This window comes from Microcaecilia unicolor, chromosome 9, assembly GCF_901765095.1.
Source record: "Microcaecilia unicolor chromosome 9, aMicUni1.1, whole genome shotgun sequence".
Taxonomy (NCBI): domain Eukaryota; kingdom Metazoa; phylum Chordata; class Amphibia; order Gymnophiona; family Siphonopidae; genus Microcaecilia; species Microcaecilia unicolor.
The window spans coordinates 167790774-167862862 of record NC_044039.1 but is presented as its reverse complement, the minus strand read 5'-3'; the positions used below and the strand labels follow the sequence as shown (position 1 = coordinate 167862862).

The following is a 72089-nucleotide window of genomic DNA, read 5'->3' as shown; positions in this document are numbered from 1 at the left end:
TCAATCATATCTCCCCTCATCTGTCTCTTTTTCAAGCTGAAGAGCCCTAACCTCTTTAGCCTTTCCTCATATGAAAGGAGTTCCAGCTCTTTCATCATTTTGGTCGCTCTTCTTTGAACCTTTTCTGATTCTGCTATATCTTTTTTGAGATGTGCATGCAAATCCAAATTGTTGCCAATTAACTCCACTTATTGATTGTTGATGCCTTGTTAATTAATTAATTTGCACGCTCAGCTGTCTTAAGCAACCAAATTTGGGTGACCTATATACAGAGTGAGGCAAAAAAAAAAAGTAATACCCTACAATTTTTTGCAGTATTTTCAGCAATTGCTATTAAACAACATTTAGGGCTCATTTTACAAAACCATGCTAAATATTCTAGCACGGCAAATGCGACAAAGCCCATTCAATTTCTATGAGCTTTGTCACATTTGTCAAGTGGGAATCTCTAGCACAGCTTTGTAAAAGGAGCCCTTAGAATCTCATTTTGAAAGCACATAGACTTACAAAGTTACATAGGTTACTATCAGGTTCATTTTCAAAATAGGACGCCCATCTTAAAACACAAATCGGAAGATGGGCGTCCTTCTCACAGGGTCGCCCAAATCACCATAATCGAAAGCCAATTTTGGGCGTCCCCAACTGCTTTCCATCACGGGGATGACCGAAGTTCATGGGGGCGTGTTGGAGGAGTAACGAAGGCGGGACTTTGACGTGCCTAACACATGGGCGTCCTTGACCCATAATGGAAAAAAAAAGGCGTCCCTGATGAGCACTTGGACGACTTTACCTGGTCCTGTTTTTCTTACGACCAAGGCACAAGAAGGTGCCCGAACTTACCAGATGACCACAGGAGGGATCCGGGGATGACCTCCCCTTACTCCCCCAGTAACCACCAACCCCCTCCCACCCTCAAAAAACATCTTTAAAAATATGTCGTGCCAGCCTCTATGCCAGCCTCAAATGTCATACTCAGGTCCATCGCAGCAGTATGCAGGTCCCTGGAGCAGTTTTAGTGGGTGCAGTGCACTTCAGGCAGGCGGACCCAGGCTCATCCCCCCCTACCTGTTACACTTGTGGTGGTAAATGTGAGTCATCCAGAACCCACCAGAAACCCACTGTACCCACATGTTGGTGCCCCCCTTCACCCCTTAGGGCTATGGTAGTGGTGTACAGTTGTGGGTAGTGGGTTTGGGGGGGAGTTGGGGGCTCAGTACACAAGGTAAGGGAGCTATGTACCTGGGAGCAATTTGTGAAGTCCACTGCAGTGCCCCCTAGGGTGCCCGGTTGGTGTCCTGGCATGTCAGGGGGACCAGTGCACTATGAATGCTGGCTCCTCCCATGACCAAAGGGCTTGGATTTGGTCGTTTCTGAGCTGGGCATCCTTGGTTTCCATTATCACCGAAAATCAGAAACGACCAAATCTAGGGACGACCATCTCTAAGGATGACCTAAATGTCAAGATTTGGGTGTCCCCGACCGTATTAGCAAAACGAAAGATGGACACCCATCTTGTTTCAATAATACGGGTTCCCCCCCCCCTTCGCCAAGACGTTTTGCGAGGACGTCTGCAGCAAAACCTGGGCATCCCTTTCGATTATACCCCTCTATGTAATGTTTTTAAGTCTATGTGTTTTGAAAATGAGCACCTTCGTTATCTTAAGCTATGTTGATGTTACTGACATTTTAGCATTACTATCTAATGATTTTTACGTGTTAAAAATGTTCGAGCTAAAACACAATAAAATAACGTCATTCAAATAATACCATTAACAATATTTCAGAATTTTGCGGTCACTGTGATTCCTCAAAGCGTCCACCCCCTAGCTTTAGCACAGACCTTCAGTTGCTTTGGGAAGTTCTTAACAGCCTTGTCAATCAGTCCCTTTAGCAGGCTATCCCAGATCATCTGCAGCGCTTCCTTGAGTTTGGTGATTGTTTGCAGCATAGTGTGGAGCTTGTGATAGGTCTCCAACATTGTTCTCCAGACAAGGTAATCCAAGGGGTTTAAGTCTGGTAAATTTGTGTATAAAAGTCTACGTCACTGTGGCATCATTAAGAGTGAGCTGGTACCCGTTTTATTTTTCTGAACAATGATAGTTTTACAGTGCAAACATTTTTGAACATGTGAAAATCACTGGGTGATGACACTAAAAAGTTTGTCATTTCACCATGTTTAAAGATAATCTCATGTCACTTAACTAATAAACGTAGATAATGACAAAAAAATGAAGCTGTAAAATTTAAAATTGAAATTCCAAGAAGTTGCTGAGAAAACAGCAAAAACTATAGGGGGTTACTTTTTTGTGCCTCACCCTATGGAATCCAAAGGATAGACACCTATGGGGCTCATTTTCAAAAGAGAAAAACATCTAAAAAGTGGCATAAAGCAGCATTTGGATATTTTGCTTGCCAGAATGTTCAAATTGTGTTTTTTGAAACCTATTTTGCAGATGCTTATCTATGCAGTTTGTCTTCAGTGTGTCCAAATTACAAGGGAGAGTATTCGGGGCATGTTGGGGGCGGGATTTCTAACACCTGGACGTTTTTCTGCCATAATGGAACAAAACAGACGTGCAGGACTAACACTAAGATGATTTGAGGTAGACCTGTTTTAATAATCATTAAGCCACAAAAAAGTGCCCTAAATGGGCTACTAGAGGAATAAAGGAATGACTCCCCCTTACACCCCAGTGGTCACTAACCCCCTCCCACCCCTAAAGATGTGAAAGAAACAGTACATACCATGCTCTATAACAGCCTCGGATGTTATAGCTAGTCCTATTGGAGCAGCAAGTAGGTTCATGGCGTAGCCTAGTGGTTGGTGCAGTGCACTTTAGTGAAGGGGACGCAGGCCCATATCCCACTGTAACTGTTACTCTTGTGGTGGAAAGAGCCCTCCAAAACCCACCAAAAACCTACTGTGCCCATATATAGGTGACACCTGCAGCCATAATGGCTATTGTAGTGATGTACAGTTGGGTATAGCAGGTTTTTGGTGGATTTTGGAGGGCTCACCAGACAATATAAGGGGGTAACAATGAGATGTGTACCTGGGACCTTTTATGTGACATCCACTGCAGTGCCCCCAAGGGTGCCCCACTGTTCTGCTGGGATATCTGTGTGACTGCTCTACTAAGAATGCTGTCTCTTCTTACATCCCAATGACTTGATTTTATGCATTTTTCACTTGGACTCTTTTTTTTTCCTAAAAATGGACTACAGCACAAAAACATCTAGCAAGTGGCCATTAAAAAAAATGATAGACCTTTTGCTGTTTAGAAAATTGCTATATTCTCCACTCACATTCTGGACTTTTTGAGCAAAACGTCCAAAGTCAGACTTACATGTCATATCGAAAATGCCCCTCCATATGTCTTAACACTAAAACAAATCCTACAGAAATAGCACCCAGAGTGAAGGTGCTGCCTTTACTGCTGCTCAGGAGCAAGTCTAAATGTTAATGTGCAAAGTATGTGCCGAAGGATGTATTTTATAGCATATGCATTTATATATATATTTTTTATTTATAACAACTTAATTTTACAAGCACTAAAATAACTTGCCAGAAAAACAGAGAAAATAACACACAAGAATTATTTCAATCAGGTAATTCTATACTCTTCCTTAGACCACAAAATAGGGAGAGTGAAACAAGACAAGGAGATCAATTAAACAACAGTAAACAAAGAAAATGTGGTATTAACCTGATTATCCACAGTTATTATTTATCTGAATCATTATTCCGCATTGATCGTCTGGTTGGCTTTTTCAAACTCAAAACGGTGTATAGTCAATTTATTTCGTTGGAAACATACTTATTGTCCAATATTAGTGGAAATAATACACCTGATTTCATTTTTTTCTCTTTTAAAACCAGAAATTATTTAACAATACAAACACTTGAGTCTCTAATCCAATTCCCACTGATTAAAGTAATCCCAGTTTCACAGGCTTCACTCCTTTTGAATTAATATACTAAGAGGAATCATTTCAGAGGAAAAAAGTCATACCCGGAACTCAGGGAAAACAGCAATCTCAATATTAATAATCTGTAATAATATTCATTTTGTTCAAATATTTCTGGTCTATTATCATTTTCAAAATCTTAACCATTTCCTACTCCTGTAGAACTTCATTTGCTGTATCAATTTTTCATTCTCAAAGGATTCGATTAGATTATCCATGTGGCTCGCTAATAAGATTATATCTGAAGCAAAATTATTTACTACCACCGTTAGGTCCTGGAGCGCCTTCCAGATGATATTCAATGTAACCTCCACGGAAGCCAAAAACTCCAAGCTGATAGCTCTTACGGGTTTAGGAGTGGCACCGCCGACATGGGTTCAGCTGTAAACGACTTCCGTTTCAGCATGGACTCCTAACTCACTCCTCCACTCCTTTGGACATGGTGGTTAAATGATTCGGGAGCGATGAAGTTGTTTCCAGGCCAAGAGCATCGATGCTCCTTCGCCAGCACTAATCAAAGGACTCACAAACCCAGTCATCTGTGGGCAGCTCGTCGCTCAGCGGTCCCACACTTGCTGCACAGGGGACAAAATGTTGGCCATCAGCAGCTGACCCCCATTGTCCCCTTCCTCTCAGTTAAGGTAACTGCAAATGCAGAGAGGAAATTTCAAGTAAACAAAGACAGAACTTCAGAGGACAGCTGGGCCTTTGAGCGTACGAGCTTCAGGTCACCATCTTTCCACTCTCCCTAGTTTGGGACGCTCTTTGTCTGGTTTCTCCTCAGAGGCCTGTCTGATATAGGTAACCCTTCAGCATAGCCCTCTGAGTCATTGAAACACAGAAGCCCCTCCACCACTACAAGGTGGTGTCCCTTCGGAGGGGATAGAATATGCATTTAAATTATGACTCAATCCATGCTTTGCCCAGCTTCCTCCCCTAAACATGCTGACTTTACAAGTACATGCCTACTCATCCCATGCATGTATTTTATAAGCGGCCTTTTGTGTGTGTAAATCAGCTTTTTATGAATGAAAAGGGTTCATAAAATCACATTCTTGAAGGTTTATGTTTTTTTTATTATTATAGCTACTTTTAACTTACCATTTTGCAAGAACTGCCTGACTTGTAGGGGGTTTCCTAAAGGGATTGAGAATTACAAAATCTAGGTACGATGGGAGTAAAATTCAGATATGATTAGCCTGTCTCGAAAAACAAACTGGAGCCAGCTGGTAGTCCTGGTTGCCTTGGGAAAGGCATTCCCTGTGGTTCTCTTTCCTTTCTGCAGGATACTGAGATGTGACAGGATTATTGGTTATTTTTTGAAGACCTTTTCAGCATTTTGCTTGGACTTCCTGTGGGTGTTAAATTCCCAGAGTGATATTTTGCAGAGTTTTTAAATGCATTGATTTCTTCTCCCCCCCCCCCCCCCCCCCCCGAGGTGTGGGTTACTGAATTGCTTTAGGGGGGAAAGGTGGGGGAGGAGCTAATTAAGCTTATTGGGATAAACACAAAGGAATCCTGTTTAGAAGGAATGGATCCAAAGAAGCTTAGCGGAGATTAGGTGGCAACACTGCTAATTGGGAAGCAAAGCCAATGCTGGGCAGACTTCTACGGTCTATGCCCTGATCATGGCTGGACAGATTCAGCTTTAGAAGTTGGAGAACAAGGCCAGTGCTGGCAGACTTCTACGCTCTGTGCCCTGGTCATGGCTGAATAGATTTGGATGGGTTGGAGTGGAGCTTTTAAGGGGATTTGATGGCAACTTCTGAAGTTTTAAAATAAGGACCGTGCTGCTCCTACGGTCTATGTCATGAAAATCGCAAGGACAAATTAAGATCAGGTATATACAGTGGTGTAGGAAGGGGGGGCGGTGGGGCGGTCCGCCCCGGGTGCACGCGCTGGGGGGGGGGGTGTCGGCTCGCTGGTTCCTTGCTCTTTCTGCCCCGGAACAGGTTACTTCCTGTTCCCGGGCAGAGAAAGCAGGGAAGCAGCAGAGCCGACGCAGCTCCCAGTGACGTGCACTGGGGGCGGATCGGCCCTCCCGCCTGCCCCCCGCTGAAAGGTAGGGTGCGTTTCGGGGGGGAGTGCTCTGGAAGGGGGGGCGGTGTACCCTGCACCCGGGGGGGGGGGGTGCGCAGCGGCGACCCGCCCCGGGTGTCAGGCATCCTCGCTACGGCACTGGGTATACATATGAAGTATCACATCATACCTTATATAATGAGTTTATCTTGTTGGGTGGACTGGATGAACTCTATAGGTCTTTATCTGTCGTCATCTACTATGTTATTATGCTATGCTATCAAATATCAATAGAATGTATCATGGAACTAAATCTTTAAAAATCTGTCATTATGAAGGTTTAAAGTAAATATTCTGGAACGCATTGCCACGTAACCTAAAAGCGACCTATGAATTGACCAACTTCCGCAAACAGCTGAAGACCCATCTCTTCGACAATATATACCACAAAGACCAAAACGTGAAATCCCCATACATATCTAGCAATGTTAAGAATGCCTTATATTATATCACTATCATGATTTCCATTACCATGCAATCCAAAATACTTCTGTAACACTAAATGTCAATTCTCCTCTCATTTCCACTATCTATGATATATTGTAAACCACATTGAGCCTGCAAAAATGCAAATGCAATAAATAATAAATAATTATCCACCACACTAAATGAAACAGTTCAGATAAATAAGTGATCATGAATGAGAATATCAGAAGAACAGTTCTCTTTGTAGAGATTTTTGACAATAACCCTGAGAGGACTCCTCTAACTTTCCTATACAAAGCTGTGTACAGCAATAGTTTGTCTCAAACTGAATTTTTGTGGCATACAACATATGCCCAGGTATAAACAGAGTGGCTAGAATACCACAAGCTTTATGCTTTTCTTAAGTGATAAATACTTCAGCTACTGCCATTACTTCCAAAAACGAAGCTTGTTCAGTCATTACTGGTGACTAGCACTGGAATACTTGACTACAGTGTTTATCCCCTAAGGAAAGCAAATATTTCAGTGCTAGTCACGAGTAATGGCTGAACGAGCTTCATTTTTAGAAATAATGGCATTCCTATGAGAGTAAGCACAAACCCTGCATATCCCTGATCTGCCCCAGTGAGACATTGCTTTAGATTGCTTGGAAAAGAGACGGCTGAGGGTGGATATGATAGAGGTCTACAAAATCCTGAGTGGTGTAGAATGGTTAAACATTAATCAATTTTTAACTCTTTCAAAAAGTACAAAGACTAGGGGACATTCAAGGAAGTTACATGGTTCTACTTTTAAAACAAACAGGAGGAAATATTTTTTCACTCAGTGAAGTTAACCTCTGGAACTCATTGCCAGGGGATATGGTATCTGCGGTTATGGTATCTGCGGTTAGTGTATCTGGGTTTAAAAAAGGTTTGGACAAGTTCATAGAGGAAAAGTCCATAGTCTGCTATTGAGATAGATATGGGGGAAGCCATTGCTTGCCCTGGGATTTGTAGCATGGAATGTTGCTACTATTTGGTTTTTTGTCAGGTACTTGTGACCTGGATTGGCCACTGTTGGAAACAGGATACTGGGCTAGATGGACCATTGGTCTGACCCAGCATGGCTATTCTTATATTCTTGTTAGGAAGCTGAGACCAGAAAGTCTAAACCAGAGCCGCATGAAAGGCATGAAATGTTATTTCCATTCCAGTACTGTAATTTGTTGTATGTTTTGCATCCTCCTCCACCTTTAGGAAAGGTGTTATTTCAAGAGTGCCATTTTAGAAAGGACATAACAAATTGGAATAAAGAAAGCCAGGTTGGACAGTGTCAAGTTCTGTTACAATTTTACAACAGAATCTACCAGCATACAGACTGTTGACAATTACACCCAGGAATGTCCGTTTCTGTGCCAGTTACGTGCAATGGGAACATCCATTTTATAACTATAAACATCTAAAATACTATCGGGGCCAACCTGACAACATAAATGTTTATGTACCGGCAACGTTCTGAAATGCCTACATACAAGTGTATGTGTAGGTAGATAAATATTTATGCCAGCAATTTGATACACATACATGTTTATTTTATCCAAGGCTGCCACAGATTCTGATATCTCTTGTTGGTTTCACATTTGGGGGTGGGGGGGAGCATCAACCACTGGGAGACTAAGGGGGTGACCTCCCTAACCTCTGTAGTGGAGCACTGCTCAATACAAGCGGTTTTATGAAACCCAGATGTCCTGGGTAGCATGTATAAATCCCAATGTGGATCTTATTCGACATACACATGCTTTCCCCTTCTGAAATGGGCAATACATATTTATTTTTCAGGCCTCTCCTTTCCCACTCAAAACACACCCAGACCAGGTCCCTTGCCATATGCACATTTTTGAGTTTTAGACATGTGTATCCCAGCTTTGTAAAACTGGAATTTAGATGTCTATCCACAATGCCAATTCATTCACATCTAAAATGCAAATAAGCACCCAAATCTAGGGGAAAAATACATACATAAATTATCATTTTAAACTCTTCAGTTTTAAAAATAAATATCATTGAACTGTTTAGTCATCCCATGTATTGGCTGGCTTAGAGTTTCTATGAGTCAGAAGGTATCAGAAAACGGATTTTGTCTAAAGTAATTAACAGAAAAAAGGGTGCAATTGTCCAGCTGAGACAGAAAGCATTTATCTTAACTTTTCTCCCTTAATGCTGAGCTTCTGAGTCATGGTTTCCCACAGGATAGTCTGCTGTCATATAAATTATCAGTATTTGAAGAAACACATTAGAAGCCACTATTGCAGTAAACTAGAGGGTTCTTTTCAATAACTTTGTTCTTATCCATGGCTCATAATGCCATGTTCATCACCAGGCTTGAGTCATTGACCCTCCTCCATTCCCTTTCCTCTCATCACCTGATGACAACATCATTCACAGTGGAATCTTTTTTTTTTTTTTTATGTAGCACTTGGCTGCGGCTTGTTAGGAGATTGAGTCAGATTTTTTTTTCATTTGCCAGATTAAATTGCACTTCAACTTATATAGTAACTAATTATCTAAAGGAAATATAAAAGTAACTATAAGATGCTAAGAAAAAAAGGAGTAGTGAGGTTTGTATTGTTGGGCTCTATTGATTGTACAAGTAATAATGGCCTCGGAAGTCTGGGGAACTGGATACTCTTTATGCGTTTTGTTCTTTGAGCTGGATTTATCAGTACCTTCTAACAGCAGAAACACCTTTTCCATGGTCCTCTGTTTTCAGCATAATGCAAAACTATTTGTCATTCTTCAGGTATTCTGGAGGAGGCTTATTAGAAAGAAAAATGCTTCATGATTCTATGATGCAATGAACTATTATATCTCATGGGGCGGTTGAACTGGGCCTAATAACTGCACTACAATTTATGGGGTTGGAGTTATACAAGTGCCTGGTGCTGCTGGCTAATGTATCTGCGATGTGACAGTTGAGTAAGCACCTTCCAAGACAACCTATGAAGTAACTTCAGCATGTGTATAATCTCCAGGGGTGGAGAAGGACATCAAAATGATATTACTGCATGGTGTTGACAGGAATCTTCTGATCTCTTCAGCCAAAATAGAGTCTTTAGTAGAAAGCTGATTGTTCATCAGATATGGAGTAGCCTGGATATTGTTTGTGCTTGGAATTATCTTAAATCTATGTAGGGGTTAATTATATTAACATTTTCATGGTCATTATTTTAGAAATATATCCACATATAAATAGCAGCATTTTCATTAAATATAGGTGTAAACACCTATTTCAGAAATCTGCTATTTACTTAAGGAGATCCACACCACACAGAGATTTCAAGGGGATGTGGTTTGGGCAGGGTTTGGATGTGGCTTAGGGGGGACTATAATCTACACATGTATTCCCCATTTTAAAAAGAGAATTCACGTGTATGGGGAAAAACGTCCATATTGGGGTTTCCAAACAAAGCAGAATAGACCAACAGATTGAAGAGAAAATCATTTATTATTCAAGGTCCCTGATGTGGCCACATTTTGCCTTCATAAAGACTGCATCAGGAGCAAGAATATTGGGGATTCAGAAAGTTATTTCCCCTAATAGTTAGCACTATAGGCAATGCCTATAGAAGTAACTTTGAAAATTGTTCTTATTTCTTATTTCACTCAGCTTCCCGGCACCATGACAACAGACAGTGTTTTCCCAGAGGACTCATGCTTTCAACTGACCCTATAAACCTTCAGTGTGTCGGTCTGCTCTGCTTTGCCTGTGGATTGAGTACATTCAGATCACTGCCTCTTTGTGATTCTACCACAGTGGGTTTTATACCAACTCAAAGATATGCAGGTTTTAAAACACAGTTTTAACTGAGGGATTGAGGGAATCAACCTCCATAATCTCACATTGATTATTTCTGCTTCCAACATGAGACCAAGTTAGAATTGTAGCTTCTCTACTTAATTGGCACACGTGTAGGTCTGTAAAATGGGGGAGCTGCACATGGAAGCTGCAAAATCACCACTTCCATGTGTAGGCATCAACACATCCACGTAGAAGCTGCCAGGTGTATGGCATTCATTTTTTTAACATGTATATTTGTGAAATGGCTGATTACACTTATGTCAGCAAATACACATGTGCTAGAACTGAGCATATGCCAACCTAGACATGTCCATTCCAATCTCTAACTTCTGTATAAAATGGAGCTCCACATGCCAATAATGTTTCCTCACAGCTCACAAGTCCTATATGTTCGCTTTACTAATTAAACATTGGATTTTGGCAAGAAAGTCATATATCAAGGACTGCAAACCAAGGGCCCTGTTTACTAAGCTGCATTATAGGCGCGTTAGCATTTTTAACGTGCAATAACCATAAACATGCGTTAACTGTGTACATGCCTACAATATCCCTATAGGTGCCTAATTTTAACGCACTAATTGGTGCGTTAAAAATGTTAACGCACCTTAGTAAACAGGACCCCAAAACTCCATTCACAATCAAGATACCTTATTCTATGTTTGTTTATTATATATGTGTTTATAGGTGCAAGTGCTGTCAACGATCACGTTCTCAATGTAGCACTCCCTATTGGTCCCTCATTTAACCTTTAATTTTTTATATCAAAAATTTGTTTGTATCAAAACTTCAAAAGCTCCATTCCTTTTCTAAGATAGGTGGCTAAGCAGCTTTTGAAATTTTGATACAAACAAATTTCTGGTATAAAAAATTAAAGATAAAATGAGGGACCAATGAGGAGTGCTACATTGAGAAGCTGATCGTTGATAGCACTTGCATTGTGATACCTGAGGATCCCCTTACTAAAAAAATGTTTTAGTGTGAATATACGTACACTTGCAAGCAAGATGGTATTTAAAAATTGATGTTTGCTGGGAGAATTGATTTTGTTATATATTAAATATCCCCGTATCTATACCTGGTCCTGTTTATTGGATTAATTGAGTGTGAGCATTTAAACCAGCCTTTGGCAGACGTAAATGATTGCGCACAAAGTTAGGCCTCAAATGCACACTAACCTAGTATTCTAAAAAGGTCATTCATCACAGAACGGTCTTTCAAGAATACTAGCTTAGCACAGATCATCAAGGTACCTAACTTTGAGTGACCAGTCCAGAACTCCCATAGTAGTGGGCAAGATGTGTCTGGTGGTCATTATTATATATTAGTATCTAAAATAAGGATTTTTTTTCACTTGATTATTTGTTGTCCTGATTGGTAATCCTTGCTGTCCCTGTAGAGTGTAATATATGTTTCTTGTGATATTCTAATCTACTCTTTTCCATTTTAATGGAGGAGTGTGGTAGCCATGTTAGTCCACTCTTAAGGTTATCAATAGAAATCAAACAAAATAAAACATGGAAAAGAAAATAAGATGATACCTTTTTTATTGGACATAATACATTTCTTGATTAGCTTTCGAAGGTTGCCCTTGACGAAGAAGGGCAACCTTCGAAAGCTAATCAAGAAATGTATTAAGTTATGTCCAATATAAAAGGTATCATCTTATTTTCTTTTCCATGTTTTATTTTGTTTGATTTCTATTGATAACCATTTTAATGGGAATGTTAATGAATAATCTTGAAAAAAAAAACCCTCAAGAGCTAAATAAAGATCAGAGCAGAAATGGTAGAACTTAGAAATAGTTTTCAATTGCTGTCTGGGTCAACTATAATCTCCATTTTGTGTATGATATTGCTGCAAGAGCTAAACACTGTGTTGTTACCCCGAGGCATGTGAACTGCAGTCAATCAACAACACATACTGTACTTCTGCATCTGAACTTCCCAAACAAAAACACCTCGTCTACCGTTAAAGTCTTATGGGCTCTTTTACTAAGCTGTGATAAAAGGGCCTTGCGCTAGCAGTGGCTGCCATTTTTTCCGCGCACTAGGGCCCCTTTTACCGCAGCAGGTAAAACGTTTGCACTTGCCACATGGCCATTTCAGGAGGGAGCACTTACCGCCACCAATTGAGGTGGTGGTAAGGGCTCCCGCACCAACCTGGCAGTAACCGGGCAGCGTGCGGTGCTGCCCAGTTACCACTGGGTAACCCCCTGCGGAAATATTTCCGGAAATGTCATGCGCTGGGGGTGTAACTACCGCCAGTGCCCGCGTTGGGCCAGCGATAGTTCCGGATTGCCACACGGTGGGCTTACTGCTGGCTTAGTAAGAGGGTCCCTTACTATTTGCTAAACTCTAATCTGAAAAGAAGCCTGGAGGGGAGGATAGTAATGTATGTAAAAAAATAAATGGATCTGGATTTCAGACTATCTCCCATAACAAAATAGCATTTTATGAATCCCAGATGTCCTGGATAGCAGGTATAAATCCCAATATTGATCTTATTGGACATAAACATGCTTTCTCATTCTGAAATGGGGAATACACATTTATTTTTTTAGTCCCACTCGAAACACATCCATACCATGCCCCTTGCCATATGCCTATTTTTTAGTTTTAGACTGTACATACTGGCTTTGTAAAATCAGGATTTATATGTCTATGTAAAATGCTGGTTTATGAACATCTAAAATGCAAATACCACCTCTAAAATAAGCACCAAAATCTATGCAAAAATATATAAATAAATGATCATTTGACATTTTTAAACTCTTTGGGGTAGATATTCAACCAGCAGGGCTCAGTGTTTTGCTGGCTGCCACTGGTGTTATCTCTGGAAATTCAATGCTGGGTCTTGTCCAGCCTCTGGCATAAGAACATAAGCATTGCCTTACTGGCAAAGACCGAAGGTCCATCAAGCCCAGTATCCTGTTTCCAACAGTGTCCAACCCATGTTACAAGTACCTGGCAATATCCCAGAACAGTATCATAGATTTTTTTTAAAATATCTTTATTGATTCACAGAGACAAATACTATATGATATATAAAGAACATATCAAGCCCTTCCAATACAACAGGTCACATCACATTTTACAACTGCATGCCAATGAAAGCTTTTGCCGCCATAACTTTTCTTCCCCCCCCCCCACCCCAAGAACCTCTAAATAAAACAAAACCCACCCCCAAAAAATAAAACAGAAAACACAACCCCCCCCCCCTTCCCCTTCTGTCCGCCCATCGTGTTGTCATCCACTTATGCTGTGGAGCCAACTTGTGGAAGCAAAGAGAGCACCCTACCCCATAAATCACGGTACTGGCACTGCCCCAAAGAATGTGAAAACTTGAGTGATGTGAGCACCCAATTAGCCATTTCCCTCATAGTTCCCTGCCAATGGGCTAGAGAAGGGGGAGAAGGATCCATCCAAGCCTTCAGGACACATTTCTTTACCAACAGAGTTGCCAACAGAATAAATTTGCATTGGGCATCCCCCAACCCCTGCTCCTGCAGTGAAGCTGCACACCCCATTAGCACAACTGAATAATGCCATTCTATTGTTGATTGCAAGACGTTTTCAATGGCCTCCAGCGCCCCTGTCCAAAGCGCTCGCAAAAACGGACACTCCATAAAAGAATGTAAAAAAGTACAAACACTGATCTTGCACTACAGTATCATAGATTTTATGCTGCTTATCTGAGAAATAAGCAGTGGATTTTCCCAAGTCCATTTCAATAATGGCTTATGATCTTCTCCTTTAGGAAATTATCCAAACCTTTTTTAAAGCCTACTAAGCTAATTGCTTTTACCACATTATCTGACAACGAATTCCAGAGTTTAATTACACGTTGTGTGAAGAAATATTTTCTCTGGTTTGTTTTAAATTTACTACATAGTAGCTTCATTGAATGCCCCCTAGTCCTAGTACTTTTGGAAAGAGTAAACAAGCGATTCACATCTACCCATCCCACTCCTCTCAGTATTTTATAGACCTCTATCATATCTCCTCTCAGCCATCTCTTCTCCAAGCTGAAGAGCCCTAGCTGCTTTAGCCTTTCCTCATAGGGAAGCCTCATCCCCTTTATCATTTTCATTGCCGTTCTCTGTACCTTTTCTAATTCTGCTATATCCTTTTTGAGATGCGATGACCAGAATTGCACAGTATTCGAGGTGCAGTCGCACCATGGAGCGATATAAAGGCATTATAATATTCTCATTGTTGTTTTCCATTCCTTTCCTAATAATTCCTAACATTCTATTTGCTTTCTTAGCCTCCTCTGCAAACTGAGAAGAGGGTATCATCAACGATTACTTTGAATTTCACAAGTGGCGAAAACATAGCTGGTCAAGGGTGGAGGTTATCAATATGGGCTACTGCTGTCAGGTTATTGTACCACAAGTTGGGCTATTTTAGCACAGGATCTCATTGCATAAAATGGAACCCTGTGTTGAAATGACTTGTGGTAAAATAACTTGACTTAACAGTAGCCTGCATTGATAACTTCCCTCCTAAGTGTGATATTCAGCACTTAAGCAGTATGGTGAACTGCATAAAGATAGGACTGTGTTTTATGTGGTCCTATTTATGCAGTTATCCTAGCCACTTAAGTGCTGAATATCAGCACGTAACTAGCTGAGTGCCAACCCTGCCCTGGAACACCCACCATCACCAAAATTTGTCCCTTCCTTTCTGAGCACGCTACCAAAGCCCTTATCCACACTCTTATCACCTCTCTCTTAGACTACTGTAACTTGATTCTCACAGGTCTCCCACTAAACCATCTCTCTCCCCTTCAATCTGTTCAAAATTCTGCTGCACGACTTATATTCCACCAGTGTCACTACGCACATATTAGCCCTTTCCTCAAGTCACTTTATTGGCTCCCTATCCATTTCCACATACAGTTCAAACTCCTCTTATTGACTTATAAGTGCCTTCACTCTGCAGCTCCTCAGTCCCTCTCCACTCTTATCTCTCCTTACACTCCTCCCCGGGAACTCCTCCACTGCCAACTTCAGGCTCCGTTCCTTTTATCTTGCTGCACCATACACCTGTAGTAGTCTTCCTGAGTCAATGCGTCAAGCACCATCTCTGACCATCTTCAAATCTAGGCTAAAAGCCCACTTTTTGAGGCTGCTTTTAACTACTAACTACTATTCAGTTGTTCAGTAACCATGTCTGTTTTAATCATTTCCACCATAAGTCGTTTCCTAATCCCATATTTGTTCCGTCTGTCTTAATTAGATTGTAAGCTCTGTTGAGTAGGGACGGTCTCATACATGTTCAGTGTACAGCGCTACATACGTCTAGTAGCACTATAGAAATGATAAGTAGTAGTAATAGTAATAGAATATCAGGGTTGCATGCCAAGCTTGAGCGCCAGGATTTACACCAAGTTTCAGCAGGCATAAGTCCTCATGCCCAAGTTGGATGCAGGAATCCACTCTAAGCACAATACTATAAAGGGTGCTCAACCTGGAGCACTATTTATGGAACAACACTTGGTATAGATTTTTCCTGGCGCCTACTTTTGAGCTCCATTTTCATCGGCACTGTCCGATTAAGTGCCACTGAATATACCCAGTCAGCTTTACTTCTGTTCTTCATGAGCAGTTCTTCCATGTATCTGCTTGTTTATCCCTGTTCCCTCCCCACATGCTACCTTTTGGTGTGCTTCAGAGGACTATTCTGGCACCCTTGCTCTTTAAGATCTTTCTCTCTCTGCTTTCTGGATTGGTACAGTGGATTCATCTATGTAGATGATGTTCTCTTGGTATTTCCTCTCTTGATCTCTTTTCCTTTCACCTTTGCCCTGTGAATACATGTTGCTTTACTTTACTTTACTTTACTTTACCTAGGATTTATATTGCGCTCACACCTACAAAGGTTCAAAGTGGTTTACAGTACAAGAGATCATTAACAACAATTGGGAACAGAATATTCACATTATACTTCGTTTCTAGGAAGAACTTAATTGTATCTAACACAACTAATTTCCTAATGAAGCATGATAAGAGTAGCAAAATACAGAAACAAAAAACTTATTCTGATAGTACATACTTCTTGAATAAAATAGTTTATATAGCTTCGCGGAACTGTACATAGCAAGTAATTCAAGTTACAGATGTTGGCAACGTATTCCAGATCTTGGCAGCTTGATATGAGAATAAGCTGGAAATGATTCTCTTTGAAATCCTTTGAAAAATAGAAAAGGTAGTTTGAAAAGTTTCTTCTGGGCTTACTTATCATCATCAATAAACTAACCCCTCCAAGACTTTGGCTGCATGGATTACTAGGAGGTCTTCCCACCAATCAGTCTCACCGCTTCTATCTGGTTCGCCAGTCATGTTAGCTGATTTATTCAAGCATCTGGGTCTTATCATTGATTCATTCTTGTCATTTGAGAGGCATGTGTCTACCACAGTGAGGCCTAATTTACTACTACTACTACTACTATTTAGCATTTCTATAGCGCTACAAGGCGTACGCAGCGCTGCATAAACATAGAAGACAGACAGTCCTTACTCAAAGAGCTTACAATCTAATAGACAAAAAAATAAAGTAAGCAAATCAAATCAATTAATGTGTACAGGAAGGAGGAGAGGAGGGTAGGTGGAGGCGAGTGGTTACAAGTGGTTACGAGTCAAAAGCAATGTTAAATGGGTTAACATCAGACTGAGTTTACAGTTGTCTGTAATCTCCCCCACAGAATTAGTTACAGTTTATAAAGCTTTAGAAAAGTGAGGAAAAATAGATATACTAAGACTTCAAATGCAGAATTTGGCTGCTTAATCAATTAGCATCCACTAGATGCAAATACAAAATAAAATGCCTACTGTGCCTGAATGTAACCTAACAAACAATCACTGAAAAGGGAAGGGGTATTGCATCAGATATGATCTTTAAGGAGATACCATGGTGTCCCAGCCCATCATTTTCTGGTTCATTCGAAGGCTACCTCACTGCTTGATTATTTCAACTCAGTCTACTGTGGGATGAGGGCTAATGATGATCTTAGATAACTTGAAACTATTCAGAATATGACAATTAAGATTTTGACCAGCTCACATAAGTATGAACATATTTATGTGAAAATCACTGGCTCCTTGTGCCCTTTTGGATTCATTGTAAGGTTCTCTTACTTCCTCACAGAGCTTTTTACACTGGAGTTCCTCTATATCTGTCTGTTACTCACTCCTTATTCCCCTCCTTGCCTTCTTTGCTCCCAGCATGGAACTTTTCTCTCCATTTCTCCAGTGGCTTGGACCTAGCTTGAGCCCACAAGGCAAGCTGCTTTCTTTTTCCTGGTTCTTTCTTTGTGGAATTCCTTTTTATTTCCCTCCATATGGAGACTTCAAAGCCCACTTCTTTGCCCTTATTTGGAAGGAGGACCCCTTGCGGTATTTTACCACATCTGGATAGGGAGGGAGCAGAGGGGGACCACTTCCAATCCCCATCACTTGTTGATCATGATCCCCTACTGGTAAACCCTGGGAGTAGATAGGGGTCCAGGGCTATTCAGGGGGAGGGTTCACAAATGCAGGGAAGGGCTTGTCATCCGAGCAGGTCTGTAGAGGGGATGGAGGGGGGTTGTGTTACAAGGTGGGGGATCAGATAGGGGAGGATGGGCCATGGAGGCCTGTTTAGCAGCTTGGATTTGATTTGAGAGAGGGAGACCCAATGCTGAAGGCAGTCTGTTCTGTTCAGTGCATGAGATGTGATTGGGGGGAGACTCTGTTGAGGGGGTGTGATCAGGAAGAAGATTTGATTGGGATGAAAACCATGTGGGGGGAGGGGGATGGGGAGAGCTGTAGGTAGGGTTGAATTGTCACTATGATGTTGTGAGAGGGAAGCTCTTACCACATCTTAGCACTTGCCCTACACTTATCCATGGAGCACAGGAGGTGTAATTCCTGAAGTTTATCTGTCAGGACATACAGGTGTACTTTCTATGTGGAATTGGGAATGCTGGTGTAGATTTCTGCTCCACTTTTGCCCTGATTACAACACGCCCACAACATACCCCTTCCCACATGCACATTGATATATACATATGTTAAAAACCTGTTTTCTAAAATTGTATGTGCTATATAAATGTGTAATTGCCAGTTTTCACACATGTATATTTCAACTAGGGCTTCTAATATCAGGGCATTGCATGCTATGTATGAATGCACACACTAATAATAATGTGCAGTATGGATAACAACAAAACAATTCCACTGTTTTTGTTCTATTTTGAAAACCATATAAATGACATAAAATACACTGACATTTCCTATGTATTTTCAAAAGACTGCACATCCCTAATATTCACTGGCATATTGGAAAGATGATGATGCTGGTTTAGAAATCTTTGCTAGGGTTACTGAATAAAAATGTCTAATTCTAGTCAGATCATGTTATCTGTTATGGAATATTTTTATTTCATCACACTAGTTGTTCTGTTTACAGTGGGGGAAATAAGTATTTGATCCCTTGCTGATTTTGTAAGTTTGCCCACTGACAAAGACATGAGCAGCCCATAATTGAAGGGTAGGTTATTGGTAACAGTGAGAGATAGCACATCACAAATTAAATCCGGAAAATCACATTGTGGAAAGTATATGAATTTATTTGCATTCTGCAGAGGGAAATAAGTATTTGATCCCCCACCAACCAGTAAGAGATCTGGCCCCTACAGACCAGGTAGATGCTCCAAATCAACTCGTTACCTGCATGACAGACAGCTGTCGGCAATGGTCACCTGTATGAAAGACACCTGTCCACAGACTCAGTGAATCAGTCAGACTCTAACCTCTACAAAATGGCCAAGAGCAAGGAGCTGTCTAAGGATGTCAGGGACAAGATCATACACCTGCACAAGGCTGGAATGGGCTACAAAACCATCAGTAAGACGCTGGGCGAGAAGGAGACAACTGTTGGTGCCATAGTAAGAAAATGGAAGAAGTACAAAATGACTGTCAATCGACAAAGATCTGGGGCTCCACGCAAAATCTCACCTCGTGGGGTATCCTTGATCATGAGGAAGGTTAGAAATCAGCCTACAACTACAAGGGGGGAACTTGTCAATGATCTCAAGGCAGCTGGGACCACTGTCACCACGAAAACCATTGGTAACACATTACGACATAACGGATTGCAATCCTGCAGTGCCCGCAAGGTCCCCCTGCTCCGGAAGGCACATGTGACGGCCCGTCTGAAGTTTGCCAGTGAACACCTGGATGATGCCGAGAGTGATTGGGAGAAGGTGCTGTGGTCAGATGAGACAAAATTGAGCTCTTTGGCATGAACTCAACTCGCCGTGTTTGGAGGAAGAGAAATGCTGCCTATGACCCAAAGAACACCGTCCCCACTGTCAAGCATGGAGGTGGAAATGTTATGTTTTGGGGGTGTTTCTCTGCTAAGGGCACAGGACTACTTCACCGCATCAATGGGAGAATGGATGGGGCCATGTACCGTACAATTCTGAGTGACAACCTCCTTCCCTCCGCCAGGGCCTTAAAAATGGGTCGTGGCTGGGTCTTCCAGCACGACAATGACCCAAAACATACAGCCAAGGCAACAAAGGAGTGGCTCAGGAAGAAGCACATTAGGGTCATGGAGTGGCCTAGCCAGTCACCAGACCTTAATCCCATTGAAAACTTATGGAGGGAGCTGAAGATGCGAGTTGCCAAGCGACAGCCCAGAACTCTTAATGATTTAGAGATGATCTGCAAAGAGGAGTGGACCAAAATTCCTCCTGACATGTGTGCAAACCTCATCATCAACTACAGAAGACGTCTGACCGCTGTGCTTGCCAACAAGGGTTTTGCCACCAAGTATTAGGTCTTGTTTGCCAGAGGGATTAAATACTTATTTCCCTCTGCAGAATGCAAATAAATTCATATACTTTCCACAATGTGATTTTCCGGATTTAATTTGTGATGTGCTATCTCTCACTGTTACCAATAACCTACCCTTCAATTATGGGCTGCTCATGTCTTTGTCAGTGGGCAAACTTACAAAATCAGCAAGGGATCAAATACTTATTTCCCCCACTGTATATGACTTTACTGCATAAATGGGGGGGGGGGGGGGGGGGTGGAACACAACATAGTTTTGTAGTACATTGATAAGAAGTTAGGGCAACACATTTCTAGGAGCCCAAAAATTCCAGCAGTGCATCTTGACATGTCAATGTTTTCAAATGAGCAATTTGCAATCCCAGTGGCAGCTAGTGTTTGAGTGAAGCAAAACAGATGACTGTAGGACCCTCAAAGCAGGATCTTTTATCTTTTCACCAAGTTCGCTCAGAGTTGTTCTATCTGTGAAATTTTGTCTAGTTTTATTTTATTTTGTTTTAAAGATTCTTTTTCTTAATATTTATGTTTATCACAGCTTGATGAATCACCTTTTTAACAAATACATAAAAGCAATGTACAAAAAAATTCTAAAATTTAAAATAAGAAAAGAGCACCAGTTAATAAAAGGAAAGAAACCATTCAAACTAGAAAAAAAATCAACCGATACTACTGCATGCTCGTCAGGCACGACTGCTCTGCACTACAGTGACACATTATAAATTAAATCTGGTGAAAAAAAAATAGGTTTTCAATGCCACCTTAACAGTTTTCAAAAGAGGCTCAGCTCTAAAATGCAGGAAACACCATTCCAAAGAAACAGGGCCATGAAGTAAAGTTCTTTTGCGTGGTACTTCATAATAGGCCCACGTAGGATTTGGCAAGACAAGCTGATGATCATTGAGGGAGCTCAAACCACAGGCTGGGGTATAAGAGATGGTCAAAGATGCCAAATAATCAGGAAGATCTGTATGTACTGCTTTATAGGCCAAAGTAAGGATTTAGAATTAGATCCTCAAGTGTACAGGAAGCCAGTGCAACCTCAGTAAGTGTGGGGTGACATGATCTGAGCGCCTTGCATGGCACAGCAGACGAGCTGCTGTGTTTTAAAGGGTCTACAATTGTTTTATTGATGAATTTGGAAGGTTAGCATATACCATGTTGCAATAATCAAGCTGGGAACAAAAGCATAGAACAAATCCCCGGATTCTGTATAGTGCGACTTGAGTTGCGCGTGCAAATCCAGTCATATTCTGAATTTGCGTGTGCAACTTAATTAACTTAACAAGCCAATCAGCACTGATAATTGAACTTAATAAGCAATTATTGACACTAATTGGCAATATTAGAATTTAAAGTGATGCGAGCAAATTATAAGGTATGGATCTGAAAAGGGGGCCTGACTGTGGGCAGGTCACAGGTATTCTTAGAACTTATGTGCACTGTTATAGACTATGCCCATTCTGCACATAATTTAGGCTTCCGCATTTACACCAGGTTTCCATTGGCGTAAATGGCCAAAACTAAATATGGTCACAGAAAATGGGTGTTGGGTGGCTTCTATAAACTATGCCTATATCTAGGCATATTTTTTTCAGTGCCAATTGTTTTAAGCATGATATACAGTGGTGGAAATAAGTATTTGATCCCTTGCTGATTTTGTAAGTTTGCCCACTGACAAAGACATGAGCAGCCCATAATTGAAGGGTAGGTTATTGGTAACAGTGAGAGATAGCACATCACAAATTAAATCCGGAAAATCACATTGTGGAAAGTATATGAATTTATTTGCATTCTGCAGAGGGAAATAAGTATTTGATCCCTCTGGCAAACAAGACCTAATACTTGGTGGCAAAACCCTTGTTGGCAAGCACAGCGGTCAGACGTCTTCTGTAGTTGATGATGAGGTTTGCACACATGTCAGGAGGAATTTTGGTCCACTCCTCTTTGCAGATCATCTCTAAATCATTAAGAGTTCTGGGCTGTCGCTTGGCAACTCGCAGCTTCAGCTCCCTCCATAAGTTTTCAATGGGATTAAGGTCTGGTGACTGGCTAGGCCACTCCATGACCCTAATGTGCTTCTTCCTGAGCCACTCCTTTGTTGCCTTGGCTGTATGTTTTGGGTCATTGTCGTGCTGGAAGACCCAGCCACGACCCATTTTTAAGGCCCTGGCGGAGGGAAGGAGGTTGTCACTCAGAATTGTACGGTACATGGCCCCATCCATTCTCCCATTGATGCGGTGAAGTAGTCCTGTGCCCTTAGCAGAGAAACACCCCCAAACATAACATTTCCACCTCCATGCTTGACAGTGGGGACGGTGTTCTTTGGGTCATAGGCAGCATTTCTCTTCCTCCAAACACGGCGAGTTGAGTTCATGCCAAAGAGCTCAATTTTTGTCTCATCTGACCACAGCACCTTCTCCCAATCACTCTCGGCATCATCCAGGTGTTCACTGGCAAACTTCAGACGGGCCGTCACATGTGCCTTCCGGAGCAGGGGGACCTTGCGGGCACTGCAGGATTGCAATCCGTTATGTCGTAATGTGTTACCAATGGTTTTCGTGGTGACAGTGGTCCCAGCTGCCTTGAGATCATTGACAAGTTCCCCCCTTGTAGTTGTAGGCTGATTTCTAACCTTCCTCATGATCAAGGATACCCCACGAGGTGAGATTTTGCGTGGAGCCCCAGATCTTTGTCGATTGACAGTCATTTTGTACTTCTTCCATTTTCTTACTATGGCACCAACAGTTGTCTCCTTCTCGCCCAGCGTCTTACTGATGGTTTTGTAGCCCATTCCAGCCTTGTGCAGGTGTATGATCTTGTCCCTGACATCCTTAGACAGCTCCTTGCTCTTGGCCATTTTGTAGAGGTTAGAGTCTGACTGATTCACTGAGTCTGTGGACAGGTGTCTTTCATACAGGTGACCATTGCCGACAGCTGTCTGTCATGCAGGTAACGAGTTGATTTGGAGCATCTACCTGGTCTGTAGGGGCCAGATCTCTTACTGGTTGGTGGGGGATCAAATACTTATTTCCCTCTGCAGAATGCAAATAAATTCATATACTTTCCACAATGTGATTTTCCGGATTTAATTTGTGATGTGCTATCTCTCACTGTTACCAATAACCTACCCTTCAATTATGGGCTGCTCATGTCTTTGTCAGTGGGCAAACTTACAAAATCAGCAAGGGATCAAATACTTATTTCCACCACTGTATAGAATCTAGCCCAAAGTGTGTAACGCTTTGAACTCAAGGATACCTCTCACAGTTTTTATCCTTTGGAGAGCATAAAAGCCTCGCTTTAAGCCTGCTGAAATTTGATTTGAGAAAGTTAGTTGAGCATCTAACAGAACCCCCAGGTATCTAAAGTGGTCAACTGGATGTTTAGGAAACTGCCAAACAACACAGGTGTTGTCTTTCGCGGGTCTAGGACCAGATGATGCTCTCTGAGTCAAGAAGAGACTTCCTCCAAGCACATTTGCAAGTGGAAAAGATCAGGAGCAGTGGCAGATACATAATGAAGGATCAAAATGTCATCTGCATAGAAATATGTGCTGAATCCTAAGGACTGAATTAAATGGGCCAAAGGGCTCAAGTAGATATTAAAGAGAGTCGGAGAGAGTATTGACCCCTGTAGGATGCCAAAGGAGAGCGGGTAAGAATCCCACCCCCTTTCTTTCACAGATAAGTTAATTGCACATAATTGTGTTCCAATGCTTATAATTTAACAACAAATACACAAATGTAATGTTCCTGGATGTTTTTATAATGTAGAGGGTTTCATACAATTTTTATACAGTATATATTGCACACATATTAGAAACATCCTGTGTCTCTTTCATCTGAAAATCTAGATTTGTTTGCCACAGATGTATGAAACACAAGTATTTAACTATATATAAAGCCTTCACGATAACACAGGCTAAATTATGTGGTATCGTATCATAAAGGAAAAATCTTTCTCATTCTTGACGAAGGAGGTAACATCAGGAAGAGACAGAGAAACGACCAACAAAGCCTTAAAACCGATCTTTTTGTGTCCTTGTCTTATGAACTTTGAATTGAACTTCTGCTCCGGATCTGATCTGGATGAAATGTCATATCTGAGACTGATCCTTATCTCTTAAACGTTTCCTTTGTTTCTTTGATTCTGTGGGCTTTACCCTCTTGTTTAATTGTGAGTGGCCCAAGGCTTTGATCTTGCAATAAGCTCTGGCAAGCAACACAAACCTTTGCTTTGGAGTGACACACAGAGGGACATGGGTATACTCAGACAATCTAAACAGACAAGAGGTTACTTCTTCTGTGGTTAAGACTAAAGGCGAATGGAGTAACTTCAGAGTTTATTGTCTCCCATTACATTATGGGAAACAGAAATTTCACACGGGTATTTCAACATTAAGAAAGCACCTGTGAGAACTGGTTTGTTTTGTGTCTGCTTCCAATTTTATTTACATTCCTTGTTTTGAGACATTAAAAGAATTTATATGTAGCTAATGTTCCATTCTTACTAATGCCAAATAATTAAAAGCACAGATCTTTTCACTTTTTTATTCCTTCTTCTCTGGTTTCATAGCAAGTACAGAACTAACGAAGCCGCTCTTGAGATTCCAAAGGTGATCCAGGTTTTCTGCTTTTCAACTGCATTTTGTCTTTTTATGAATCTGTTTATAAGGATAAAACAGCAGCTACAATGAACCTGCTGATGACCAAATAGAAGAACCTCTACCAACATACTGTTCCCTGGAAATATTATTGTAATGTTTTGTGCATTACATAGCTCTTTAAAGCTGATGCACTAGGTATGGTCTTCTTATATTCTCTATTAGTTCTACTTTTGTTCTTATTTCTATCTCTCTTGCATCTTTTTGGATGCCACATAAGGAGAACTGGGTCGCATTTACTATTACTACTACTACTAATCATTTCTATAGTGCTACTAGACGTACGCAGCGCTGTACACGTTATATGCAGGTACTTTCTCTGTCCGTAGAGGGCTCACAATCTAAGTTTCTGTACCTTGGGCAGTGGAGGGTTAAGTGACTTGCCCAAGGTCAAGTGCTGTAGTGGGAAGCGAACCCAAGTTGACAGGATCAAAGCCTGTTGCTAGTTCACATGTATAAATTTGCGTGCATGCACAAGTAGTGATTTCAGAAAGTTGTTGCATATACATATAACCACAGCATCTAAAGATCTCAGAGGGTGGTGGTGGGCAGAGTTTTAGAAGATAATTTTAACAGGGTGTCTAGGTTGGGACATAGTGAAGTATTTATTTTTAGCCTATTTTATACAAGACACACGGAGGAGCATTTTCAAAAAGATGTCCAAGTCAGAATAGGGACATCCAAAACTTTCCAAATGGATGCCCATCTCACATTTATTTTTGAGCAGGATACAGCCTGTTTGAAAATATATGAGATGGACATCCATGTGCTGGAAATGTCCAGCATGAATATCCATTTTGCAAACTGAAAAGGCCAAATTATGAATGGGGCAAAACAAGGGACATGGATGTCTTTATAGCAGCATAGGAACATCCATCTTAGAAAATTGCTAGGCAGACAACCAGAAAGCAGCCTAGTGGTTAGTACAGTGGACTATAAGCCAAGGGACCCAGGTTCAAATCCTACTTCAACTCATGTGTTTTTGATTGTGAGCTCTCCTGGAATAAATAAATAAATCCTGTACCTGAATGTACACCACTTCAACAGTCTTCAGGTTGCAGGTATCTTATTATTAAATTGGACTTGGGGAAAATATTTCTGGGATAAGCAGCATAAAATGTTTTGTACTTTTTGGGGGATCTTGTCAGGTATTTGTGACCTGGATTGGCTACTGTTGGAAACAGGATGCAGGGCTTGATGGACCTTTGGTCTGTCCCAGTATGGCAATACTTATGTACTTATATATATATTTAGGTACAGCAGGTATTTTCTGTTCCTGGAAGACTCACAATTTAAAATGAAAATGTTGAAGTGGGAATTGAATCTGGGTCCCTTGGTTTACATTTCACTGTACTAACCACTAGGCTACCTCTACTGTTAAGAATTCCCATAACACCTGAAGCTGTCATAAAGCCTGTTAACACCTTCCGGTTTCACATTCATGTCAAAAGGAGGGGGATAGCAATCATAGGAGCCAGCTTTGTGAGTGCTTGAGCACTCCCAATATTGAACAAACTCCTTGACTGTGTCCAGGGAGAGGTAATTTTCATTGGGTTTAGCATCCCCACTAATTTTGAAAAGTTGGTTCCTATGAAAGCAACCACTGGGAGATTAAGGTGGTGTCATGCCTGAATCCCTCCAGTGGACAGTTGCTCAATTAGAGCACGTTTCTGTACTCTGGACATGCCTGAACCAGGTGTAAATAAGGATGTCCTTCTTTTTAGACATGGGCATTTCTTCCCCTTCAGTAATTGCTGTTGGATGTCCAGATTTCAGGCCCTCCCTAATCCCGTCCAAAACACATCTAGAACATGCCCTTTTGTTACATGGATGTACTGCGATGTTGGACATCCATATCCTGTCTTTGCAAAAATTGGGATTTGGACATCCCTGCAATATGGATGTCTGAATGCTAGTTTTCAGACATCCAAAACACAAATAGAGCTTTGAAAGTAAGCACTGTGGGGCACCTAGGGATGAACCAGCAGTAATCATTGCTGCACTGAAGTCATGGACATGCACACCTGCTTGGGAGCAGGCATGAATGTTCACATGTAAAGCATGTGTTTGTTTTATAACATACATACGTAAGTCATGACTCCACCTGCAGTTCACCCCAGAATACATAGAAACATGACAGCAGATAAGGGCCAAATGGCTCATCCAGTCTGCCCATCCTCAACAACCACTATAACCTCCTTGGGTCACATTAAAGTATTCTCTTTTTTGGCATCATGTGTACCTTCATGCATGTACAACCTCAGATAATCTTATTCTGAAAAGGCCCTTATGTGCACATAAAACAGCATTTTATGCACAAAAAATGTTTATAAGATTACATCTTTAAAATATTTGTTTACTTTTCATACAAGGGGAGTACACATATGTTTCAAAAAAAAAAAAATTCCCCACTGGTATTTATACCTCTCCCTGATCACACATAAATGTGAGTTAATTGCTCGTTGGGACCTGGGTTACAAGAAGTAAGTGAGGGTGTAATTGTGTTCACCCCTCTGGGATTCAAAACCACATGAAAAGTCCAAAATTTGAGGTTTAGACCTGAGCGTTTGTACATAAGCCCACCCTTTTTATGCACATTTTTTTGTAAATGGCTGTTTCCACTGTATGTGCTAGCAACAACAAATATACCCTTGCATGTTGTTTTACGTATTTTACAAATGGCTCCATGTTCAGCGTGCCTTTTGTAAAATACCCAGGAAATTCTGAATGTCCTGCCTTTGAGCATCCCTTTCCAACTTAGGTATCCCATGCTAAATGGAGCTTAATGTCTTCTAGTTTTTAACACTTTCTTTGAAATAAAAAGTGTAAGCCTTTATATTCTAATCATATCTCCTATTCTTTACCTTTTACCTGCCGGGCCCAATAGTCAGGAATTTTCATTAGGTTCTTATTTTACCTGATTGTTGCAGAGGAACATTCTTTTAAACAATTGTGGTTTTCAGTAGGTTTTCAGTATTGGATAGGGATGTGCCTGCACGTCTCCTTCCTTTACCCTTAATACTTTTCTCTTTCTGTAGTTGGATTCTGTCATTCTTTTCATTGCTACATCACCGGGCATCCAAACCCTCTTAGAAAAAAATTTGTCAATATTAACAAGGACATATGTTTAATGGCCACTGTTGCAGATGCCAAGTGGGTAGGAAGTCGGCAGCTCCAAGCCTAACTTCCAGACTTAGATGGTTGGAGGGACCTTTTATATCTGAGTTTAAGTCTGATTGATGTGTGGCAGGTGCTTCACCCAATTTGGATTTAACCATGTATCCAGGGACCGTCTTAGTGAGAGCAGACTGGACTATTTATTTTATCAGAATCGGCCTTTTCCATGGTGTACAGGGTTGAGATTCTCCCAAGTGGTCTCTCTGATCATGCTATGGTTTCTATATGGAGCATATCACTAATCTGCATTTGTTTTGGGAGGCCAGTAGGCTGTCATGCAGGGAGAGATCATTTCTTATTTGCATCTCAGAAAACAACAGCTTCACCGTAAAATCTTGCTCCTCCATGCTCAATTAAAAAAGGTGCACTAAGAATTAGCTAGATGTTTAACGAAATAAAATAGGGAACAATACTTATGCCTGCAGCATCCCCTTAATGAACAATATATCAACATACTGTTAAGGGGCTTAGGTATCAGCGCCATCATTTTTATAAATATGGTAGTTGCATGGGTACTTGTCTGGCATGTTTAGTACGGGCAGAAATGGGACCTAGATTTATCCCGATTTTGTGAGACCCAGGGGGTGCAAAGTTGCGGATAATTCCTTTATTGTAAAATGCTCTCAAATTACTCTATATACATGGGGTAGATTCCACATCCTAGATAGCTTTTTCAGATGTGGTTGATCTTCCACAGTTGCAAGAGACTAATTTGGAATTGTTAAATTCTTCCATACATGAGGGTGAAATCAGCTATACACTCAGAACTATGGCCCCACGTATGAGCCCAGTTCCAGATGGCCTGCCTATAGAATACTATAAAGTTTTAGTCCAACAAGTGACCCCTGCTCTGCTGGCAGTTTATGAGGTCACCTTACAAAAGGGCGTCCTTCCGGAGACTATGAGAGGGGCAACAGTAATCCTGATTTTAAATCCTGGTAGCAACTCACAGATGACATCCTCGTATAGGCCTATTTCCCTCTTGAATAGGATGTGAAACTTTATGCTAAGATTCTAGCTACACCCCTGTTGGATATTCTGCAATTGGTGGGTCATCATCAAGCTGGTTTTGTTAAGGGGTGTAATGCCATAGCAAATGTTAGACACTTGCTTAGTGCAATAGCGACAACGCACATCCAACGGGAAGACTTGATGGTGATAGGTTTTGATATAGAAAAGGCCTTTGATACCATTTCATGGTCCTATTTGTTTGTGGACAGTTTTGCCCAGGCATTGGTTTGTGGGACAGATTTTAGACATGATTTGTTTACTTCATAAACGTCCCTGGGCCCAGGTACTAGTTAATGGCCTATTTTCACAGAGATTGGAGATCCAGAGGGGTATCTGTTAGGGGTGCCCCTAATCTATTCTGGAGATTGAGCCCTTAGCCCTTAAGTTATTGGGGTACAGTGATATCATGGGCATCAACATGGGTATTAGAGAATTCAAAATAGCCCTCTTTGCAGACAATATTCTTAAGGTGTTGACGAGCCCACCTCAATCTTCATTGAAAGCCTTAAATATACTGGAAACCTTTGGTGCTATTTCAGGATTATGGCTTAATAAAGATAAATCTGAAGCATTGCCTACTTGGGGTGACCTACAAGGGACTTGGCCAGGGACTTTTCCACTTTGATGGGTGAATTACATGTTACGATACCTTGGTTTACAGATCCCAGGGGATATGATGAGCTTATATCGTCATAATAACTCTCCCTTACTGCAGAATACCAAATCTTTGTTGACTCGATGGACGCCCTTACCCTTGCCCTTGGGGGGGGAGGGTCATTTCCAGCTTTTAAAAATGGTGCTCCTGCCAAAGTGGCTCTACCCTCTGCAGCATTTACCCTAATTCTTAAACGAGAGACTTAAATCTATGGAATGGCATGGTCAGGAAGTTTATTTGGGTGGGCAAGCGATCACGTACCTCTCTGAAACAATTGTAATATGCACACAGAGACAAGGTGGGGGGGGGGGGGTTAGGCCTCCCAGGTTTGAGTCCTTATAATATTGCTTGCCATCTTAGATACACTAGGGATTGGGTATATCAGACAATAGATTATTGTGACACAACCTTTGAGCAAGAGATAGGGAGGTCCTTACATTTGATGTCTATTTTGCACATTAGAGCAGGGGTGCATCCAAAATCAGTGTCCAACCTTGATATTTCTTCTCCCACAGTAGAAGTCAACCTAAATCTAAAAACCTCAGGTACAATTTGACTCTGTGGGATTGGAGTATCCATATCTACAGCTTCATTAGTATGTGCACTCTCTTTTTAGCTCTTTTACTATAGATTTTCAAGAATCTGTATTTGATGAAAAATGGTTTTTACCAGCAGTTCATAAGGGGTTATTGGGCAGGTAATATGACATGCTAAAGCAAGCCTTAGGGTGCCCCCCTCTGCAATCTGTGGTGGATTTATGGACCCAAGATTTTGGAAGCTACTCAGTGGAGACTTTGCAGAAAAGTTTATGAGAGGGTCCACGCTTGGCTAAGAGTGTACAACTACAGGAATTACTACTACTACTACTACTACTTAACATTTCTAGAGCACTACTAGGGTTACACAGCGCTGTACAGTTTAACAAAGAAGGACAGTCCCTGCTCGAAGGAGCTTACAATCTAAAGGACGAAATGTCAAGTTGGGGCAGTCAAGATTTCCTGAATAGAGGTGTAGTGGTTAGTGCATTATAAATTTTGCTGTGTCTATATATTCATTCATATAGAGCATGCAAGATGGGGCCTGTCTTAAATGTGAACAGAAAGATATTTCCTACAAGCATTGTGTGTGGGAGTGTGCACCAATTCATAAATTTTGGGAGACGTATGGACCCATCTGAGTTCTCTTTACCGGGAAACCTGGACAGAGAATCCAGAGATGTGCCTTTTGGATAATATGCAGAACATAGACCATGTTCATTGTTGATTTAATTATGAATTGATAATGAGTGTGACTATTGGGAAGACTGGACTGTTTAGGTTTTTAATCTGCTGTCACTTACTATGCTACCATTAATCCTCTCTGCTCCTGGGCTGATGCCCAGACCTCAGCTCTGACACAGGCACAAGCATCAGATGTCACCTGACCTACTGGCATGTGCATGTGGCGATCTCTCAACACACAGTCTTACATGTGCACACCAGACTGTTCCAACTTCTGCTCCTTCGTTGCCTGCAGTGCTGCAGCTTGAACCCAAAGAGATACTGAGAGAACCAACCAGAATTTTTTTTAATGTGCCATTAAATTCTTGCGGGGATGGGTGGGGACAGGTTAAATTCTTGTGGGGATGGGTAAGATTTCTATCCCCTTGCAACTCTCTAGTATAGAATTATTATAGAATTGCATAAACTATTCTTCAGAAAATACAACTTCTGTATGAGACCCATGGGAGTCAGATGGATATTTAATGAACTTTGGCCAATTGAGTAGTGAGAATATTTCTTTTCCTGTGTCTAACATAATGCCTCAGGTTTGGGGACTTAAATCTATCTTATTTATTTGGATTTTGCCCACACTTTTTTTTAAGTAGTAACTCAAGGTGAGTTACATTCAGGAATACAGGGGGGTATTTCCCTGTCCCAGGTGAACTCACAATCTAAGACATGACCAAGATTACAAGGGAGCAGTAGGGGGATTTGAACCAGCCACCTCTGGAAGTCAAGACTGGTGCTCTAACCACTAGGCTACTCCTTCACTCCTCCTGTTGGTTGGGCTGTGTCAGCAAACAGGGGGGTTAGAATGTAACATAGTAGATGACGGCAGAAAAAGACCTGCACGGTCCATCCAGTCTGCCCAACAAGACAAACATATGTGTAAACCTTACCTTGATTTGTACCTGCCTTATTCAGGGACAGACCGTACAAGTCTGCGCAGCAGTACTTCCCGCCTCCCAACCACCAGTCCCGCCTCCCATCACCGGCTCTGGCACAGACCATATAAGTCTGCCCTCCACTATCCTCGCCTCCCAACCACCAACCCCTCTACCCCCCACCTGCTCCGCCACCCAATTTCGGCTAAGCTTCTGAGGATCCATTCCTTCTGCACAGGATTCCTTTATGCATATCCCACGCATGTTTGAATTCCGTTACCGTTTTCATCTCCACCACCTCCCGCGGGAGGGCATTCCAAGCATCCACTACCCTCTCCGTGAAAAAATACTTCCTGACATCTTTCCTGAGGCTGCCCCCCTTCAACCTCATTTCATGTCCTCTCGTTCTACTGCCTTCCCATCTCCGGAAAAGATTTGTTTGCGGATTAATACCTTTCAAATATTTGAACATCTGTTTCATATCACCCCTGTTCCTCCTTTCCTCCAGGGTATACATGTTCAGGTCAGCAAGTCTCTCCTCATATGTCTTGGAATGCAAATCCCGTACTATTCTCGTAGCTTTTCTTTGCACTGCTTCCATTTTTTTAACATCCTTCGCAAGCTACGGCCTCCAAAGCTGAACACAATACTCCAGGTGGGGCCTCACGAACGACTTGTACAGGGGCATCAACACTTCCTTTCTTCTGCTGATTACACCTCGCTCTATACAGCCTAGCAACCTTCTCGCTACAGCCACCGCCTTGTCACACTGTTTCGTCGCCTTCAGATCCTTGGATACTATCACACCAAGATCCCTCTCCCCCTCAGTACCTATCAGACTCTCACCGCCTAACACATAAGTCTCTCTTGGGTTTCTACTCCCTAAGTGCATCACTTTGCATTTCTTCGCATTGAATTTTAATTGCCAAACCTTAGACCATTCTTCTAGCTTCCTCAGATCCTTTTTCATGCTTTCCACTCCCTCCCGGGTGTCCACTCTGTTGCAAATCTTAGTATCATCCGCAAATAGGCAAACTTTACCTTCTAACCCTACGGCAATGTCACTCACAAATATATTGAACAGAATCGGCCCCAGCACCGATCCCTGAGGCACTCCACTACTCACCTTTTCCTCCCCCAAGCGAACTCCATTTACCACCACCCTCTGTCATCTGTCCGTCAACCAGTTCCTAATCCAGTTCACCACTTCGGGACCTATCTTCAGCCCATCGAGTTTATTTAAGAGCCTCCTGTGGGGAACCGTGTCAAAAGCTTTGCTAAAACCTAAGTAGATTACGTCTATAGCACGTCGATCATTTAATTCTCCAGTTACCCAATCAAAGAATTCAATGAGATTCGTTTGGCACGATTTCCCTCTGGTAAAACCATGTTGTCTCGGATCTTGCAACTTATTGGCTTCCAGGAAATTCACTATCCTTTCCTTCAGCATGGCTTCCATTACTTTTCCAATAACCGAAGTGAGGCTTACCGGCCTGTAGTTTCCAGCTTCTTCCCTATCACCACTTTTGTGAAGAGGGATCACATCCACCGTTCTCCAATCCCTCGGAACCTCTCCCATCTCCAAGGATTTATTAAACAAATCTTTAAGAGGACCTGCCAGAACCTCTCTGAGCTCCCTCAATATTCTGGGGTGGATCCTGTCCGGTCCCATGGCTTTGTCCACCTTTAGCTTTCCAAGTTGTTGATACACACTCTCTAATGATCTAATATACATACAGTATTATAGCACACATGGGTTTCACATAACCTACACAGACCTTTCATTGGACATTTGAACGTTTTGTACTTTTGTGATGTTTTCATCTTACCCAAAGGACCCTGCTTGGAGCAAGATCATGCATTATAAGAAAATGAATCTACCAGCATTCAACACAGAGCAATATATATATATTTAAAAAAGCTGTCAGCTATTGCAAATATGTTAGCTACAGGACAGCAATGAGTCTTCTTAAGTTTCCTCCAAGAAAAATAATTACTCTATGTGCCAATACTTTTCAGTTGCATAACCCTTTCATTATTAATTATAAAAGGAGTGTCTGATAACTTATAGCAATGCCCCGGAAGAATGGTCTAAACATTAAATTAAAAATCAGGCAAATAACAGCCACCCTGCTCGTAATTGTTCTATTTTGTTAATAAGGAACACGAGCTTCAACAGGTCAAACTATCAGTTTTCAGGAAGCAGGTAATCAGAAAATAATGAGGTAAAACTATTAATAGTGCGCTGGGTCAGTGTAAAATAAATATCAATAAAAGTGTAACACCGCTTCTACCTGTAATAATGCTTTCAAGTTCTTTTCAATAATGACTGAAAATGTTTTATCAGTGGGGACATTATAACTTTGGTAGAAGGCCAGTCAGGTGAAGAATCGAGGAAGGAGAGAGGGAAGGTTAAATAAATTTAATCGGATGAGGAACCTCTACAGGCCCTGCTGCTCCTAGTGACCTAATTTTCAATAGTCAAAGCTGAAAAATACCAGGGATGTGCATTTATTCTCAGATGAATGGTAAAACGTGATGGATAACGGCGTTTTTGTTTCATATGATTTTAAACAAACCAAATAACTGCAAAGGCAGAATGAGTCAAATCATCATTCATGTACAATCGTTTTCGGTAGGATGCACACAGGGCAAAACATTTTGGTTAGTTTTTGGTTAATGTGGTCTTTTTTTCTCAAATTTTCAGACATTTATTTTTAAATGCACTAGGCAGGCAACTCAATAACTGGGTGCCTCCATTTAGGTACCCCAAAGATGATGAGTGAGAGCCTATTGTATAACGGCACCAGGGCACCCAGTTTCTATTATAGAACACTAGCATAACCCAGTATCACTGTACCTTACATTTATGTGCCACTGGCAGTTACACCAGCCATAGACCTGGCATAACTGTGGGCACCTACTGTAAATGTGGCAGAGACGTGTGTAACACACCGTATTATGTAAGCTGGCACCCCGACATAGTAGCTCGGACAAAATAGTGTTGTAACAAAATAGCCCTTGACAAAAATAAGAAGTATAGTAAAAACTCTGTCTCCTTCCCTCTGGGGGTCCAGCATCTCTTCTTCTCCTCTATTCCCCACTCCATCATCTGAGCTCTCTCTTTCTTCAACTCCCTCTCCAGTGCAGCATCTTTCTCTCCCCACCCTTGTGTTCTGTCATCTCTGTCCCACTACCCCATTCCCTGCATTCTGGCATCTATCTCCCTTTCTCCCCCCTTCCCATGGTCTGGAAATGTATTTCTTACCGTTACCGTTCCTTCCCATCCTCCTCCCAACATAGTCCAGCATGTCTCCCTCTTCCTCCTGCCTGCCATGCGTGATCTGGTATCTCTGTCACCCCCCCCCCCCCCCCCAACGATTTTCCAATGTTCCTGTGGGCTGCCAGCAGCATCAACAAGCTGCTTCTGCTGGCTCTGGACTCATTCTCTCTGTTATGTCCTGTCCACTGTTGGTGCTGCTTTGCTCCTTTCATGCCATTGGTAATGCCCTTTGCCCCTTTTTCCACTATTTATGCCTTTCAGTGTTCTTGCCTCTGTGGCAGATGCCTGCCAGCAAGTTTTTAGCACATTTGATTACAAATGGATTGAAAATCCCCAGGGCTACACTGCAAAATTACTTGCCTCATTGACTTTAATGGACCTGAATGATCCAAACAATTTGAAATCCAAAACTGAACTGAATGGCTGAAAACAAACTGAACTGAACATTTTTGCAGGCATATCTCTAAAAAATAGTAGTAAATCTACACATAGGGAAGTCTTTCACTTCCTTCAAGTAGAGAGATGTGGCAGCCATGTTAGTCCACTTTTAAAGGTAATCAATAGAAATAGAATAAAAGAAAACAAAGAAAAGAAAATAAGATGATACCTTTTTTATTGGACTAATTTAATGGGTTTTCTAGCCCATTATAAACTATAAAATTCTATTGCTTTGTCACCCTATTATCACCATGCATATCTTCCTGTCCCTCACCCACCCGGCTCTCCCTGTATCTCACCTAATCCACCCCACTCCCACCCTCACCTTGTCAGACTGTCACTGAAATGCTTTAATGTGTCACTTATATATACTGTCATCTATCAACATTTGCTTATTTCTGATTTGACGAAGGGCTACCTTCGAAAGCTAATCAAAAAATGTATTAAGTTAGTCCAATAAAAAAGGAATCATCTTATTCTATTTCTATTGACTTCCTTCAAGGAAATTATTTTTTTTTTTTAATTACAGTACTATACATCCTACAACTCCCAAGTAAATGCCCTCCTTGGTCCCAAATTACTTCCTGAATCAAGTCTAACCATGTTGTAATTTTTTGGATTTGTTTTTTTTCTGCTGATGATTATGGGCCATCATTACTATGTTAACATAATTAATGTGTGTCATTTTACTGCAAGTCCCAATTTATGCAATGGGACCTAATTACTAATTACTGTACATGCATTAACTGTGTTAATACACACAAAACTGGAAACAGCTTAGTAAATATGGCCCTATATTACATATTTGAGAAATAGAAGTACAATTAATCCATCTAGTTCACTCTGTAGTAATTCTCACAAGAACAGCCATTCATTTTTTATCCCTAACGTTTCACGTTCTATCTTGGATTTTCTGATATACTGAGCATGCCCCAGCACAGGGCTGTGCAGTGGTGACTTTCTTCAGGTCATTGACCTGGAACCAATTTGAATTTCCTTCCTGTTTCCCACTGCAGCTGGAGTGAGAAGGTGGAAACTGCAAGTGGCCTTGACCTGGTCTATTTGTGAAAAACAAACTTTTCTATCATTCATAGTTAAACCTATGCTATTGGCTTTGTAACTTTCACTCCAGAGTCCCTTGATTCCTTTATTCTTCCAGGTCATCACTCATTTCTATTTCTGCACAAATGTAATGACCCTGTTCTTCCAGCACAGCACTTGGCAATGCTGCAGCACATGTATGGCCGTAGCACTTCCCAAAGTAATGGTATTGACTTTCATTGATTTATATCTTTCTAAAGCATTCGTGTTGCTTGCTTGTTCCCTTTACACTAATGATATATAGGTTATCAATTTGCTGACCAATAAAAATCTAACTTCCATCCATTTCGGTAGACATTCTGCTACATTTTTGTAGGTGTTTCTCCTAAATGAACATTCATTTGCCAGTTTTTTCCATTTCTAATTTGACCTACTTATTTCTTGCCCCTCCGTCCAAACTAGGGCCAGATTCTATATATGGTGGCTAATAAATCAGTGCCAAAACATAGCCGCATAAATGGTATTCTAAATTTCGGTGTGGTTTATAGAATACACACTTAAGCGGAGAGTTGTGCATAAATTTAGGTGCAAACAATTTGCACCAACAAAATGTAGTGCAAATGCCAATGCCTTAATTTACACACAGAGCACTATTATTCTGTAATTACATGCGTAACTTGAAGCCACACCCCTATTCTGCCCCAAAATGCCCATGGCCCTCCTATTTCCATGCCCCCTTTTTTGGACCACGTAAATTTTAGGCACGGATCCCATGCCTAACTTTACACACGTTGGTCCCAAGTAAATCTATTTACTGCCAATAATTAGGTTCCCCAGTCCTTACTGTGAATTACCACATCATCCATGTAGGCTGCGGCGTAGGTTTGATGGGGTCTTAGCACCCGGTCCAGCAGGCGCTGGCAACTAGCCGCCGCCGAGTTTAATCTGTCTCTCTACCGGAGATGGCGAACGCCTCTACGGTACTATGTAAGCCACATTGAGCCTGCAAATAAGTTGGAAAATGTGGGATACAAATGTAACAAATAAATACATAAATTTATTGGCATTTATTGGTTTATTATTCAATTAAATTGTGCACACAAATCTGGAATGTGCTAAAATCTGCGTGCACAATTTTTGGTGACCTTTAAAGATTCAGGGGGTTAACAAGTGGTTAGCATGTGGTTACAGGCTACCATATAAAACGGGATAAGGGGTTGTTTGGTAGTTTGCTTGTTACCACACATTAAACCTCCCATTATTGCATTTTCCTTTTTCTCAGATGGGGCGTGGCAGGGGCAGAGAATGGGCATGAAAGCGTTAGTCAGTTCCCACATTATATTTAGCACATGCTAACTGGCTAATGCAGAGCTAATGCAGAAACACTTAGCACCTCCTCCTCCTACTACTTAACATTTCTAGAGCGCTACTAGGGTTGCGCAGCGCTGTACAGTTTAACAAAGGACAGTCCCTGCTCAAAGGAGCTTACAATCTAAAGGACGAAATGTCAAGTTTGGGCAGTCTAGATTTCCTGAATAGAGGTATGGTGGTTAGGTGCCGAAGGCGACATTGAAGAGGTGGGCTTTGAGCAAGGATTTGAAGATGGGCAGGGAGGGGGCCTGGCGAATGGGCTCAGGGAGTTTATTCCAAGCATGGGGTGAGGCAAGGCAGAAAGGGTGGAGCCTGGAGTTGGCGGTGGTGGAGAAGGGTACTGAAAGGAGGGATTTGTCCTGAGAGCGGAGGTTACGGGTAGGAACGTAGGGGGAGATGAGGGTAGAGAGGTAGGGAGGGGCTGCAGATCGAGTGCATTTGTAGGTTAGTAGGAGAAGCTTGAACTGTATGCGGTACCTAATCGGAAGCCAGTGAAGTGACTTGAGGAGAGGGGTGATATGAGTATATCGGTCCAGGCGGAAGATAAGACGTGCAGCAGAGGCCTGAACGGACTGAAGGGGGGATAGATGGCTAAGTGGGAGGCCAGTGAAGAGTAGGTTGCAGTAGTCAAGGCGAGAGGTAATGAGAGAGTGGATTAGAGTTCGGGTGGTGTGCTCAGAGAGGAAAGGGCGAATTTTGCTAATGTTATAGAGGAAGAAGTGACAGGTCTTGGCTATCTGCTGGATATGCGCAGAGAAGGAGAGGGAGGAGTCGAAGATGACTCCGAGGTTGCGGGCAGATGAGACGGGGAGGATGAGGGTGTTATCAACAGAGATAGAGAGTGGAGGGAGAGGAGAAGTGGGTTTGGGTGGGAAGACAATAAGCTCGGTCTTGGCCATGTTCAGTTTCAGGTGGCGGTTGGACATCCAGGCAGCAATGTTGGATAAGCAGGCCGATACCTTGGCCTGGGTTTCCGCAGTGGTGTCTGGTGTGGAGAGATAAAGCTGGGTGTCGTCGGCATAAAGTTGATATTGGAAACCATGAGATGAGATCAGGGAGCCCAGGGAAGAGGTGTAGATTGAAAAAAGAAGGGGTCCAAGGACAGATCCCTGAGGAACTCCAACAGAGAGCGGGATGGGGGTGGAGGAAGAACCATGAGAATGTACTCTGAAGGTACGGTGGGAGAGATAAGAGGAGAACCAAGAGAGGATAGAGCCCTGGAACCCAAATGAGGACAGTGTGGCAAGGAGTAAATTGTGATTGACAGTGTCAAAAGCGGCGGATAGGTCGAGGAGGATGAAGATGGTGTAGTTGCCTTTGGATTTGGCGAGGAACAGGTCATTGCAGACTTTAGATAGTGCCGTTTCTGTCGAGTGTAGGGGGCGAAAGCCGAATTGAAGCGGATCGAGGATGGCATGAGAGGAGAGAAAATCAAGGCAACGGCTATGAACGGCACGTTCGAGTATCTTGGAGAGGAAGGGTAGGAGGGAAATTGGGCGGTAGCTGGAGGGACAGGTAGGGTCAAGTGATGGTTTTTTGAGGAGTGGTGTGACTACAGCATGCTTGAAGGTGTCAGGGACAGTTGTAGTGGAGAGAGAGAGGTTGAGGATATGACAGATGGGGGGGTGACAGTAGGAGAGATGGTGTTGAGTAAGTTGGTGGGGATTGGGTCAGAGGAACAGGTGGTGTATTTTGAGGAGGAAAGAAGATGGGCGGTTAAAGGGTGAAGAGGAGGAGATGGTTTGGAGGTTGATCTTCTGCACCTTGTTGCGGAAGTAATCAGCCAGTGATTGAGGAGAGAGTGAGGCGGTGGGGGGGGGGGGGGGGGGGAGCGGAAGTAAGTGGTCATATTTTGCAAGTACTGCACACTAATGGTAACATGAACACATGAGACTTGCATTAAAACGAGTGTGCACGACGACTGAAAACAGGACAGGGCACCAGGCAATGTGAAACTAACGTGGGACAAATGCTTTAGCTGGCAGAGGTTGGGGACCCTGCCAGCCAAACCAGGAGTCCCAGAGCCAATTTGGAGGGCCCAGGGCCCCATGGCCCCCCCCCCCCCCCCGTAGCTACGCCACTGTTTTAAAGTGAATTACAAATTTTATGCTGATGATGTACATTTTTTTTCGTTGTATCAGTTGGAAGTCAATTATTGTATGAGGCATATTGAGTCTTGGATGAAAACTAATAGACTCTTGCTTAATTTGCTGAAAACAGAGGTGTTGTTGATTGGGAGAACGATACAGTTGCTGCCAGATTTGACATTCAGTTTAGAAAAAAAGTGGTGTCCCTGTTAAAAATATGAAGAAGAATTTGGGTATGTTTTTAGATTGTAATGTTTCCTTTCAGAATCAAGTGACAAAAGTTATTACTTGCGCTTGGTCGCAAAGTTGAGACCAATGCTTGCAGCATATGATTTTAGGATTCTTGTACAGAGTTTAGTGTTGTCTAGACTTGATTTTTGTAATAGTCTGTACTTGGGATTTTCACAGAATAAAACTGATGCATTACAAATGATACAGAATGCAGCTGCTCGCATGACTGGACATTTGGGGAAGTTTGATCATGTGTCACCAATATTGCAAGTATTGCTTTGGTTGCCTGTAAGATATTGAGTACAATACAAAGCGTTAGTCTTCATGTTTCAAGGGCTAAATGGAGTTTTTCTCTTTTCTGATGTAATAACATTCCAGATGTCAACTAGGTCCCTGAGGACATGTAATGATAAGAAGGCAAAAGTACCCAATTTTAGATGTATCCGTTATATAGAAACAGTAAAATGCACTTTCTCTGTTGCAGGTCCATTATTTTGGAATTCTCTCCCAGTTTTTTTGAGGTTTTGTACTTCTTTGAGGCATTTCAAGAAAGATTTAAAGACATATGTTTTCTTTAGGCTTTTAATGTCTGATGATTTTGAGGTCTCAACAGTGCAGGTGCAGTTGTATTAGGATTCATTTGTTCTGTATTTTATGTTGTTTATTTGTTTTTTATTATGAATGTTTTGCTGTGAACTGCTTAGTATTTAGGCAGGCTATAATTTTTTTAAATAAATAAATAATATTCAGATAGGAAAGTATAAGAGAATGTAAAGGACAGCAAGAATGGAGAGCCAGTCTTGTCCTGATAATAAAATTATGCTTCTAATAAAGAAACTACTTTATTTCCCTATTATTGAAATCCTTTAAGTTCTCCTCAGGTTATCTTTCCACAGACTTTGTTCTCTTCATCTAATAAAGCCTCTTCAGCATGAAAGGTTCTTTGCTGATATCTAGACCTTTACCAGGTATTCTCACCAATAAAACCTCTTTCTTGCTTCCCTGTAGATATCTCAGCCTTCTCATCTCTGGCTCACAGACAAAAGACACTCCTTATATCAAGTTGATTGATTTTAATGCTGATGTGACAATTCTCCCTTAAAACCAGTGGCGTACCAAGAGGGGAGCGGTGGGGGCGGTCCGCCCCGGTTGCACGCCGCTGGGGGGTGCCGTGCGCCGGTCAGCATTGTTCGTTTCCATGCTCCCTCTGCCCCGGAACAGGTTACTTCCTGTTCCAGGGCAGAGGGAGCATGGAAATGAACAAAGCTGACCGGCGTGCGGCACCCCCCCCAGTGGCGTGCACCTGGGGGGGAGGAGGTTCTTTCGCCAGGGTGGGGGGGTGTCCTTTCGCCGGGGGGGGGGTCGTGCTGCACAGGGGGGGGGGGTGCTGCACCCGGGGGGAGTGGGGTGCATCGGCGATCCGCCCCGGGTGTCAGCGCCCCTAGGAACGCCACTGCTTAAAACAATTGGCATCTTCTGCTAGAAAGTCATTTAGCCACTGCTCGTTCCACTCCATATTAACTTCTCTCATATCCTGTCATCCCTGGATTCCTTCCAAGCCTCTCTGGATCTTTCCTCAAGCTGTCTAAAGCAATTACCACCTGGATGAAACCACATGAGATCTTACTTCAGGGGTGTTCCTGGAAAATACCATGAGTCATAAACCTACATATGTACTTTCTGAAACTTGTTACAAGACAGATCAGTTGCACACTCCCCTAGCAATATTCTGCAACAATTTCACTGGCAATGTCATTAGACATTGGGGAGAAAAACAGTATTGGAAACTGAATTAATGTATGCTAGTTCAAGACTAAGGTCCCTTACTTTGAGCTCTTTTGAGCAGGGACTGTCTTTTCTTCATGTTCAATTGTGAAACGCTGCGTACAACTGGTAGCGCTATAGAAATGATTTGTAGTAGTAGTAGTACTTTGTGCCCTCCTTTCCTCCTGATTCTACTCATTTCTTTGGGAAGCTTTTCCTTGTTTGAGGAAGAGTATCTTGTAGACTGCTGCCAGAGCTTATACCACATAACTTGGGGAGGGGTGGGCTTCTGTGCTAACCTGGCGGTAGCCGGGTAGCACATAGCACTGCTCAATTACCACTAGGATAGCACCACGCTGGAAAGTAGCTAGTTATTTTTCCTAGCATGGCAAATGGCATGCACTGGGGTTGGAACTACTGCCAGCGCCCTCATTGGGCCGGTGGTAGTGCCAGATTGGCATGCGGTAAGCCCACATTGGCCTTACTGCCACTCTGTAAAAGGGCTCCTTTGTTTCTATTCACCTGGGATAGGGCATCATTTCGAGTTCAGTTCAAGTTCCCTCAAGCAGATATCTGAACATTTTGTGCAGATGTATCTGTTTCATTGCAGTAGTCTCACATCAGAAAATGGTTTGAGCAGTGTTATTATCTAACACTTATTCTTTTTTGTTTTTTTTAAATTTGTTTTATTTTGCCTATGGGATACAAACTGCATAACTGACATGGTACAGATAATATTTTATTCTTTTCTATATCGGCCAAAGACACCAAACCTCAGATCACCAAGATTTGCTTTGATGTTTGTTCTTGATCCAGGTCTTCTTAAGAAGGAAATTTCCAATTCACTGGTCTGTTAACAGCATTTGTGATTAATTATCCTTTCATAATCTGAAGAATTTTGTTCTGCACAGAATTTTACATCACTCAGACTGCTTGGGGAGTTTTGTTTTGGCTGGTGCATTTGGAAACTGCTAATAAACAGCCACTTCCTGTTTTTCTTGCTACTGTGTGTAACACGTTGTTAGAGAAAAGTTGTCTTCCCATCCCAGTCACTTGCATGTTCAACCAACTATGAATTATTTTGTTGCCTAATCAGTATCATAGGTTGTTTGACATCTTTTTCACATATAAAGATTGTCAGTCATTTTACTGTGCTATATATAATGTAAGCCATTTTTCATTAGGAAACCAACAGTAATTGAAGGGATAACGTCAACCCCTACAGGCTTTGTTTGACCACGTAATGCAAATTGAAAGCAGGAAGGAGAAAGGAATGAGGGAGTTGGCAGTATTTCAAACCCAGACTTTCATTTTTGTTGAGTTATTTTGGGGTGTTCTGGCTGTTTCCTCCTTGCTCTTTTTTTGTTTATTTTGTTTTGTTTTGTTTTTAATCCCAGTTCACTTGGAACTGAAACTTGATAGCATAAGTCTTTCTACACAGTTACCCCCAAATTTTCCCTTCTTTTATATTACAGCAATAGTCCTCAGCTGGTGGCTCTATACATCAAGACTCCTAAAATTCTATCTATAAGGTATTAATGCTACAAAGTGACTGGTATGTCTTCTCCCAGGGACTATGAATGACTGGAAAGTAGAATACCTGACCGGGGAATATAACCCAAGCCTTTTAGGGACAATTTTCAAACAATGTACCTTCATGGAAAGTCTGTATCAGGACCGGTCTTAGGCAGGGGCAACAAGGGCAGTCACATAGGGCCCCGCGCTCCTAGGGGCTCCACATCCCTGGCACATCTGTCCCCTTGTCTCGGAACACCTCCCTGCTCCATACCTTCATGTTCATCCGCAGTTCAGTAGAGAGTGGCAGGCAGCAGCAGTGGTTTTCATACCCCATCGACCACTTAACCCAGAGCCTCCTCCCTGCTGCATCCCGACACCTTTTGATGTCACTTCCCCATTCCGCAAGGGCAGGACGCTGCAACGAGGAGGCTCTGGGTTCAGCGGCTGATGGGATATGAAAATTGCTGCCGCTGCCTACACAGGGCCCCCTTAATTGCTAAGACCGGCCCTGATCTGTATTGTCCACAAACTTTACAGCAATTTTCCAAGAGAAAAACATTTCTTTAAAAATTGACTTGGAAAAAGTATGCAAACAAATCCACACTTGCTATTTGTGTGGGTACTTTTCCCAGGGAAAATGTATGTGCTAATTTTCAAAAATCCAGAAGTAAATGTGTGAGTGCGTTCTCCACCCCAAATCTCTCCCCAGGAAAGCCTCCACAAAAGGCAGGTACACATACATAAATCAGCTATATGCGCATAATTGTATCTAACTCAGTATCAACTATTATCACTGCAAATTTTGTAGCTAATGCAGGAATATCCTTAAATACCCAGAAATGTATCTTGTTTTTAAATACACTTTTTTTTTTACTAGTAGGATAGGAAAAAGACTCAGATACACCAGGTAGCCACACAGAACTGTTTATGGCTCCCTACTGTTCAATTATTGGCTTAAAAAAAAAAAACCTCTCCCTTTTTTAAAAAAGTGAAACTTGACCACTCCAAAGAAGCTTTCAAAAAATATTCCAACAGTGCAGACTGTTCATCTTTATCACTAAATCAAAAATACAATTTATAGAAGCTTCCACTTATCTTAGAAGGTTTCATGTCTTCACAACTTATGCAGCATTGATAATGTCCATCAAAACTCACCCACTGTAGTCCTCAACATTTCTCCAACATGGTCCACATTTCACAGTCTTGCCACAGCTGCGTCAGGGAGTCTCTTCTTCATGTTGCTTTAGATTATTTTCGCTATTCATTTTGGGGGTCTTTTACTAAGCCATAGTAGTATTTTTATCTCACAGTAGAAATCAGTTGATGGTAAACACCGAGATGCCTATTATATTCCTATGAGAATCTTGGCATTTACTACTGTTATGTTGACTCTAAAAGCAAGATAAATTTCTGGGTATTTAAGGAGTGGAGGAGTGGCCTAGTGGTTAGGGTGGTGGACTTTGGTCCTGGGGAACTGAGGAACTGAGTTGGATTCCCACTTCAGGCACAGGCAGCTCCTTGTGACTCTGGGCAAGTCACTTAACCCTCCATTGCCCCAGGTAAGCCGCATTGAGCCTGCCATGAGTGGGAAAGCGCAGGGTACAAATGTAACAAAAATAAAATAGATACTATTGGAGATTCTACATGGAAAGTTGCTACTATTGGAGATTCTACATGGAATGTTGCTATTCCACTAGCAACATTCCATGTAGAAGGCTGCGCAGGCTTCTGTTTCTGTGAGTCTGACGTCCTGCACGTACGTGCAGGACGTCAGACTCACAGAAGCAGAAGCCTGCGCGGCCACATTGGTGATCTGCAAGGGCCGACTTCTAGATGGAATGTTGCTAGTGGTTAGGGTGGTGGACTTTGGTCCTGAGGAACTGAGTTGGATTCCCACTTCAGGCACAGGCAGCTCCTTGTGAATCTGGGCAAGTCACTTAACCCTCCATTGCCCCATGTAAGCCGCATTGAGCCTGCCATGAGTGGGAAAGCGCAGGGTACAAATGTAACAAAATAAATAAATATTCCTGCATTAGCTATGAAATTGCAGTGATAATAGTTGATATTGAGTTAAGAATAATAAATCACTGCCCTCATTGTAATTTATAGTGATGTTGCATAATTGTACCTGTATATATGATAGGCATTTTCAAAAGGCATATTTTTGCACATAGAAGTTAATCTTATAACTGGTTGCCAAGTCTGAAAGGCAAAGTAGGTGACTATTTTGAGAATATTCTAAAAAAGACAACATAGGTGCCTTTGGGAGCGATGCTATAAGGGTTACCCAAATTTGGGGACTAAAATGCAGGGAGCTGAGAGCAAATTCTATAACAACATCTGGGCATCCAGTTGCATTTGTACATCAGCATGTAGGTGACTATCACACCATGTAAAAGGAGGAAATGTTAGCTTGTAAATATCACAAACTAGTAAAAAAGGCCCGTTTCTGAAAGAAATGAAACAGGCGCTAGCAAGGTTGTCCTCTAATGGCAATTATGTTTTTAAGGGAAATGTTAGGAGAGAGTATGTGTGAGAGAGAGAGAGAGTGAGTATGTGTGAGAGAGTGAATGAGTATGTGTCAGAGAGTGAGTATGTGTGAGAGAGAAAGAAAGAGTGTGTGTGAGAGAGAGTGTGTGATTGAGAGACAGTGTGTGATTGAGAGAGAGACAGAACGTGTGAGTGAGAGAGTGTAGTGTGTGTCCCGTGTGCACCAATTATGCTCTCTCCCCTGCATTCATCCATATGCAGTAAACATCCTCTGTGCTGCATCCATGTGCAGCATCTCTCTCCTGCCCCTCCATCCATCGTGGTGCAGCAGTTCTCCTCTGTCCGTTGCCCTCCCCCCCCTACATTTGCATCAACTCTGCATTGTCCCCTGGCCTCCTCTCCCCTTCTCCTCACCCATCCCCTCCCCCCTCCTCACCCCTACCCCCATCCCCTCCCCCTCCTCCCCCCTCCGCCTCACCTCTCTCCCCTCCTCCTCACCTCCCTCCACCTCACCCCCCTCTCTCCCCCTCCCCCTCGTCTCAGGACCCTCTTCTCCTCCCCTTCTCTCTAATCTCAGGACCCCCCTCCCCCTTCTCTCATCTCAGGCCCCCACCTCTCTCGCGTCTCAGGCCCCTCCACCTCTCTCTCATCTCAGGACCACCTCCTCTCTCATCTCAGGACCCCCCTCGTCTCAGGACCCCCTCCCCCCTCTCTCACGTCTCAGAACTTGGTCCAAAATACTGGTCTCAAGCTTATACATGTGGCTAAGAAGCTGGATAGTGCAAGGCCCAAAGACATTGATGCAGTCCCCATTTCAGAAGGGGGATCTACAGTTATGCCCACCGATATCAACATCAGGGTATTCACCTGCTCCTAGGGTGATCTAGGTTATAGAAAGGTGCTCATTTTGTGTGGTTGTTACTAGAGGAATTAGGACAATTTGTTGTTTGTCCCCTCCTAAAGCTATACTAGCAAGAGATATCAAGGGCTGTGACAGCTTCAGAAAACATATGTGTATGATTCTAACATGGCAGACATACACATGCATGTGCCAGGTATATACATGTGTGTTTTGAAATACCAATATACGCATGTATGTGCTGCCACATACACATTTATGTTGCTGCATTGACCACATTGAAATGTTAGACATTGAAGCATGTAGAGATGGATGCTCCCACTGTACTAGCCGGTGCATACATATCCATTCCTGGATGCATCTTTAAACAGGCTCTAAGGTGGCAGATCTGTTCTAAATTACTAGCAGAACTTCCACCCAACTCAAATGTCTCAATTCCAATTTGTACATTCTATCTAAAATGCACCTTACTATGCCCACAAAAATGGGATGAAGATGAACCTAGCAAAATATAGAAAATGAACTTAAGTATAATGACAATGATTACTGAAAGCAGAAAAGGAAAAATGCAGAAAGAAATCCAGACAACTGTGTTAGTGGGTAGTGGTTGTGAAGCTATTTCTTCCCCTCCCTGTGTGTAGGTGTAATGCAATATGCTATATTTGTGCTGGACTGTCAGTGGGTGCATGTGCACCCATTCACTTCTCAGATAGGCTTTTCATCATCATCATCCAACATCCTTTTCTAGGTTGTAGTCCTAGAATAATATGTAGAATCTGTTACTATAAAAAAAAGGCCTCAACAGTAGAATACTATTCCATACCTTGTATTGTTATTTGAATATTTTTACTGCTGTAATTGTCTATTACCTATTCCTGATTTATTCTTACTGTACACTGCCTTGAGTGAATTTCTTCAAAAAGGCAGTAAATAAATCCTAATAAATAAAATTTGTAGCTATGTGCACAACTTGAGGTCCCAAATTGAATCTGGTACACTTATCTTCTCAACTGAACACAAAGATGAGAGGAGCTAATCCACTAGGTTTTGATCCAAAAACTTTGATCTAAGATTTAGATCTATTGATCTGTGTTTTAGATTTGGGATCAACTAACAGGTTGTAGGTGATATCTTTTTACTGGACTAACAATACATCTGTGATTAGGCTTTGAGAGCTCTGTTCCCTTCATCAACTCAACTGAAGTCTCACGTTCAACTTGTTGGTTGACCCTTATTCCACATATTCAAGTAGACTGACACAGCAACCACAAGGCAGTAATCCCATCTGGTAATTCATGTGGATCATAGACTGACAGCTGCATCTATGTAACTCTTCTTTAACAAGAGAGACAGCCAAATCAAACTCTCGGAATGGCACATTCATAGCAAATGTCAGGTACTGAAAATCTTTCCACACTGAGCATCCCTGACTTTTTTTGTACTACCCCTAGGGAATAATGATGAAAAACTTCACTGCATCTCAAACCAAATATGTGAGGGAAGTAAATAAATGGGATATGGATGTTTGCTTAAAGAAATTAGAACTGAATGATGTTTTTCCAACTTTGAGGCCCACCACTATTTACTTGTCATGTACAATAGACCAGAAATATTGATGAATTTGTCATAATATGTGTCTATAGGAAAACACTCAGCATCTCTGTTCGTGTGCCAAAAATACAGAATAGGTGGTATAGAAACATTGAAAAATGATGACAAATAAAGACCATATGGTCCATCCTGTCTGCCCATCCATGCCATCTACTCTCCCTATGAATTTCTAAGAGATCCTATGTACTTGTCCCAAGCTCTCTTGAATTCAGATACTATTTTCAACTAAACCACTTCCACCAGGAGGTCGTTCCACAAATTTACATTCATGTCCATGAAGAAGTATTTCTTCAGGTTACTCCTGAGTATATTCCCTTTCATCTTCACCCTATACCCCCTCATTCCAGAGCTTCAGGTGACAATTGGCATTAGCTTTGCAGACAAGGTATTATGAGGATAATGGACTATGACTCAGGACACTACCAATTCTTGATCAGGACAGTGGCATACATATCATTACTATCACCATTGCTGCTATCAAATTATCTACATGTACTTGGGAGGCAATTCTATAACTGGGCATTTCCATTTAGGCAACCTGATGCACACTGAAAGTCTATTCTATAACATCAAAATTCTATATAGAATACTAGGTTAACTTGGTATTGGTGTGTCTTACAATTATGTGCCCCCAGCTTTATCAGCCAAAGACCTGACATAACTGCGGATGCCTACATATTCACTCTGAGGAAAGCAATGTTACCAGTGGTGTGCCACAAGGTTCAGTTCCTGAGTTAGTTCTTTTTAACATTTTTGTAACCAATATTGCCAAAGAGCTCTCTTGTTAGGTTGCCTCTTAGCAGAAAATACCAAAATCTGTAATAGGGTAGAAACCACTGAAGATGTGGATAACATGAGAAGGGACCTAGCAAAGCTTGGTTCAGAAATTGGCAGCTAAGATTTAATATTAAAAACTGCAGGGTCATGCATTTGGGCTGCACAAACTTGAGGGAACAGCATAGTTTAGGGGGTGAAGTGCTTTTATACACAAAAGAGGAGTGGGACTTGGGTGTGACCATATATGATTATCTTAAGGTGGCCAAACAGGTAGAAAAGGCAACAGGAAAAGCTAAAAGGATGCTTGGGTGTATAAGGATAGTAATGGCCAGCTGGAAAAAGGAAATGATAATGCCTCTGTATAAGTCCATGGTAAGAACTTATGTAGAGTACTGTGTACAATTCTGAAGACCACGCCTTCAAAAAGATATAAACAGGATGGAGTTAATCCAGATGATGGCTACTAAAATGATCAATTGTCCTCTTTATAAGAGTATGGGGACAGATTTAAAAATCTCAATATGTACACTTTGGAAGAAATGTGGAAGAGGGGAGATATGATAGAGACATTAAAAAATACCTCTCTTTTGACCTCTGTTCATTGTTATGCACTGAGTCTGTTCCTAAACTCAGTGTTATGTACTAAGTCTATTCAGAGACTTAAACCTGGAGCTGCTAGCTACCAAGAATAAACTCCAATCCTTAATTCCACTCTTTATTTAATCCAGTTGATGACAAGATAAATCAAATTAAACCATTTGCATATGCCAACGATGTGTCTGTCTAAATACCGTTTAACAAATACATCACGGAGAAAGCGGATAAGGTTAAAACAGGACTGGACCTCATGGAAGATTGGGCCACAACCTTCAAATTTAAACTAAACAGAGACAAAACTAAATTCTTAGTCCTATCCAGCCAAAATAACCCCATGACTGACCAAATCTTCACATTCGACCAAAAGACATACCCAATTGAATCACAACTAAAAATATTAGGAATCATTATAGATAAACACATATCTCTTGAAAATAAAGTCTCAGCAGTCACATCAAAGACCTTTAAAATCTTATGGAAACTAAGAAGAATCAGAGACTACTTCCCTAGACAATCCCTCCATCTAATAGTACAATCACTGATACTGTCCCCACTGGATTACTGCAATGCAGCATACGTAAGATGCACAGAAAACATAATAAAATCACTACAAACCATACAAAACACAGCAGCAAGACTGATATTCAGAAAATCAAAATATGAAAGAGCAATCCCACTGCTTGCAATGCTACACTGGCTCCCAATCAAAGCCAGACTGTTCTTCAAAACTAGCACCCTCATTTTCAAGATACTATTTGGCATGTCTCCTGATTACATGAAAGACCTGATTGAACTATCGTCAAGGAACATAAACCCAGAGACCAGAAGTTATCTATTACTCCATCTGCCTAACTGCAGAAACATAACCTATAAATCCATTTATACAGCTGGATTCAGCTACCTGGGCTCTAAATGGTGGAACACAATTCCCAAGATGATAAGAAACATCACCAAGCACCTCCAATTCAGGAAAGACCTAAAAACCTACCTTTTCAAGAAATATTATGGTTAACAACATATATAACGCACTCTGTCTGACATTGAATGTAATGTAAAGAAGATAATTCAATGATTGTAATGTAATCCTAAATACAAAAGAATGCAACATCCACTAAATGAAAAATGTAAGCCACATTGAACCAAAACCTGTTTTTGGATAATTGTGGGATATAAGAATGAATAAATAAATAAATAAAATCACTTACCGTTGTGTTGCGACAGATTAGGGATTCTGTACATACAGAGTGAATCAGAGTCTGTGATTAGCCTCTCTCTCTGAGAGGAGGAAATGTCAGTGCCTGGTAATTTCAATACTGAAACCCAGAACTAACAGTGACCACAGTAGCAGACAGGTAACCTCACAGCCGCACAGTTAAAAAAAAATCACTGTGGCTTACTAGCCTGAGAAAAAAAACAAGCAGCAGTAACAAAGCTTCAAAAAGCATTGAGAGCAGAACACATGTGCTCATAAAGTCTAATCATAGAGGACTGCAGAAAGACAGGGACCTGGTCCATATACACAGTTTAACAAATATATAGACATGTAATCTGTTACACACAGCTATCCATTCCTCAGTCTGCTTTTTTATTTCACGTTATATTTACAAGCAGATTACTGCCTTTCCTGTTTGTTTATCTGTTACACACAGACAGCACAAGCTGCCCTATGTAATGGAGGCAGAACAAACAGGAGGCAAGTCTCTTTCACTTGAAAGGAAATTCTGGAACGAGGGGGCATAGGATGAAGGTGAAAAGATACAGATTCAGGAGTAACCTAAAGAAATACTTCTTCATGACAAGGGTGGTAAATTCATGGAATGGCCTTCCAGTGGAGGTGGTGGAGATGAAAACTGTATCTGAATTTGAGAAAGCTCGGAACAAGTACATAGCATCTCTAAGGGAGAGGAAGAGATAGTAGATGGCTTGGAGGGGCAGATTGGATGGTCTTTCTGCCTTTATTTTTCTCTGCTTCTATATAGTTATCTTACTAGTGTGTATTTTACAAGGAGGCAGAGTCTGGATGGATCATGGGCAGGGCACAGAGTTAAGACTTACACTATGTTGCGTGTACATCTTCAGTACTTAGGTGCATACACTCTAAGTGCAAGTATTTTTACTGTTACGCTGGTATTGTATTTTACTTATTTATTTAACTACTTCTAATCCACCTATATACTAATGGGCAGATGATCAAAAGCCCTGCACTGTTCCAAACAGCGCCCTAAAAATAGCACCGGGATAGCGCAGGGCTTTTCTGCATCGATGATCAAAGATAATGCATGCAAATCTAAGCAGCGCTATTATCTTTGATTATCATGTTCAAAGTGCGGGAGAATTGTGCCGAGCATACGCTCAGCACAATCCTCCCGCACTTGTTTGACAGGTCGATGGATCACAGTGGGAGATCCTTTGGCTGGAGGTGGCCAATCAACGAATTCTGGGGGTTTCGGGGGCTGGAGACCCACCGGATCTGCAGCCCTCCGTGAACATGGGGGGGGGGATCGTCGGGGGGACCGGATGTCCACCGGACCTCCAGCCCCCCCGTTCGCGCTTGCCTTGGGGGGGAAGGGGGTCCTGCCAGCATGCAACTGCATGCTGGACAGGGCTCACCATTCCTCCCCAATGATCCGCAAAATCTAATGCCAGCTCGGAGCTGGCGTTGATTTTGCTGCAGCCAGCGACCCAATCTTTGGCGCGCTGGTCGCTGATCATTGGGGATGAATGCGTTAAGCACCAATTAGCATGCATTTGCAAGCTAATTGCGCTAGAAGCCCTGTTTAGCATGCATTTGCATGCTACTTGCGCTGAGAGCCCTCGAGTGCGCTGTTTCAGGCGCTCAAGGGCTCTGATCATGGATCGGCTGCAAACTCTGGCGCTAGTATGGCGTTAACAGCCTCTAGCGCCAGAGTTTGCTTTTGATCATGAGGGCCTAAGTGGTTTACATAAAAACATATATATTAAAATACAAAATAAAAATAACAAAGATACATCTTCATTAACATACATAACATAAAGTGCTGCCATCACAAACTCTCCAACTCTATATTGCCCATCAGAAAAAGGAAAGTAGGTGCCTATGTTCCTGTATAGAATAGGCTCCTACCAGGTGCCCAGGTATAGAATTGCCCCCATATATTGTATCAGTTACTAATATTCACTATGGGTGGTGGGAAGGGCCATGTACTGTGGACTCACTGGTTTCTTATTACATACAGTGAAGAAAAGTCTTTGCTTATGTAAATCTGCATTAGTCCAGACAAACTGACTTCCTGCTCCATGTCTCATGAACAGCCTCCTCTTTCTCCTTTCTATAATTGATTGCTCTTCTTTTGTTTACTCCCACTCTGTTGACTTAGTTCCTTCCACCTATTTATCTGTCCAGCTGTCATTCTTCCTCTCCTTCTGACAATATTGAACCACAGAATATTGTGCTGCTTCATAGATATCGGGTTGAGTAGGTGCAGAAGGCTAGAACGCTGAAATACATTGCTTCGTGTGGGTTCTTCTCATCTGAATCAAGTAATGCGGTTTCCAAGTCCATTTAGTTATGTAGAAATAAAGGTCCAACAAAGTTGTAGGTGTTACCATTTCTAGTGGAATAAACATACTTGTGACTAGCTTTAGAGAGCTGCACTTCCATCACTGTGTCACTGCAATAAGAGCTATCATTTTTCTGTGGATGGGGTGGGCTAGATGGATGACTGCCTGGGGAGGCAATGTACCTCATCAGGGAGTGGGGTGCCAGTGCTCTGTGCCCTAGCTGCTACTACATTTGTAGAAGAGAGCTATTTTTATCAAGCTCTTAGGTGGTCACTAGCCTGTAACATTTGTCACTGGGGGGGGGGGGGGGGGGCTCATTTCTCCCTTTTATAAAAGATTTCCATGTGTAAAGCCTATTTTTACATGCAGAGATGAGCTCCTATACATTTGCACAACTGTACACTTGCTTAAAAAGTATGCACACAGAAACTGTCCACCAGATTCTATATATGGAGCCTTACTTTGTGCATGCTGATTTGGCCGCATGGCCAAATTGCACGCAAAACTTAATTTCATTAACAAGCCAATCAGTGTCGATAATTAGTACTTAACAACCAATTAGTGGCACAAATTGGTTTTAATTAGAATTTACACACATAACTTTCTAGGCATATTCTACAATGTAATGCACATAAATTGTAATGCATGCAGTCAAAAAGGGGGCATGGCCATGGGTGTGAAATAAGTGGGTTGTAGGCATTTCAAAAAAACTATGCATACTGTTATGGAATATGCTTGATCTGCGCCTAACTTAGGCACCTTCTATTTAGTCTGGTTTTAGGTGGCCTAAATGGGTGCACCTAAACTTTAGTAACAAGAATGGTGCGTAGGCATATTTTATAAACTACACCTAACTTTAGGTGTAGTTTATAGAACATGCTAACCGCTAGAGGCGTAGCCAGGTTTTGACATCAGGGGGAGCAGACTTTTATAAAATAGGCGCCGGTCGGTGTCAGGTGGACAGCAGTGCCTGTGTTGTTTTCAGGTGTAGTGGCGTGGTGGGTAATGATTAATACAGGCTGGTTCTGTTGCGTCCTGCCTACAAGGAAACAGGAAGTTACATCAGGAGATAGGACGCAGAAGAGATCCATAGACAGGCCAGAGCAGGCAACCTATCTTCTTAAGTAAAAATATTAAAATTGTGACCATCACCTCAGGAACAGCACATACACTTCTTCCAGTGATGGACACAGATGGGATCTACAGGATGTGGAGACCACTAGCCTTGAGCATTTTTGTTTTGTATGACAAGGGACACCAAAGGCACCCCTTGTCCCACAGCCTACTTTCAAATAGGGCCAGACACTTTGTGAAATAACACAAAACTCTGCAAAATGACACCCAAAACCTATACTGAAAACTTACAACACCATACTACTACTACTACTTAACATTTCTAGAGCGCTACTAGGGTTACGCAGCGCTGTACAAATTAACGACTAAGGACGGTCCTTGCTCAGAAGAGCTTACAATCTAAAGGATGAAATGTCAAATTGGGGTAGTTGAGATTTCCTGAGAAGAGGTGTAGTGATTAGGTGCCGAAGGCGACATTGAAGAGGTGGGCTTTGAGCAATGAAAACACAGTGCTACAAATATTACACTGGGTCCTAGAGCAGTGTTTCCCTAGGTGGTCCTGGATTACCCCCTTGCCATTCAGGTTTTCAGGCTATCCACAATGAATCTGCATGTAATGGAGGCAGTTTATGCAAATCAATTTCACGCATTTTTATTGTGGATATCCTGAAAACCTGACTGGCAAGGGGGTACTCTAGGTCCAACTTATGAAACACTGCCCTGGAATACCAAGCTTACCACACCATAACAGCTCTAACCCACCAATGTAAAGACAGTGCTATATATATTACACTGGACTCTAGAGCACCAATATACCTATTGTTAGGAAACTGGAACAAGCTGCACTGTTACACATTCCTACATAGACACTACATGCTAGCAGAATCCTTCATCTCAGTCACACATGCAGAACATGGACAGACCCTCATCTCATCTAATACAGAATAGGGAGCCACAAAAAAAACATACAAAAGTTGAAATAGAGATCTCCTCCACTCTGCCCAAGAAAGCTAGACTCAGTGCAATACTGGTAAAAGAGAAACAGAATGAATTTTCTCCTGTACTTTGCAAAATAAAAATAGAAAAAAAGAAAAAATGTACATTTTACAAAGCAGGTATATCTCAGTCCTTACAAAGTATTACATAAAAATATATTTTTTTCTTTTCTACCTTTGTTGTCTGGGAATTTAATTTTCTAATTGGGCTGGTCCCAGTCTTTTTTTTTTCCATGTTCCATGAGTCAATCTTTACGCTAACCGCTGTTACCACATCCTCCGGCAAAGAGTTCCAGAGCTGGTGCTATAAAGATGGAATATACTGAATTTAAATGGAAGTAAAATTAAATTAAACTCTCCTTTCATTGGGGCATATGGAATCACATTTTAACTTCATCTGTTTTGTAGAAGTTTACATTGTAGATACACGAATGGATTATTCCGTTTTGAGGCATGTTTCAGGGACAACTGGTTTTATAAGTCAAAATAAAAATAAATATTTTGTTTCATGCAGATTTCTTCTGTTTAAACATAACTAAACAAGCTATAAGCCACTAATGCAGTCCATTGGTTTTCTTATATTTTGTTCCTGTGATGACATATACTGTAGAAAAAATACACATGAGCTTTTTAAATAAATATTAGAAAATCAAATCCAGGATCACACTACCTGGATATATAAACCATGGATATCACATAGAGATAGCTGCATAAACTGCACAAAATGTATGAGTGGAGAAAAGAGCTTCAGAGTCGCCGCCCAGCCTGTCACCTCTCAGTGAAATTATAAGGCATGAGCTCAGTGTGCCATCATTTAGCTTTAAAAAAACTCCACATCTACCTAGATAACTCAATCTCAATTTTCATTAGCACTATATGTGTCCACTAATTCTTTTATGAATGCAGTGGCGTACCAAGGGGGGGTGGTGGGGGCGGTCCGACCCGGGTGCACGCCGCTGGGGGGTGCCGCGGCACACGCCTGCTCCGAGTTCGCTAAACTTCGTCGCTCGTTCGCTGCCTGCAGCTCCCTCTGCCCCGGAACAGGTTACTTCCTGTTCCAGGGCAGAGGGAGCTGCAGCGAAGTGAAGTTTAGCGAACTCGGAGCAGGCGCGCGCCGCGGCACCCCCCCCCCCAGTGGTGTGCACCCAGGGGGTACCATTTTGCCGGGGGGGGGGGGAAGGTGTCATTTAGCGGGGGGCGCTGCACCCGGGGGGGGCGCATCGGCGCTCCACCCCAGGTGCCATTCAGGCCAGGAACACCACTGTATGAATGTACTGTATCATTTCACTGCTTTGAATGCAAACATAACAGAAAAATCAAGAAGCGTCAACCCAATCACTTAACTTTGTATTTCATTCGTTGTCCATCTCTGGGTGCCATATGACATATACTGTGCCAAAAATGAAAACTCTTCTCTCTGGTCAGTAATAAAAGGAGTTCATTGCAAACACTATCAACCTTAAAAGGTTGTTTTGTTGCTGTACATGAGGAATTGTGATATTGAATAAATAAGTATACGTCTGTATCCCTAGTCATGTATCCAAAGTTTATATAGTCCTTTCAAGAAAGTCAGTCAATCGTTTAACTTATTAGTGGAACATAACCACAGAGGCAGTGGCGTTCCTAGGGGGGCGGACACCCAGAGCCCCCCCCCCCAATGCAGTGCGGACCCCCCCCCGGCGAAAGACGCCCCCCCGTGAAAGAGCCCCCCCCCCCCGGGTGCATGCCACTGGGGGGGGGGGGTGCCGCAGCGTGCGCCTGCTGTGAGTTTACTAACTTTGCTCGTTCGCTGCAGCTCCCTCTGCCCCGGAACCCCCCACCACCCCCCTTGGTACGCCACTGCACAGAGGGATGATATGGTCGCATTTTCACTATGTTAATACTAGAGCCCAACTAAGGAACAGGTTAGTCTTCACTGAATCAAACTTGCTTTCCTTGTGCCATCACCACATAATTCAGTTATATCATGGGAGCAAGTACATAGACATGTCTGAAACATTTGACAAAGTTGAGATTAGCATATATACCAACTGGGATTTAAAAGCCTGTCCTTTAGTGATGCCGCTTGTTCAGAAATCATAGCCATAATTATAGACAGTTATTCAAATATCACATGCACACACCAGAACAGGCATCCATACACACACTGCAAAACAACTTCTACAGAGTACATCCCAAAGTTTTTATTTTCTTATTTCCGTCTTCCAAAATTCTAGACAGCAGATGTACAGATCAGCAGGACCCAAAGCAGTCCAAAACAAGTAAAGTCAGAAACAACAGTTTATACCTAATTGTTCAACCACCCTTAGGATTCATTTGCCTTTGGATTTAAAAAGCAAAACCATGTTCATATAAGGATTAAATAAATGAATTCAAACAAAAGTTTAAAGCAAATGCCCTTAATATGTAATACTTGGTAGCAATAATGAAACAATGATCAAATAAAAATGCTGCCAATGATAAAAATCAACAATGTGAATAGAGCAGCTCCTCCTAGATTTGCTTGCTTCGAGTGTAACAGCTGTGCGGAGCGGAGGAAAGGGAGAGAGACTATAGAAGCAAAAGGTAAAAGACGGATACAGCAGTGGCTTGCCTTTCAATGTTTTCAGTTCAACCTCCTTGTTCGCATCATTGCCTTGCCTCCCCAACTTGGCTGCAACAAAAATGAAGCCGCGTGCGGGGCCATAGTTCTATGCGCCACTGGTGCCTTGCCTCTGCCGGTTTCCTTCTTCCACTCCTTCCTCCCAAACAGGAAGTTACATCTTGGGGTGGGGGGCGAGGAGGGAAACTGGCAGAGAGGCGGCACAGTAGCGCGCATAGGGCTATCAGCTTTATTTTGTTGCAGCCAACCTAAGTTCCAAGTCAGTCGGGGAGGCAGCGGATTGAGTGACCCAGTCAGTGAGGGGCAGGGAAGGGATGCTTGCAGTTCCTCCAGGCTGCCACAGACTCAAAAGGCAGCGGCTGGGAGGAAAAGTTAATACAGCACGAGGTGGCAGGAGCCTTTGGTGCATAGGCACCATTTTTTTTTGAAAGATTGTGTAGGGGAGCAACCGCTCCCCCTGCACCCCACCTAGCTATGCCACTGCTAACTGCATGGTTTTTCAGCGCCGGTTTTTAAGGCACCATTTATAAAATTTGGCCCTGTGTGAGTATTTTTATGTCGTCTGCATACTAGTGTTTTGAGGGGCATAGTAGAGTGGAGATGAAGTTCTGAGTATTTTATAAAATGCACATATACGTGGAGAGAGTATATGCACAAAATTACACCTGCTTTGGAGCAGGTGTAAATTTGTGTGTGAGAATTTGTGCTATATTGAAGCTGGATTTAGGAGCTTGTTTCATAAAGATATATATCCATCAACAAAGAAAGGGGGGGAACAAACATCAATATGATTTACATACTAATGTTCCTCAAAAATAATCATACACCAAAAGGTAAGAAAAGATCCTGTGATGTAAAAAAGGAGGAGAAAAAGGAACCGGAGGCATCAGATATATATCAGTGGCCAGGCTATTAGTTCTCCTATAGCGCTCAGCTATTTGAAACCCTCGAGCCTACTGCATAATATCAAGCACTTGCCAACCGGAACCAAAACCTCCATGGAAATGATATTGCTACTTTATTTGAGAAACCATAATTCAATGTAAACGTGTATTACACACCTTAAACATCTTCAAAATAAGAAATGCCACAAAAAGCTCTGAGCAAATAAAAGGTAATAATAAATGGCGACTACTTATCCTGTATTTGCAGATTCAGTGCTGATAGAAAAACTCTACTGCTGATAATGAGCGATAATGTTGAAGTTGGCGCTTGCTGTTTCCCATGGTAGAAAATATTTTTCTATCTTCTACTGTGGGGGCGTTCCTGGTGGTAATCAGCAGCATGGCCACATTGGCGCATGGTGAATGAGTATCTTGCATGTAGTGCGTGAGCCTTACCGCTAGGTCAATGGGTAGTGGTAAGGACTCAGACAGTAAATAACCATTCGCCACTTTTAATTGTAGCACAGTCATTTACTGCCTCCATTGAAAAAAGCCTTTTTTTTCCCCAGCTGCGGTTAAAAAATGGCCCTGCGCACGACAAAAACACGTACCCATACTACCTCAGGCCACTTTTTACCATGGCTTAGTAAAAAGACACCTCTATGAACAAGACTTTCCTTTTTCTTTATTCTTTTAGTTTTATAAATTTTCCATTCAGTGTCATTGCAACTGTGATTTAACAAAACCATAACTTTGTACAATCTCATTTCTTTTGAGCATTTCAACATTTTGATTGTCAAAAACAAATAAGATATATGTTGTTTAGGGTCCCTTTTACTAAGCCGCGTATGTGCATATGTGCATCCTACATGCGCCAGTTTTGAACTACTGCCTGGCTACCACGTGACCTGGGTGGTAATTTTATTTTTTACACGCAGCCACTAAGCGTGCTGGAAAATTTCCAGTGTGCGGCGCTAACCAGGTGGTAATCGGCATTGTAAGCTCGTAGACCATTACCACCCGGTTAATGCATGAGACTTTGCCACTAGGTCAATGGGTGGCGGTAAGGTCTCATATCCAAAATGGAAGCGCACCAATTTTTAGTTAGCTGCATGTCCATTTTCAGCCAAAAAAAGGCCTTTTTTGCAGGTGCAGTGAAAAATGGGCCTACGCACATCCAATACACGCATCTACACCAGTGCAGGTCATTTTTCAGCACATCTTAGTAAAAGAACCACCTTAATTTACAGATTATCACGTTTGTCAACTGTAGAAGCACTCTTATCTGTTAATTGACCAGATTAAGATTAATGCCCTATTCTAAAATGGTTGTTTGAGGCACAAAGTTAGAATGAGTTGTCCTTGATCCCACTGAAAATTAATAGACATGGTGAATCTTAAATTTATCTTTCAAGATGTTTCTTACATCATTGCCCACTATTGTTCAAACATCTAAATGGAGAAAAAACAGGGTTTAAATATTAGTAAAAACAAAGAAAATATAACACAGTTGTGAATATAGTGTACTGTATACTGTACCAGTCCTGCCAAAACTTTGAAGGAAAATTGCCAATTTTAAATAAAGTGGGAAATAAAGACCTCAGAGATATATTGCTCTACTTATAACCACTTGATCTATGTATTGTGGAGAACAGCAGTCCGTGTCATCGCTTCTAAAAACTCCCCCAGTTGAATATGCCAAATTTTCTTCTATTACAAAAAATATTTAGGGCTCCATTTACTAAGCTGCAGGAAAAGGGCCCTGCGGTACCAGCAGAGGCCATTTTTCCCACACGCCAGGGACCTTTTTACCGCAGTGGGTTAAAGCCTCTAAAAAAAACTGGCCATGTAGTAAGATAACTCTTACCGCATGTCCATGCGGCAGGGAGTACTTACCGCCACCCATTGAGGTGCCGGTAAGGGCTCCTGTGGTAACCCAGCAGTATCCGGGCAGTGCACAGCGATGCCTGATTACTGCTGGGTTAGCATCGTGCTATAAAAAACATTTTCTGGAGCACTGGAAATGGTGGATGCTCGAGCCAGAACTACCACCGGCAGCTGCGTTGGGCCGGCGGTAGCTACAGGATAGCGTGTGGTAAACCCTCATTGGGTGTCAGGCCTGGACCCCGATACGTGAGCCCCTGTGCCAAACAACGTCTGGCAGCCAGACAGTTCTGATCTTACCTGAAGAGTCAGGGTAGGAGATATCAAAGATGAGCAGAGCGAACCCCAAATAGCAAGCAGACAGATGACCAAAGACCAGGTCCTGGTCCCACCAAAGGAACGCAGCCGGAAAACTCAAAGTCCAGGTCCAAGCCAAGGTTCAGGGCAGGCGGAAGGCAAATGCAAAGTCCAGGTACAATCCAAGGTTCAGGGCAGGCAGAAGACAAAAGCAAAGTCCAGGTACAATCCAAGGTTCAGGGCAGGCGGAAGACAAATGCAAAGTCCAGGTACAATCCAAGGTGCAGGGCAGGCAGAAGACAAAAGCAAAGTCCAGGTACAATCCAAGGTTCAGGGCAGGCGGAAGGCAAATGCAAAGTCCAGGTACACTCCAAGGTTCAGGGCAGGCGGAAGGCAAATGCAAAGTCCAGGTACAATCCAAGGTTCAGGGCAGGCGGAAGGCAAATGCAAAGTCCAGGTACAATCCAAGGTTCAGGGCAGGCGGAAGGCAAATGCAAAGTCCAGGTACAATCCGAGGTTCAGGGCAGGCAGAAGACAAAAGCAAAGTCCAGGTACAATCCAAGGTTCAAAGCAGGAAATCCAAACATACAGAACTCAGGAAACCACATAAGCAGAAGCCGAAGCAACGAGTTCAGCCAGCGTTCTCCTTAAATAGCCCCCTCCATCAGGAAACTACCATCAGCTGTCCGGGAGGTGGAGCCTCCACCCGAACCCCAAGGCTCCGGATAGGCTGGTCACCAAGAGAGGGCGGAGTCCAGCCGCGACCAGCCAATCCGGACCCAGAGGTGGCGTTCTCCATGCCTCCGGGCCCCGCGCCCGGAAGAGACTCTCCAGCTTGCGAGCGCCGGCCATCTTGGCAGCACCGGCGCTCTCCAGCCGCCACCGCGCTAAAGCGGCAAACCGGCCCCGTCCAGCAGGCGGACCAGCCTCTCTGAACATGCCGTCTGTAGCCCGCGATACCCCGCTCTCCCCTGCTCGTGGAGCGAGGTATCACCGCGGGCAGGGCGGCACAGGTAAGGGGCTTGACAGTACCCCCCCCGTAAGCCCCCCTCCTCCGTCTTGGTCCTGGTTTATGAGGGAAACGAGAGTGGAACTCGTGCAATAAATCAGGAGCCAGGATATTACCAACGGGCTCCCAGGAGTTATCCTCAGGACCAAAGTTCTTCCATGAGATCAAGTAAAACAATCGTCCTCTTTGGAATTTAGAATCAAGAATCTCCTTCACTTCAAACTCAGGATCCGGATCCGAGTCTGGAACCCGGATCTTTTTTGGTGCAGGGTGCCAGTGGGAAGTCCGAAAAGGCTTGAGCAGAGATACATGGAACGCATTGTGAATGCGAAGGTTACCAGGTAAGTGAAGACGGTAGACCACCGTCCCCACTCTAGACTGCACAGCAAATGGGCCGATGAAGCGAGGAGCAAACCGCAGAGAGGGGAGGCGAAGCTTAAGGTACTTGGTGCTGAGCCATACTCTCTGTCCCGGCTGGAATACTGGAGCGGCCCTTCGAAGTCGGTCAGCAAACCGCTTATACCGTGCGGCCGCCCTCCCCAACTGCTGACGAACCGTCCTCCAAGTGGCATGAATGGTGGTAAGAGTAGGCTGGATCAGAGGAGAGGTTCCAATCAAAGGAATCGGAGGTGGAAGCCGAGGATGACGTCCAAACACTGTAAAGAAGGGAGAAGTCCGAGAAGCAGAATGGAAGCTATTGTTGTAAGCAAATTCAGCCCAAGGTAGGAGATCCGTCCAATTGTCTTGGCGAGCATTAGTGAAGGCCCGGAGAAAAGCTTTAAGGGTCTGGTTAGTACGTTCTGCCATGCCATTGGTCTGAGGATGATAAGCTGAAGAGAAATGTGTGGTAACACCAAAGGCTGAGCATAGGGATCTCCAAAATCTAGAGGTGAATTGCGAACCTCTATCACTGATGATACGTTGTGGCAGTCCATGTAACCGAAAAATGTGCTGAATAAAATGGGAGGCAAGAGCCGCCGCAGATGGCAAGGACCGCATGGGTACGAAGTGCGCCATGCGGGAGAACCGATCCACCACTACCCAGATGATAGTGTTGCCCTTGGAACAAGGAAGGTCAGTGATAAAGTCCATCGAGATCTCCTGCCAAGGTAGCTGGGGTACTGGCAAAGGTTGAAGAAGACCCCACGGCTTGCCGGGCAAGGACTTGGTACGAGCACAGGTAGGACAAGTAGAAACAAACTGCCGAATCTCCTGGGCCATGTGGGGCCACCAAAAATAACGGGAAATAAGATGGTAGGTCTTACGAAACCCAAAATGTCCCGAAAAGGCAGCAGAATGACCCCACTGAAGCACCTTGCGACGAGACCGAGCTGGAACAGAAGTCTTGAGGGAGGCGGAGGCCCCCACCGTCGGGGAAAGACAAGCAGGATTGAGCATAGGGTAGAGCTCCTCCGGTTCCTCAGGCACATCAAACGCTCGGGAGAGGGCATCCGCCTGTATGTTCTTCTCCGCAGGACGAAATACCAAGTGAAAGGTAAAACGTGCAAAAAATAGGGACCAACGGGCCTGCCGGGGATTCAAGCGTTTGGCCTGTTGCAAATAAAGCAGATTTTTGTGATCTGTAATGACAGTAATAGGATGAGCCGCGCCCTCCAGTAGATATCGCCATTCTTGAAAGGCGAGCTTCAGAGCCAGCAGTTCTCTGTCCCCGATAGTATAATTACGTTCAGCAGCTGAAAACTTCTTAGAAAAGAAAAAACAAGGATGTTTCTTACCAGAAGAGGTAGTTTGGGAAAGCACCGCCCCCACTCCCAAAGCAGAGGCATCGACCTCTACGATGAAAGGCTTCGTGACATCAGGACCACGGAGCACAGATGCAGACAAGAACGCTGTCTTCAATGCGGAAAAAGCCTCCAGGGCAGCCGGAGACCAATGCCGAACATCCGCCCCCTTCCGAGTGAGGGCTGTCAAAGGAGCCGTGAGGAGCGAAAAATGGGGAATGAATTGTCTGTAGTAATTAGCAAAGCCCAGAAAACGCTGCAAAGCCCGAAGACCTTGGGGAAGAGGCCAGTCCCGGATAGCCTGCAGTTTGGCCGGGTCCATTTGTAATCCAACAGCAGAGATAATATGTCCCAAAAAAGGAATAGTGGATTGATGGAACGCGCATTTGTCCAATTTGGCAAACAGTCGATGTTCTCGGAGTCGAAGAAGCACAGTGCGGACATGTCGGGGATGATCCTGGGGAGAAGCAGAGAAAATCAAAATATCGTCCAAGTAAACAATGACTGAAGAATAAAGGAGATCCCGGAAAATGAAGTTGATGAAATCTTGAAACACAGCTGGAGCATTACACAGTCCAAAGGGCATAACCCGATACTCGAAATGGCCTTCGTGAGTATTAAACGCAGTCTTCCACTCGTCCCCCTGGCGGATACGAATCAAGTTGTAGGCCCCTCGAAGATCCAACTTAGTAAAAATAACAGCCCCCTGGAGTCGATCAAAAAGCTCCGGGATAAGCGGAAGGGGGTAACGGTTCTTGATAGTGATCTTGTTAAGCCCTCGATAGTCAATGCAGGGCCGCAAGGACCCATCTTTTTTGGAGACAAAAAAAAATCCTGCCCCGGCAGGGGAAGAAGATGGTCGGATGAACCCTTTACGAAGATTGTCCTGAACGTAGTCCCGCATGGCAGCAGATTCATCCCGGGACAAAGCATATAATCTCCCTCTAGGCGGCATAGTGCCGGGCACCAAATCAATAGGACAATCGAACGGCCGATGGGGTGGAAGGGATTCAGCCTCTTGTGCATCAAAGACGTCAGAAAACTCCTCGTATTCCCTCGGAAGGTGAGCTTCACACGGGTGGAGAATGTTGGATTATTTGTAGTAAATAATTAGCAGATTTTAGTACACACAGCTTCAGCTTTAGAAATGTTAATTTCTTTCTTCATCTCTCTCTCATTCACCCCTGAATAATTCACTGCTGAGTCACTTTAAAGTTGAAGTAACAAAACATCTGTTTACTCACAGTTTGTAGTTAGATTATAATCAGACAGGCTTATATATACATATTACTATACATTTGTATTATCAGCTCCTTCCATGTGCTTAGATGGTAATGGATGCTCACACCACCATAGATCCTCTCAGATTAGGAGAGATCATGAGCTCCATGTGCTCCATGTGCTGCATCTGCTGCATCTAACCCCCACAGGAAGTTGCATAGCTATGTGACCTCTCTAAGTAATTCACATCAGAGGTCACAGAGTAATCACAGAGAAATAATAGGTGACAGGCAATGCATGTAAAATACAATTACATTCCAACAAACCCCTTCTCATGCATAACTGTCATGCAATTATTTATTCATACAAAGTCCAAGCTTTATACGCAGATTCACAAAATGTTCTCTGGGTAACGGTTTGGTCATGATGTCAGCTGTCATCTCACTGGTGTGACAATAGTGTAGACTGATGACCCCTTCTTTCGCCAACTCTCGCACGTTGTGGTATTTCGTTGCGATGTGCTTGGTGCGTGACTGAACCTTGTCATTCTGTGACAGTCGGATGCAGCTCTGATTATCTTCCATTATCTGGATTGGTCTCTGTTCAGCTATACCAAAATCCAGCATAAGTTTTTCAATCCACATCAGTTCTCTGCACGCTTCCGATACGGCCACATATTCAGCTTCTGTAGAAGACAGACTCACAATACTTTGTTTATGACTGGCCCATGAAATTTGTACATTTCCATACATAAACACATATCCACTTGTGGATTTATAATCAGAATGATCCCCTGCCCAATCTGAATCACAGTAACATATTAGTTTTGGATTACTATTGGCTGAAATCTTTAATTTACAATCAATGGTACCCTTTAAATACCTTACCATCCTTTTAACTGCAGTCCAATCTGATTTGGTAGGTGAGCTGACCCTTCTGCTCAAAATTCCTACTGCATTTGCTATATCAGCCCTGTATGTGGTAGCTAGATATAAAAGCTTACCTATGGCTGATCTATATTGGATGTTATCTGGTAAAGGTTCTCTTACTGTTTCATCCTTCAGAAAATCAGTGATCATGGGAGTGCTTACAACTTGGGCATCTTGCATACCTAAACTTTCAATAAGCTCATTTATTTTCTGCTTCTGGCTTAGAAGATAAGAACCATCATTTTGTTTCTCAATTTCTATACCAAGATAGTATGACACATTACCAAGTTCTTTTATCTCAACATTGAGGTTTAAACACTTTACAATGTCCTTGTACTCTTGCTCACTTTTGCTTGCAATGAGCAGATCATCAACAAAAGCTAAAATGTATGCATATTGTCCATTTGTGCACCTAGTGTACAAGCATTTATCTGCTTCACCTTGTTTAAATCCTAAATTTGTCAATATTTCATGCAATTTATCATTCCAACATTTTGCACTTTGCTTTAATCCATAAAGACCTTTGTTTAATTTACACACTAGCTGTCTTTGTTTTGTATTTATGAAACCTGTTGGCTGTTCCATGTACAAGTCTTCAGTTATTTCTCCATGAAGAAACGCTGTTTTCACATCAATGTGTTTGACTTGCATGCCTTTTGAGACTGCAATGCTCAGAAGTGTTCTTATTGTCGTGTGTTTCACTACAGGTGCAAACACTTCATCAAAATCTTCTCCATATTTTTGAAGATATCCCTTTGCCACTAATCTGGCTTTATACCTTTCCACTTTTCCTTGTGCATTCCTTTTTAACTTGAATACCCATTTGCATCCTATAGCTTTCTTGCCAGGAGGTAATTTTGTAAGAATCCAAGTATTATTTTTATCCAATGCATCAATTTCTTCTTGTGCAGCTTTATGCCATTCAGCAGCTTCTTCTGCTGGCATTTTCTCAATCTCATCCCATGTTAAGGGCTCTTGAGCTTCTGCTGACTTTGTTAGGTAAGACAGTCTTGGGGGTGGAACACCTTTGTTTTCCCTGGATGAGCGTCTGACAACAGGTTGGTCTGACCTTTCCGCATCCTCTAAATCTGAGAGTTCTTCTCCAATTGATTCCCCTTCTCCAACTGTACTGTCTTCTGCGATGATCCTTTCTGTGTCTGCTTCCTCTGCCTGTTCCTCGTTAGATACAGGTGAGTTGCTTTCAGACATCTGCCTTGGTATGGCATTTATATACACTGGCATGTCTATTATGGTTCTAGTTTCATATTCTGGATGATAAGGCTCATCTGGGATAATCCAGCCTTTATCAACCCTTTTGTTTTCATCAAAATATGTAACATGTCTTATGCCAACAATGCCAGTTTTCAGATTCAAAATTCTATATCCTTTGTGTCCTGGAGCATAGCCAACTAAAATGCCCCTTTCTGTTGTGGAATCCAGCTTATGCCTTCTTTGCTTTGGTATATGAGCATATGCTGTACTTCCAAATGTTCTTATGTGTGACAGGCTTGGCTTCCTACCATGCCATGTCTCATGTGGTGTGCGCTCAGCGCCTTTAGTTGGCATTCTGTTTTGTAGGTACACTGCTGTGAGAATTGCTTCCCCCCATAGTCTTTTAGGGAGATTGCTATCTGACAGCATACATCTGGTCATTTCCACAAGTGACCTAAATTTTCTCTCTGCAACAGAATTTTGCTCTGGTGTATAAGCTACTGTTGTGATATGCTGAATGCCTTCTTGTTCTAGAAATGTGCGCATGCTTTGTGAAATGAACTCACCACCATTGTCGGTCTGAAGAACCTTTGGTTTTCTTTCAAATTTATTGCTCACCATGGCTACGTATTTCTTCAGCATGTCTGTGACTTGACTTTTCTCTTTCAGCAAATAGGCCACACAATATCTAGAGAAATCATCCAAGAATATTAGCACAAATCTGTTATTTCCCAATGATGGGATATTAAACGGTCCACATAAGTCACTGTGTATTAAGTCCAGCACTTTATTACTCCTATTTCCTGTGTATGCAGGAAATGAGGGTCTCACACCTTTTTGAGTAACACAGTCTATGCATTTCTCCATTTTACCAGCATCTGCACTTATCTGAATGCCGGTGGCTAGTTGCTTACTGTGAAGATCCTGGATCACCTTAGAATCACGATGTCCCAGGCGGCGGTGCCAGATTTCCAGACTACATTTACCATCATTCTTCCTTACTTGCGCCATATGTGAGGCTTCACCTGAAATGTTCAGCTTATAAACATCATTATGCATAAAAGCTTCAGCATACACTTCATCATTTTTAGAGATTGTGCACTTACTGTTTTCAAAATGAATCACAAATCCCTTCTTATCTAATGTAGATACACTAAGCATATTGCAAACTGCTTGGGGAATATACAAGACATCACTTACAGGAATTTCTTTAACTTCATTAGACACTTTGCATTTTAAGAATCCAATACCTTTTGCTTGGATCTTAGCAGTCCCTGCGTTTGCAGTTTTAAGAATACCTTCCTCTGGACACATTTCCTGAAAGAAATCTTTACAATTGGTTAAATGGCATGTGCTCCCTGAATCCAAAATCCAAGTACTTTCATTTGAATTATTATTTACCATAGTCAAAGATTTTTCTGCCATTAGAAAGCCCTTGTGTTTATCTTTGTCCTTCATACATTTCCTGGTTTGAAAATTCTTTAGTTCCATTGGCTTAGGTGAGCTAGAGGGAGTGTTTTGTGTTTCCTTACACCATTTAGATACATGTCCCTCCTTTCCACATGAGTAGCAAATCAGCTTGCCCTTGGGTGGAGTTTTCCCATAGCTCCGCCTTCCTCTGTTCTTTGCCAAGAAATTTGTTTCATTTCTCTCTGACTTGCTTTGAGAACACATCTCCTCAGAATCATTTATTATGCATTCCTGCCTTAGTTTTGATGTTGCCTGTTCAAAAGATTGCCCTTCAATGGCCTCATTTACAGACCTAAAAACATCAAACTTCTTTGATAGTGAGGTAAAAAGAAATGCTCTTTTCAATGCATCACACATGGGAATTCCTGAAAGTTCTAACTTTTGAAATGAAGACATAAGATGCATAATGTGATCATTACATTTACTTTTATCCCTTAATTTGGTTTCATTCAACTCTGCTAGCCAAATTGGTTGCTGCTTTGCATATGTAGTTGCATACATAGTTCTCAGTTTATATAAAATGTCCTTTGGTGTATCTTTTCCCTCCACTAATATGGCTTGTTTCTCTGAGAGAGCTTCCAAAAGCATGCACTTCACATAATAGTTTGCATTGTCCCATTCAGCCATATTTTCAGCTGTTCTGTCTTGGTCTAAGCATATATTTAATCTTTTTGCTCGAAGGAGACATATGAATCTTAGTTCCCACTGCTGATAATTAAACTCAGTTAATTTAGGCACCTTGAGAGAATAGAACAATGGTGAATTTCTTCCCTCAGCCATTTTCTTAGCCTTCTGTCTGCTGTGTGGGGGGAGAGAGAGACAGACTGAATCTTTCCTTTAAAACTTAAGAGAAAAATGTGGCCTTTTTTTTTTTTTTTTTTGCCTGGTAATATTTCTCTTCTTTTTCAATTCCTGAGCCCTGGGCCCATAACCCTTTTGTTGGATTATTTGTAGTAAATAATTAGCAGATTTTAGTACACACAGCTTCAGCTTTAGAAATGTTAATTTCTTTCTTCATCTCTCTCTCATTCACCCCTGAATAATTCACTGCTGAGTCACTTTAAAGTTGAAGTAACAAAACATCTGTTTACTCACAGTTTGTAGTTAGATTATAATCAGACAGGCTTATATATACATATTACTATACATTTGTATTATCAGCTCCTTCCATGTGCTTAGATGGTAATGGATGCTCACACCACCATAGATCCTCTCAGATTAGGAGAGATCATGAGCTCCATGTGCTCCATGTGCTGCATCTGCTGCATCTAACCCCCACAGGAAGTTGCATAGCTATGTGACCTCTCTAAGTAATTCACATCAGAGGTCACAGAGTAATCACAGAGAAATAATAGGTGACAGGCAATGCATATAAAATACAATTACATTCCAACAGAGAACTCCAGGTAGCGCTAGCACTTTAGTAGGAAGAGGGTGTACTGGTGTCAAACAGGTCTCAAAACAGCGAATACTCCATTGGCTGATCTCTCCCGAGGGCCAGTCTATGCAAGGCGCGTGCAACCGCAGCCAGGGTATACCCAGAATTACCGGATGAATAGCTTGGGGCAAAATAAGGAACTGTATCTCTTCATGATGAAGAAGCCCCACCTGCATCCGAAGGGGAAGAGTGAGGTGAGTAATCGGTTGTGGCAGAGTCGAACCGTGAATGGATGTTACTTGAAGAGCTGGTTTGCAGGGAATCACCGGCCTTCCCAGGCCCTGAAGAAGACGAGCATCAATAAAGTTGCCTCCTGCTCCTGAATCCAGCAAGGCTAGGGTGTTTATCCTGTATTCTTGCCAGAGCAAGATAATAGGCACAGTCATTAAGTTATCCGGAAGGGTTCCTGATTGACCCAAAACCACCCCCTCCACAAGGCTAGGGTCTAAGCATTTCCCGGCTTATTGGGGCATCCTTTCACAAAATGCCCGGGTTTCCCACAGTACATACATAGTTTCTTCTCCCTTCGGTGATTTCGTTCAACAGTGGTCAGTCGATACCGGCCAATTACCATAGGCACTTCCGATCCCTCTACAGTCGAGACCGCAGCTTCCTGAGGAGAGACAGTTCGTTGTCTTGGAGGGGAAAACCTGCGAGACGGGCGAGCAGCCACTTGTTCTCGTGCCCGTTCCTGGAAGCGGACATCAATCCGAGTACTTAGGGAGATCAGCGCGTCCAAGGTGCTAGGGATTTCACGGCCGGCTAACTCGTCCTTGATGCGCCCACTCAAGCCTTGCCAAAAAATGGCCGTAAGAGCCTCTTGATTCCATTTAAGTTCTGCCGCCAGGGTACGGAATCGGATGGCATAGGCCCCAACCGTACTGCTCCCTTGCTGAATCCGTAAGAGCTCTCCTGCAGCGGAGGAAGGCCGCCCTGGAACATCGAAGACCATACGGAACCGGCGCAGGAACTCTCCTAGTTCCGAGAGGAGCGGGTCCTGTTGCTCCCAGAGAGGAGAAGCCCATGCCAGGGCCGACCCGGAGAGTAAAGAAATGATGTAGGTAATCTTTTGTTTGTCCGTAGGAAAAGAGGCAGGTTGCATGTCAAAGAGCATTTGACATTGGTTCAGGAATCCGCGGCATGCGGAGGGTGTGCCATCAAATCGAGGAGGTTCAGGCAGACGAAAAGCAGGCTGAGGTGGGGATGTCCTACCTGCTCCGGGAGCCGGTGATCGCTGCGCCGACATCTGAGAACATACATCTTGCAATACTCCAGACAATCTGTTGAGCTGGGCCTGTTGTTGTTGAAGGGCTTGAGCCAGGTCGGTCAGATCAGGCTTATCTGGCGAGCTCATGGCTTCGGCTTTCTGTCAGGCCTGGACCCCGATACGTGAGCCCCTGTGCCAAACAACGTCTGGCAGCCAGACAGTTCTGATCTTACCTGAAGAGTCAGGGTAGGAGATATCAAAGATGAGCAGAGCGAACCCCAAATAGCAAGCAGACAGATGACCAAAGACCAGGTCCTGGTCCCACCAAAGGAACGCAGCCGGAAAACTCAAAGTCCAGGTCCAAGCCAAGGTTCAGGGCAGGCGGAAGGCAAATGCAAAGTCCAGGTACAATCCAAGGTTCAGGGCAGGCAGAAGACAAAAGCAAAGTCCAGGTACAATCCAAGGTTCAGGGCAGGCGGAAGACAAATGCAAAGTCCAGGTACAATCCAAGGTGCAGGGCAGGCAGAAGACAAAAGCAAAGTCCAGGTACAATCCAAGGTTCAGGGCAGGCGGAAGGCAAATGCAAAGTCCAGGTACACTCCAAGGTTCAGGGCAGGCGGAAGGCAAATGCAAAGTCCAGGTACAATCCAAGGTTCAGGGCAGGCGGAAGGCAAATGCAAAGTCCAGGTACAATCCAAGGTTCAGGGCAGG

General features: G+C 42.6%; 1 long non-coding RNA gene across 1 annotated transcript; it reads left to right on the top strand.

Annotated features, from left to right (window-relative positions):
- The first annotated feature begins 31039 nt into the window (after positions 1–31039).
- Positions 31040–51129, top strand: LOC115477248. The gene is made up of 3 exons (XR_003943303.1): positions 31040–31122; positions 40877–40881; positions 51118–51129. It is a non-coding gene; the product is annotated as an uncharacterized LOC115477248 (long non-coding RNA).
- The last annotated feature ends 20960 nt before the right edge of the window (positions 51130–72089 follow it).